Here is a 72089-nt window from a genome sequence, read left to right on the forward strand (position 1 = left end):
AACGGTACAGGAAATGTTTGGTCTCAGCAGATAATTTAATTGCATGGTCCAGTCTGTATCGTTGTTTCAGGCCAAATGGAAAATAAGGTAAAGGCATTTTTTCCCTCCTATTCAATTTTAGTAATACATTACATGCATTTATTCTGCAGGGATATATTTGTGCAGATCTCCTTCATCCTTACTGGAAAACTGAAAGCAGTCTTCCTTGATGCGTGGCTAAGGTGAGGAAATAGTTAAGAAAGTAATTAATGGAATGCAAAAGCTAATAAGAGGAAAGTACTTTAATACACACTTGAGCTAGAATCTTCTCCGTGAATAATTAAAATTCTTTAAAGTTCATTTCTGTATTTTTAATAAAGTATATCTCAATAAGACTCATTCCTGTTTTTAAACCTTTCTGCACGTAACTCACTGCCTTCTTTTTTAACTATTGTTAGAATGGCGTTACTTTTACTTGAGAGGGGCTTTAGGTAATGTTTATTTTTGTTGATGTGTTAAAAGTAAATTCTGCAAGAGTCATAACATTCACAAATCTTCTTCTTAACATAAGAATTATTCATTTAGAGCATCACACAAAAGTGTTACGTTATTTCTAATGCCACATTATATCCTACAGATTGGTGTGTATATAACTGTTGTGTTCTCCTAGGCAGATCCTAGAGTCTCTGCCTTTAAAATAATGTTTCAGGGAAATGTCTGTCACTAATAAAAATTTCCAGACTTACATCAGAAAAGATTTTAGGGCAGGGATTTAAGTCTTCAAGCTTCAGAATATAAGTCAACCTTTAATTAAAGTAGGTGAGGAAGAAACTTCCCTACTTGATAGCTCGTTACAAGGGCATATAGTACAGAGTTTCCCCACACCTTTCAGCAAAGGCTTTTTGTGATTGATACTGAAGGGACCACTGGTCTCATGTAACACAGCAATTCTTACATTAGAGAAAGAAAAGAGGAAAGTAGGAGAAATTCCCTTAACATAAAGGGCAATAAGAACTGAACTGTAGAATTGCTCATGCACATCCTGACTCTGAAAATATTAACATGCAAAAAATGGTTAATAAGGCAAAATGTCTCTTCAGGGTTGAAGCTGCAGAGAAGGCATCATTTGGAGAGAAGTGGGGGTGCAGTTTTCCTTAATGGAAAAGTTGAGTTAGGATGAAAATGAAATTATAGAGCTCATAGTTGAACACTCTTTGCCCCTTCTGCATTTTACAGGGGTAGACTGGTAGACAGTTGATTGTCTCAGCCATGGAATATCATGGAAATGTCATTATTGATATATGAGGAAAGTAAACAATAATGGTGCTCCCTGTAAAAAAGAAATTAGTAAAAGCAGTAAAAACTGTGAAAGTTTTAGAAAATCAAAAGGTCAGTTAAATAAAAAAATAAATAGTAGCACATTAAGTATGTTGGAGAAAAAAAGAAAGTCCAGTGAGAGTATTTGTAGTATCAAAGACCACAGTCAACTTTGTACCAATATCTATAACTTTGGGTTCTTTAAATAGTTTTAAATTGCTTATGTATTGGGGATTAAAAAAAAAAAATTTTTTTTTTAAAAAAGGAGATACTGTAACTGGACCTATCAAAAGAGAAGTAATGGAGAAATAATGAAATAATTTAAACATCAAATTGCAAATAGTCACAGAAGATAGAAGGTTTTACTCAGAGGAAACTGAAGTAACTGGTAAAAATGTGACATTTATCACTTTAAAGCAGCTTCAGTGCTGAATGATGACCAAACCCTGTCAGTCTTTTTGAGTAGTGATGATCCCAGGAAGCTCAGGGAATAGGAAAAGAGTTTCTGATGAATCAGGCTGAGTATTGCTACAGGGTGGACAGATTGCTTCCATGTTCAGCCTCTCTGAGGTCTGGAAGCCATACGTCAATGGAAAAAACCTTGGCTGATTTCTCTAATTTTCCAGGATTAGTGGGTTTTTAAGCTAAAATTATGATCTTCTGTAACTTCCATTAGTGTACAAGAAAAGGTAGCTCAAGAATAAAACAATTCTTGTAATGACTTTAAATCTTACCTACTTACTTGCATGTTCAACATGCATCAACCAGCTACCTTAGTGTTTCAGATTTTTATGAAGCATTATAAAAGAATACAGAAATAAATGCTAGAATTTCTCTTGTTCTGAGACAGCACAGTAATTTACTGACCATGGACAATTAAGAAAGAAGTAGGTACCTAAGGACAACCATCAAACCAGTACAGATTAGTCACAGCTAATCTATTCTTGTAACCCCATAGAGATTTTCAGTTTCAGAGAAAGAGGAATTTTACTTGTGTTTAAGACTAGTTCAGAGTGAATTGAACATTCATGGAATTTGCATTGAACACAATGCAAGTTTCTTAACTTGCATTAAACTGAAGTATTTTAAACAAAAATGGTGGAAATACATAAAATTTATTTCTAGCAAATACAAATGTTTTTGTTAGTGTTTTCTACTACCTAGTTCTTCGTCCATCCCACTAGACAAAAATAGTCGTTTCCTTGGTGTTTTGGTATAAGAACATAAGAGTGACTGCGTTGAATCACACCAGAAGTACGTTTTGTCCATTAGCCTGTTTCTGACAGTGGTTGGTAGCTTAGGGAAAGAGTACAAGAACATGTCCAGTAGAGAATATTTTCCACCTTTTAATGATCTCAGTTTTAGAGATTTCTTTTTATAGGTTTTACCATATTGTTGTATTTTAGTGCCCTTAATAGTCCCCTCTTCAATAAATTTACCCGGTTGCATTTTGATTCTATTTACACTTGTGGCATGATGTAGCAATGAGTAAGTTTAAACAATGAATTTAATTATGAATTATCTGAAAAAAAGAATTCCTGGTAAAGTGCTTATTTTAAATGGACTACCTAACAACTTAATTTGATATTCCCTAGTTCTTCTGTTGTGAGACACACTGGAAATTTTTACTTGAGAACATAAACAGGGAACAAATTCTCTCTCACCTGCCTCTTTTTACCGTGTTGAAGGGTCCCAGCCTAATTAATTTCTCTGTCTACAGAGTGGCTCGTGTACCTTTGTTCACTCTTGGTCATCCTGGGTACACTTTGTATCTTTTGAAGCTCTGCTATATTTTTATGGAGGTCAGAACAGCATCCAGTATTCAAGAAGTGGCTGCTACACCAATGACTTACACTAGCATAATTTTTTTTGTTTGTCCTGTATTATTTGCATAACAATTCTGAACATTTTGTTTGCTGTTTTGTTCTTCTGCCACACACTGAGCGGGCACTTACTGTCCACAATGTGTTCACGCTTTCCTGAAACTTGACTTTAGTATCCATCATTATATAATTGGGATTGCCTTTCCTGTCTGTGTTTTGCTTCATATTCATTGACAGTAAATTTTTTTCCCCAATCTCATCATCATGAAATCTTTGTACAATCAAATGATTAATTTTTGTGGTGTCAAACATCTTTATCATCTCAAAATTTATTCTTTTTCAAGGTCATTTATGAGGCAGTTGAACTGTGCAGATTCCCATGGGAATCCACTGACAACTGCCCTCCATTGTGAAAGCTGGGTTTCTTTTAAAGTCTGTTTTCCTATTTCAAACTTTTTTTTTCTTAATAACATGGCCTTATATCTTATTCTGCAACAGATTACCTTAAAAACTGCTGGCGAGGACCCCGTAATTTTTTTTTTTTTTTTAAATTAGGGTATTTCCAGGCCGTTTACCTGGCCCAGAGATCCATTTCTACTTCTGCTCTAACTGTGCACACAGACACATTTAATTAAAAAGGTTGGTCAACCTGCATGCAGCTTTGCTTTTCAGTCAGTACTCACCTTGCTCAGATAAACTTTTACTTCTGCCCCAGATCTTTGTGAAGATATGGGATGGCTTCTAAGTTGGAGGATCAGACCTTACATTTGGTTTGAGTTGTGGGCAGTATGTCAGCTTGGCTGCCGTTTTGTTTGGCTGCTGCTTCAGCAAGAATAATAAAATACATGGGAATTTGATTCCTCAAAATTGGAAATCCTTGTCTCGTTAAGGATGTTGAATAGCGCTGAGTTCTCCTTGAAGCTCTCTATCATCAGTATCTCTTTTATATGCAATTCAATAGTCTTGGTTAAGAAACTAAGAGTAGTTTCAAAGTATCTATTTAAGTACGTGTTTTGATTGTTATTTATTTACTCCTGTGTTACTTGGACTCAGCCTTGCAAGATTGATCAGTAAATTCTCATTACTGGGATAGGTTTTTAGAAAAGTGTGTCTATCAAAAGTTGTTATTCCAACATGGGGTTTTTTTTAAGTATTTCTTGCATCAGCTCTATGGAAACTAGAAACCCCTAGTCTAAGTAAGAGGGGTAACAACGTAAACGGTGGTAGATAAGTACATATATATATTTTTTAAAAATGGAGTATAAGCTTCTAAAAGTACTATTATTTAAGACAAAACACTTTCTGCTCTAAATGGTAAAATGACTGAAACTACATTTTATAGATATAGACATATCTATAAAATAGAAATTGCATGAAAGGAAACACAGCCCGCCATGTTCTGTAGTTCTGGTTAAAAAATTTCATATAGATCTCTTCTGTTTCGTTGTTCTGTATTAATACTGATGAATTATAGCTTCTGCCTTCTTCACAGTCCCTTCACAGAGAGAATTTTGCTGTTAAGCACAAGATGACAATAAATGAAGGAGAGTCAAGTGGACTTCTGTCCCGTTAAACACAGAAATGAAAAGAAATCACTATTTTGTAGAATTTGCGAGTAAAAAATTGCTAAGTGAACAAATGCTTCTGATTCTAAAAGAAATTCATTTAGAGGCACTTTGTAGTGAAACAAATAATTATGGCATTTAAAACAAAGAATCTGATTCTCTACATTTGGGATTTTTAAAAAAAAAAAATGGAAAATCTCCCATGTATAATGTGTTTTAAGGCATTATTGCTGTTAGGCTTTTTTTACTTCTTAATTCCACTGTGGCTGCAGACTTGCAAGCCAAATACGACACTTATAGTCATGTATATAATATGAAGCTAATAATTTTCTGCCCTATTGCATGTGAAATGTTTGAACTAATAAATGTTTGATGTTTGAACTAATAAATCCTATGATCTCTGCAGTGACCCTGTCAGGTGATTAATGTACATTTTAGACTAGCAAAGTCAAATAAGAAATTTTCTTTGGTTGGGACACCTGTCCCAGAACACGTACTCTACGGCATAGTATTTCTGGAGCTCATCCTATTCATTGTCATGCCCATAAAGAAAGCTCTTTTCCAAATTCCACAGGTCTCACGTATGGCAATAATAACCTAATATATAATGCAGAGAGAGTAGAAAGAAAATCTGTTTCTGTTTTTGCATGCTCTTCAAATGCAAGCCTTTCAAATACTGCAAGATACAAGGCTGTGCTCATTATGGCATTTCTCATGTACCTGCTTTAGCTTTGGTGTCTGGATGCTGTTTGCTCCACCGAAGATGGAGTTCCTCTCCTGAGAACAAGCGCTCTTGCAAGTTTTCTCATGCTTCCTGGTTCTGATCAAAGGATTATTACTGCAAAAGTTTTTCCTTTTGGTGTTTTGTGTCCCTGATTCCTGTCCTAATAATAAAAACACGCACGAAAAAAATAAGGATTGTAAACCAAATTAATCTGCTTGTGTCAAATCAGAGCATTCAGGCTAGCTTTAGTTCTGAGCTTCAAGTGCTGTTTCAGGTCATTTCTAATAGTATCTGAAATAATTTACATATGGTAAATTTATTTGGAGTCTGATTTTCAGATAACCTCTTGGGTACACTTTTTTCCCCCAGCCTTAACATGAAAGGTTTTCAAACAATGGAGATTACTCTGCCTTGAAACAGATCTGAGATGTGACCCACACCGTACACACTCTCTACTGTTTCCTTTTACACATTTCCTCTCATTTCAAAGATCTAAAATATTAATGATACATTTCTATTTTCTTTCTATGGCTTTCTATCATTTTCTTTTTTCTTTCTTTTTTTCTTTACACTGGGTCTTGGTTTGTTACAGGTTACAGTGTTGCATAGACCTCATAATCTGTAAATCCTTCTGGGCTCTTTTATTGTGCAGTTGCCCTTGTGTGCAAGGGATGGGACTCAGAGAAGCACATGGTGCCCTGGAATCCTGTTCCTAGATCCCTGTGAAAAATAGTGTCGGTCCACAGAGTAGAAGTTTATATCACAAGTTAGGCACCGCAAAGAAGATAGTACGTCCCTAATTTTCTCTGTTCTGAAAACCTGAGGGATTTACTGCATTTGTGTATATATAAATCATGGCAGCATTAGGCACTAGTAAGGAGAATTCTTGTTTCAGGTGCAAGGGCTCTGAAACAGCTTGTACTGTATGGGCCAACTTCTGCAGTGCCAACTTCACTGGTAAAACAAAGCAGTGAAGCATAACATAGGGGAGATTTGCTTTGTTGATCTACTCGCAGGGCCCAAGTATAAACTCTTACTCTTAGCGTGTGTCCAGTTTACTATCCAAATCAGAAGTTGTCTAGGTACATGGGAAATTGACAAAAAGCATTTCTGGTCCATGATTTGACACAGGTTGGAACACATCTTGTGTGCTTGAAATAAAGTTGGGATTGTATTAATTAATACCACTCCTGATGTAGGACAGTTTCCAAAGACAAAGAAACAACATTTTTATGAGAAAATCTATGTAATTGAGTTCCAGTGGGCATGCAGTGAACTTAATTTAATTTTGTGATTTTTTTCATTTCTCAGACCTTTAGGGCTCCAGAACCAGAAAGGGGCAGGATCATGACCATAGCTTACAGTGAGGACTCCAGTTTAACTGAGTGCAGCGGAAGTGCAGAGGATGAGTATAGCAAAACCAAAGTACAGTGTATGATCCTTTTCTTCTACAGAACTGGGCATGGTTTAAGTGTGAATTTGTTAAAACAGAAATAAACAAACCCAGAGGTTTCTTTATTTGCTTCTTTGAATGCTGATGCTTCATTCTCTCATATAAGAAGCCATTGAGTCATCGTCATATGGTGAGACTATATGCACTGTACATGTAGATGTCTGCATCTGAACTATGAGTCTACACTCTTTCATAATCTGTGGAAATAAAATGGCACTTTCTTCTTTTAACACCGATATCTAAAATTTATCAGATGAACCATCCTGTAGATCTGCCTATTTCTTTCCTTTGAATATAAAGAGATGACCAGCTCCAGTCTGAAGATCTGCATTTCTACTACCTAAGGTAGGGGGGATGGATCCTGCCCATTGTGACTGATAGGATAATTCTTAGGAGGGTTTAGGGAGAAAGGGCTACAGCTGCAGTGTCTCTTAACTACTAACTGTGTTTATCTGCCCGCTCAGAAATTGCTCAGAAGGTAGGTGAAGTGTGATGCGTTGTTAGTTTTTTCTGTTTTCCCTTTAGGGAAGAGAAAGTAACTAGAGAAATGATGAGAGAGCTGTGTTTACAGAGTAGCCCAAAGCTGTAAAGTAAGCTATAGCTACCTTTAGCTAAGGTAGCTTTAGATTGTTGGTTTTTAAAAAAATTTTAATTATTTTATTTTTAGGAGTACAATTTGCTTAGAAAAACCGGTATGAATATGCTGGTTTTGGCAAGGCCCTCTTCTTTTCATGTCACACTATCTCATCCTTTGCCTTTCTCTTACATTCCCCCTCTCTTGCTTTCTTCGCTAATGTATAAACCACCTGCACACCTCCTGACTCACTTTCTCTTAGAGGAGACTCCAGTGTTTAGTTAAGTCACGGGAGACGCGGGGATTTGTGCAGTCCTCTCGCTTACGCGCTGCGGAAGTGATGACAGAATAGTCCCTACAGTCACTAGAGAAACTGACACATCACACCCAATTATGTGGCCTCCCTGGCCCCTCGCGCCGTTCTTCCCTGAAATATAAGCTTTCTGTCTCACGCTCTATTTTATTTTTTAAAGAAATTTGTTATTTAAAAGAAAAGGAAAAATGGTGTGTGGGGGGAAGGAGTTAGTGTATCATTCTAAAGAAAGCTATTATAGGGTAAGTCTTCAGGGACATTCAATATATCAGATTAAACGTAATTTAAACACTTGGAAAATTTTTTTTAAAGCTTACACAGGAAAAAACACCAAATTTAAACTGATGGTAATAGAGGAGTCAAGCCTTTACTGTGACACTGCCCATCAGCTGTCGTGAGCTAGTGGGAGTTATTTGTCAGTAATTATAAAGTACAAATACATACGCTAATCTATATCTGCTCAGGATCCCACACAGCATTCAGTCAGCTGTAGAAAAAGCAGATTATTTTTCATGCTAGTACCACATATGTCATCAAATGCAGCCATGCTTTTCTTTCCTCATCCCTAGAAGGACCCGACCCTCGAAAGTGAGCTTGCATGAGTGCCACAGCTTCCTTCCCCTTGTACTATAATGGCTGATACAACAGAAGAACAAAAGCAAAGCTGACTTTCAGCCATTTGATTGTATTTGTAAGAGGAAGAGCAATTAGAAATAAAAATACATGTTGCTGTGATAATGAGGTTCATGTGTCCTACAACTGGATTCCAGATTATAGACATGGAGCACTGATTACTGATTTTACAAAATTGCCTGAGCAGAAGCTCTCTCTTCTGAACTTGCATGGGAAACTTTTATATTACAAAATGTACTGCAACTGGAATTTTTCTCCAACAGCTAGAACTTGTGGTGCACAAATGACTGTGGGGGTTTTTTTTCTGCTCCTTGTTAAGTTGTTTTCCCTTCTTTAAGTTTTGACAGCTATCCTAAGACAGCAGGAATACAACATTCACGGTGTGATTATTTGGCAATAATTGTAATACAAATTATACACATATCTTTGCTGTGAATTTCATAATCAGAACTTGAGGAGTTTCCAAGCAACAAGGACTTTTCTGCTACTCTTTCCAGATCGAGACAGGATATTTCCAGAATATATACAGGATAGTAAAAGAGGAAAAAAGCCCAAGCCCAAGAACATGGAGAATGAGTGGTTACAATCACCACACGGGAAAACAAACTAAGAAGAAAGGAATGTACTTCCCTCCCTTCTGAATGCTATTGCAGCAGAAGAGCTCCTAGAGGACAGCGTTGGTACAAGAGTTATGCTGTATACACATTTTCTGGCTTTCTGCTTTGCAGCTGTAGAAGTTAAAAATGCTGGGACAGCGGTGAACCAGCCTCCCAGGAGAGCTTGTGGGATGCCCCTCGTCCCCTCTGCCTAGGCTCGACCAGGAGCCGTGGGCAGCGGCCATCGCTCCCTTCTGGCTCCCGCAGCACTACAAGGGAAGCTCACACTGTCTCAGCAACCCGGTGGCCTGAGGAGCTGCCTCGCAACTCCAAACTCCTTCTTTTCTTCCTTTTCAATCTTTGTTGATTTGAAACAGAGAGAAACAGATTCACGCCACTTCAATGAGCGATGTGAAATTAGGTGGAGTGTGGTACCAACTTTTTTTTAGCTTCAGCTCTTTGACAGAAGTTCTGGGTCCAGTGTCATAAACCTTTGCATCCTACACCAGTGACTGCCGCAAGCACTTGTTTCTCCTCTCTCCACCCTTAATTGCCTTTCCCCATACCACAAAGTTTGTCATGTTAAAACATCTGACTTGAGCAGCTTTACAGTCCCCTTAGCACTCAGGCAGGTAAGGTGACGTGGTACAATGCAAGAGGTGCCATGTGCCTTGCAGAATACAACCACGTGTTTGTTGCTACCTGCTTGAGCATGAGATCTTCATCTAGATGAAATGCCAGGGGCAAAGTCAGCATTTCTGCACAGTCTGGAAACCCGCAGACATAGGCATTGCTAATACAGAGCGAATTTCAAGTCCCTGAGCCATGTTGGACTTGGTATTGATCAGATTCATTGTACATATACAGCTAGGTCCTCCCTTCTTCAGAGATGACCGTCCAAGTGTTGCTGGATGTCCTTCATACCTGAACAGGGTGCAAATTTAGTGCAGGTGCTGTAAATCTAACATGTGAATCAGTCTTGACCCGCTGCTCTTTGGACTCCTCGTGATGGCAGCTCTGCCAGCTCCTCCCTTTCCTTCTCCCCGTGCACTACGTACACTGATTCACCCAGTCACTCTACCCGGACCTACAGCAGGTGATGGACCATGATGTGTAACCTTCTATTGTAAAGAATGACTAAAACCATTCCCCAGCCCACTGCAGGTTCAAGCTAATATAGCCCTATGAGAAATAATCAGGTGAAAATTTATTTTCCGTATTTCTCTATGTAAAAGCAAGGGAGATCATGATAATAATTTTTAAATTAATGATTTATCATGTACAGCAAAAAAATACGTCCATTTCCAAAACTTTAGTTACATCATAGTGTTTCTATTAGTAAAATGCTAACATTGATGCACATTTGGAAGCTGAATACTGGGGCACAACTTCATCCTTATTCATACCAGTTAGTCCACTTCTGTATGAATAATGGTATTGACTCAGTCACTTGCTAGTACAGGACTACTTACTGTATGGAAGGATCTTTAGTCTTTAGTGCGGAGATCCAGTAGATACTATACTATTTTTCAGTATTGTAAGTTGTTATCAACTGCTTTTTAACAGAAGTGCTTTTAAAACCCTTTACACTTGCATGGTTGTAAAGACCAAAAAGGCACATTGGACTGTCTGCGAGTGTCAGAAGCCAGAAGTGTTTGAACAGCTTTTAATGTTTAGACAAGAACTGTGAAATACTCCCTGTTCAATTTGCATTCTCTGGCCAACATCATTTATCCACACAAGGTGGCAAATGCTTGTTTGTGACATTGTGAGCCTTAAATCTGGCGATTCACTCACTGTGTATCCCAGTGGACCCTCAGTGAAACGGGGTGTGATGGTCAGCCCCCAAAATACAACAGTATTGTTACGTGTAGCCTGATGGCTAAGAGTTAACTATTGGCAAGATTATCAGGGTCTTGCAGAGGGGATCTGCCCTGGGAAAATCAGCTGAAGATTCAAAGTGACATGTTGGAACTAGATGAGAAAAAACAAAATTGTAATTTTAAGTCAGTTTCTGTGGTAGGGTGGAGTCAAACTGGGAGTGGGTGATTTCAGCAAGGAGTCATAGTATTGCAAGCACAGTTTTATATACTTCTTTGCTAAATGAATGATGAGGTAATGGTAACGTTAAAATGAATAGCCTGTGTCCAAAGTGCTTTAGGTAGGGAGCGATGGGGTCTACACATGTGCCTATGTGAAGGATGGTATTAGAAATACAATGTTTAGACATTCAGTGGGGATATGACTGTTGTGCACACAGAAGGTTATCTGACGATTTGAGGTGAAGCATGGTTTGAGATATGGGGATTATCCACTCAAGAGCTAATATGTTATCCCCTGTTTCCTTTTTATAGGAACGGGTTACCTTTCCTATGTGAAACCACATATTACAAATGTACTACATATTCTGCTGAAATACAGTCTTAGTTTGTGTTCTTTTCAGAAGCCTCTTGTCTTTAAAACTGGCTGCCTGAAGTCTAAAATTATATTCCTTGGAAGGAGAGAAAAACACAGAATATATTTAGAAATACTTAAATATAACTTCAAATAGTTTTCCCATTCATTAAAAGTTTGCTTGACCCAAAATGTCAGGACCCACCAGTGTGAAAAGCAAGAGATGCATATCTCTTGTATCACCTTTCCACTGGTATAAGCCCCAACTTCGAGCGTGCTGGAGCAGGAGGTGTCTGGAGTTAATCCTGTAACTGCAACTGTTTCTTGAACTCAGCCTCAGTGTATTTTGAGATTTAAGTCCACAATTGAGGAGGAAGAAGGAAAAATTCATGATGATTTTTTTCCGTAGCAGCTGTTTGAAACTGTTAACGTGCTTGTACCTTTAAAAGTAAATCCTGGGGAAAAGAGAGACTGAGAGGCAGATTGCAGTTCAAGTGCTGAGAAGCACACAATAAATGTAGTTAAATTCAGAGGTTTCTTAGATAAATATGTCATTGTTAATTGAGAGAAGAGGGAAAACTGTGTGAGGAGATGTGCACGCACAGTTTTGGCTCTCCTTGGGATACATGGAGCACCTGCTGAACACAGAAAAAATAAACTTGTGTGCAAAAGGTGGTTACCTAACCATCAATAAAAAAGCAAAGTTGTATCTGCAGATACTCTTATAAAGGAAAATTAGTATTTTTGCACTGGAGAACACACCTTTGATTAATCAGACATATTTAGCAATTATAATTTAGAAAACTGTCTAAAAATATAGATCTGTGTTTGAAATCAACTTAAAAATAATGGTTTTAAAATCACATATTTAATTTGTTTGAAATGTTATGAAGGCTGGACATAACTTTTGCATTTTTAAAGCTAACTAGGATTGGCAAGATATGTCTGAATGGGATACACTGTGTGTGATCCAGCCTGTTGGTGGGAAAAGATTATTTTCCTTTCTTAATCTTGAGTATCATGAAGAGTAACTTTTGAAGGATGTGCCCAAAAATCTGAAGGGAAGACATATAGACGGACTGCACACCAATTTTTTACTGATTGCTGTTATTTTTATCAGAAGTTTTTATACATAAGGTTCTTATTGTCCATGTAGAAAAGGGGAGGTAGAATCAATTTCCTCTTTAACATATTGATAAACAACTCCAGATATAGTGGTAGGGGGAGGAGGAAACTACATTTACCTTTGTGTGACCTATATAGGAATGCTGGAAAAATTAATTCCAGAATATTATGGTGACATTCCTTTAAGTTGTGGATATGATTTACATAGTAGGTCTTCTTGAGCCGTCCAGCTTCTTTCATCTTGATACTGTAAATTGTTTTCATTTCCACCCACCCCCCATCTGTATGCTTGAGGTATTGTTGTGATAAATTATGGAGGTACAGAACTGAAAATGGTGTGTAGATTGTCTAAGAAATTGAGTGCAGTCAGCCTTCAAAGTGGTGGATGATGTGCTAAAACAGCTACCTTCCCCTGGTCAGGTCGCACATGTCGTCAATGAGCAGCTGCTTTTAACTTTGCCTTTTGCCCAGAGCACTGAGAGCAGCTGGATTTATTGAATTAATAACTGCTCCATTTGGGGTGTTTTGTTTTCCCATGACCGTGAAATCTGGCTATAATGTTAGCAAAGTGTAAGACAGGTCTCCTTCACCAAACAAGGTGGTGTCTTTTTTGTTATTATATAGTGCTTAATCTGTAAGGCAGAAAATAATTGGAAAACTGCACCTGTGGGGGAATGAAATGTTTCTTGGTAAACAGAGTTAAGGAAAGAGGAGAGAAGCACATAAAAATGAGGTAGGTGATACACACATGCTGAGTGTGATTTTGAGGACACTTGTACCAGTCCTCAAATTAATCTCTTTGATTGCAACGCTTAGTAGTGGCCTCATTAAATCCCCTGATGTATTCTAAACAGTGTTAGAACGTTAGCGGTAGTGGTCGAATAAACAGTTTCTGTGCTTTGGGCCAATTTTTTCTTCTCAAGGCTCTGGATTTCATGAGGCTGGCTGAGAAATGGTGGCAGTGTGTTATGCAGATGGAGACGGGTGAACCAGTGGCCTCTGGTTCCTCTGACCACACAGGTGTGAGGGACATGCCCTACCATAGAGCTTGGGGGCAATCCCGCTTAATAGGTTTTTGTTTGGGGTTACTATAGGTAGGGCTCATTCATTTTCTAGAAACAATACATGAGGTAACGCCTTCAGGTTTTATCAATCATGGCACATATTAGAGTAATCATTCTCATGTTATGGTTAGTCTGCCGTGCTGAAAGTGTTGGAGTTACCTTATTATTAATGCAAAAAAAAAAGCAATACCTATGGGGGGAGTTGTTTAGCTGTGCTCTTGGCATAGCAAAAGAAAAGAGAGAGGAGGAGTTATTGGGAACATGCGTCTGCACGTGAAACCTCTTGAGTACCCTGGTTATTGCAAGTGGAACCTGGTATCAAATCCTGATCCTGTGTCTTCCTCAGCATGTAAAAGGGGAAGTCCTGAAGCACTTTAGGCCTTGCTGACTTGGCTTCCTGCAAAAGGGTGGCACAAGCTCAGGAGAAACGGGATTGAACGCCAAGCTGCCATGTCTAACCACAGCTGTACTCATTAGCTAAGCATAAACTGTGTCCGCCAAGGAGGTGTGTGGCTGCTGTATCCCTGGCGGAGGCTATTTACAGAGACCTTCAACCTCCTAAAGGCTCTTTGGGAAAAGGTGGAGGATATCTGACCTGCTAGAGCTAAAGAGCTGCACCCCGTTTTCAAATCCTGCCAGTCCTCGTCATACCTATCCTCCTGAGGGCTGGCATCAGTATGTGCCAGCCTGCTGCCACATCTTCTAATTCTGAAGATCCTCCCTTGATGAAATCTAAGGATTTACCAAAACTGTGCAATCTCCTTTCTAGCATGGTGACATTAGCTGGGCTTTACTTTTTATTTAACTCATGTTCCTTATGTGGGTTATATGTCTCTGGAGTTTCAGAGTTCTGCAAATAGATTTTTAAAATTATTATTTTGGTTTATATCATATGTATAGATTTATGTCTTTATTATGGAAATTACTGCCCTAGTAATTTAAAAGTATGCAACTCTTAGGAGTAGAAAAGGTCATTTTACCCAACCAATTCTCAAAATGCCACAGAGGTAGTATTTCCTTCAGTGCTTTTTAATTGCCACAGAATATTGGAGTGATTCAGGGTGTTTACTCCAGAAAGTCGGAGAGTTCAAATTCCAAATGGAAAGAAAGGCAATTTGTTCACAAAGCAGCTATCCAGTCTGCAAAACAAGTACCAAGAAACTTGAGAGGGGTTAAGATGAGAAAACACAATAACTTGTCTCCTTGTTTTGTGTGTACTTCTTTGTAAGCAAACAGTTCCATCATCAGCTCCTGCTTCTTATGGAAACAACCTTTTATTTAGGCTTGACATTTCAGAGTTAAAGAACTCCTGTGCCTCCTCATCCAGAACTTGTTTTACTCTTTTCTTTTTCTTCAGAATATATGGTATGTACTTAAAATATACAAAGCATACCCAGGAGTGGTCTATTCTGCAGATCAGCACCTTTAGCCTGTGTTCAGGTGCGCAGGTAGAAAGAAATGCCTAGTTAGTGTCCATCTGTGCAAGGTTTTCTTTCAGAGATGCGTATTTCAGAAAAAGCTAATTCTCCAGTGTGATGCTGATCTGCTCTGACGACGAGATGAGATCACATCTTGTCATCTTCTGTGGTGGTCAGCTTCCTTTTCTGCAGACTTGGTAACTTTTGTGATGGATGAAGCAAGGGTACTACAGCTTTTGCCTTCACAGCTTGGATCCATCTCCAGAGCAGCTCAGTCCTGCACATTGAGTGAGGAGAGGGAGAGTTGAGAAAACAAGACATGTTCATATCACTAAAAGCTGAATTATAAGGCATGGAGGGGGAATTGGAGTAAGGAAGGGATTTTGAGTATTAGCATTTTCTAGTTAAAGAGCAGTTTGTTGTGTAGAAGCATTTGAAAAAAAGACTCTCCTTGGAGCAACAAATGCACTGGCTATTAGGATATTTCTGTGGAAAGTGGAAGGCTGGGGTTCAAGTCCAGGTCTGAATTAGGCCCTTGAGGGTAGTCTCATAGTGCTTAGGCAAACATTTGAGGCACTATTCTGGAATAAGTTTTCCCCTTTCCTCCTTTCCTCCTGGCCTTTTTTTCCTTCCAAAATTTCCATTCGGGAGGTGAGAACCCTTTTCTGAATGAAACGTAACAGGGAAACTGTCATTTTTTGCAGGAAAGTTACAGGCTTGATAAAGTAGTGTTTCCTAATTAAAAAAAAAAAAAAGCTCCAAATTTCTCATATATCTCATATATGAGATATATCTCATATATCCTCCCCCTACCCCATTCTCTATATATAAGATCATCATCTATATATAAGATGATGAGTATAAAATATTCATCACTGTTGTTCTCTCTTCTCTCCGCTTGCATGCCCAGCGGGCTCCTTTTTGCAACCCCTGTGTTTCCCTCCTCATAGTTTTCCACTGCATTGGCTTCCAGCTCCAGTGGCTTCTCCCCACCTGCAGCGGGAAGAGTAGCAAGGAGCGGTAACAAGGAGGATGGGAAATGCTGGTGGTGCCCTGCTCTCAGCTACAGCACCTGGCAGCAGCCCTGGAGAGGAGCAGCCCTTTGAGAGAAAATTTGAGAAACACTTCCAGCTCGTCCTTGCCCAGGGTTTGCACCCATCCTGTCTTTTGTGGGGGCCAGAGTGAGACCAGTAAGGTAAAATCTTCAGAGTTTTCACTTTGAAAAAACTCTTAAAAGTGAAAGCTGTTTTTACTGAGCCTGCACTGAAGTGCAATTTTCTTTATTTTTTATTTTTCCTCACAAAGTTTTACAGTTTGGCCAACTGAAGGCATTTTTGAGAAAGTGGTAACAAGCCATCCCTGCTTTGAGTATAGAGGCATTCCCGTATTTCAAAGACAAGAGGCAAGATCTCAAGGTATTTTCCCGAGTAACCATGTCAATGTGGAAAATGTTATTCTTGGGAGTTAATTTTGCAAAATTCTAAGCAACATGGTCTTGTAACGAGGAAGATGTGGCAGCTTTGGGAACAGGCTGAACTCTTTGCCCCACCAGTAAGAACTTTTGTCATTTATCATAGGTCTATTGGGCAAAAGCTTCACAGTGGAAGTCCAACAAAAAGAAATGTGAGATAGATATATTACTTAAAAAAAAAAAAAAGTGCATCTCTGTGCTAGATCAAAATTGGTAGTAATAATAATAAGCAGCAATAGGTACACCTCGACAGATGCAGAAATGCATTCTGTTAAACCCTAAGAACTTTGAAAACACACAAGTTTTTCTGCTTTACCTACGTAGAACAATCTGCCCTGAAGAAGAGGCTTGTCGTGGTTTAATTTCAGTCGGCAACTAAGCACCACGCAGCCGCTCGCTCACTCCCCCCCACCCGGTGGGATGGGGGAGAGAATTGGAAGAGCACAAGCGAGAAAAACTCGTGGGTTGAGATAAAAACAGTTTAATAATTGAAATAAAATTATAATAATAATATGATAATAATAATAATAATAATAATACACAAAGCAAGTGATGCACAGTACAATTGCTCACCACCTGCTGACCGATGCCCAGCCAGTCCCCGAGCAGCGGCCCCCCCGGCCAGCTTTCCCCAGTTTATGTACTGAGCATGACATCACATGGTATGGAATGTCCCTTTGGCCAGTTTGGCTGTGCCCCCTCCCAGCTTCTTGTGCACCTCCAGCCTTCTCAGTCGGTAGAACATGGGAAGCTGAAAAGTCCTTGGCTAGTGTAAGCATTACCTAGCAACAACTAAAACATCGGTGCGTTATCAACTTTGTTCTCATCCTAAATCCAAAACACTGTACCAGCTACTAGAAAAGAAATTAACTCTATCCCTGCCGAAACCAGGACAAGGCTTTAAATTTAAATCATCTCTCATAAGTTTCTCATAATTCCTATTCCCAAACTGCTCAGCTAGTTTTAGTTTCCTCTTTGATCTCGGTCAAGATAGGCAATCCAGAAACAGTTGTCCATTAATATAACTAAAAATACGCAAAGTTATCTTCAGGATTGACATTCTAAGGGGATCTTTACATTGCTTTTAATTTTACGTGCTCAATTTTCTCTTCTCTGCCAGGCTGCAAACCCCAATTTAACTGGGCAGAACGTTAAATGGCAAAAATCATTTGCCAGTTCCCTTCTGCAGCCAAGCTGAGACGCAGAGATACTGAAATCCTGCAAGGACTCTGCACCCTCTCTGTACTCTCATTCTTCTGGAGTGGGAAGAAACAGAAATCTCACAAGAAAAACTTTTCTCCTGACTTACCAAGACAGTACAAATGAGAAAAAGCAGTGATGGTTTGGGTATGCCTCATATTATGAGGCTGAGAGTCAGATCCGGCACTGGCTGATCCTGCCTTGATTAATGGACATCACAAAATTCTTGTTCATTTGGGACTGAAGCAAACTGTTTGCCTATTAAGTCCAGTGTGACCTAAGTCTGGACTTTAAGTCAAACTATAATTGCGCCCTAAAATTGCTGTGGACTTTTAAAGTCTGATAGCATTGATGGAGCATGAGGGAGCTCACCTCCTTCAGTGGTGGTGTTCTGTGTCTTGCCAATACTGCCTTTAGTTGAATGAATTATTAACCTGAGCAGAAGCCAAGAAAGTGATTTAAGTCAAAATTGCTGACCCTGTCTTTTCTGTAGCTTTAGCTTCAAATGCTTCCATAATAGTGTTGATAATTTTTTTTTCCAATTTTAGCATAATGTTTGGACTAGGTAGGATGCTTTGCATAGTAATTAACAGCTGATTTTCATGGCACCAAGTAGATTAGTTTTAACTGTACTAGCTTCACTGAAAAAAAAAACAAATCAAAACAGCATCATTCAATGGTCGTTTTGTGCAAGGGAGTGTGCATTCACCTGGTCTGCTTGTGTTCTCCCTAGTTTGATGCTTTGTAGGGAAAAAAAGGCACCTAAATTTTTTTTAATCCATTACAGTTACATTAAAATGATGCGGCTGTCCAGCTGATAAATTGACTCCATTGTATCTGTTCTAAATTTATATAGATAGGAAAGTTCTGCAGGTCATAAATGATTTATCTTTTGTATTTGGAGCAGAGTCATAATCATTCACTCTTTTTCAAGTCTAGTTTGGCAACTTTATCTCACTTGCAGTTTGCATTTCTGAAAGTGGAAATATATTCTGCAGCTTTTGATGTGTTGATTGGTAAGAAGGTAAAGACAGCTGCACACATGTCTCCAGAGACTCAGCTCAATGGCTAAATGAAGACCTCTAGTGCTTTCTTGTTAGCCAAGATAGATCTACATCCAGATGAACCACAATTAGTCAATAGTGAAGGCTATAGGTTCATGTGATCAGAAGCCACAAATCAGTTTTCCCTAGGACTTAGTTATTGGCAGATAGTGCCTTAGGCTATGCCTTGCTGCCGCTTGCCTGACTGTAATTTTTCCCCTAGTGAAGTTTTTAAAGTCACATACTGAGGCTGGAGCAGTGATCTCCTGACAACAAGGCTGTCACTGGCCTGTCAAATATCAATTGCTTATCGAACAAATTGTCTGTTACTTTAATGTACCTGGCCTCTCGCTATTAACAAAGCTTAAAACGCTGCTGGTTTCTGTACTGCTATTTACACTGTTGGTACCTATCTGCCTACCCGCATACCTCATTATTTTGACATGGTGTGGGCCCAATCCTTCCTTCCTGCGACATTGATGGAAACATACCAAAATGATTTATAGCCAAGGTGACTGCGTATCGTTGTGAACTTGTGAAACTGTATCAGTAAAATAGGAAGGAGCCCTAATTCCTGCTGGAATCTAAACCCTGGTCCAAAATGTTTTTATTTCAGAAGGTTTGGTTAATGTATTTATTTGCTTGGCTAGCCTCACATTGTAGACAACTTTGCGTTTGGTTTTGGCTAAAATTAGAAGCAAAAATACATTGTGAGGAAATTTCATCTGAGGCTTTCAGAGAACTTGGGGCGTAGGGGGGTGTAAAGCCACACAATGCTTACAAGTGACAGATAAATATGATTCCCCAATTTTATGGGTAGCTAAAATGAGTCTCAGAGAAGCTGCATTACTTCCTTACCCAGTGAATGAGTTGTAGAGTTGCAGATGGATCCCAAAGGTTTTATTGTCTGCCCCTATTTGTAGTCACCAGCCAGTCTGTCTCCTCTGTAGACGATTTACATGCCAAAATGGCATCCGCCGTGGCTTCTGGGCAGCACACTAGTTGAATCAAATCACACCTTTCTCATTGCTGCTCTGCAAATATAGGAAAAATTGAGGCCAGAGGAAGTAAAAGTAATTCTTCAATGAACTGAGCATATAAAACGTGCTTTAAAATTTCCAGCACCCTGCAGTGATGGTGATTAGTTAAAGAAACACCACAGCCTTGTTACTATCACATCTTTTAAAACCTTTTTATATTACACAAAGATGGTCTAAGAAATTAATTAAAATGTTGGACAATAACATAATCAGGGATATCTATATTTGCAGTCTTTTCTCTGTGCTTGCATACATCTTTTATCTGTCAAGTACAGCAAATAGCTAATTAGCCCCCTTTTAAGTGCTTCACTGCTTATATTGGAGCTATAGTCATGCCCTAGTGGGATGGTTTCCAGGAAACCTGATACACGTTCTCGGCTGAAAGAACATATGCCTATTCGTAGGCTGTTAAGAAACCGGTAGCGATTAGAAAATGCTCTTTTAAAGAAATCAGTTGTTTGTGGTTCTCAGAACACATCTGATCTGTCGGCATTTTAAAGACAGAACAAGCCAAAATCCGGAGTCCCTACATGGCTCCTACGCAGAAAAATTCTTGCCAATGACAATCAGAGGGTTACTAAATATGGGCTGCGGGATATCACCTAATGTGGTCCCTAAAAGGTAAGTTTTTAATATGATTGGTATGACTCATCATGTTAAATTCGTGCTTTTATTCGCTCATTTTCTGCTCGGGCAAAAGCCCAGCATAGTCAGAACTCAACTAATATGCACTTATTTTGACTAACTGCCTTAAAAGCATTAGCTAGTTAATGTTACACCACCGTGCATTAGTATTAAAGTAGTAAACCTGACAAATAATCAAATCAGCTTAATTTTGCATAACAATCAAGAAAAATGTACTTACAGATTAAAATTATCTTGGGAGATTCCCCCCCCCCCCCTTTCTGCATTAAAATCTTTACGCTAGAAAGGCCTTATTGAGGGTTACTATAACATATAATGTCACATGTCATCTCATGCTGACCACAAAAATAACTCAAGGCGCCACTCTGCTGCAATTAGCAGCTGTAAGATTATGATGTTTTGACACAGGTGAGGCAAAAACCTCCAAGCACAAACAGAGTGAAGATATGAATTACACAACTATTTCCTCACAAAAATACCACGTAGTATTTATACACCAAAAACGTCATAAGAAAGGACTTTTCTCAGACTCCTGAAAGTAAGTTCTGCCACCAGTAAATTTACAGTGTGACAGCAGAATTTGACTACTGTTATTTAAGGATTTCCACTAGTCTTTGCCTTCTGAGTAAATATGCTTGTGTCTGCTGCTCTGCCTCATCAGAAGATATCAATTATGGTATAAGATGATTAAATACCAATGTTTGCTTATGTCCCACAATGAGATTATCTTTTATAACTATGAGGTAGACTCTATCCCCCTTTATTCACCAAGTAGCATCTTACTCCATGAGTGGTGTGGCTGAAGATACACTGGGCTACTTATGAAGCAGAACATTGTGGTTTTTAAAAATAATAATTATATAGCTCTATGTTTTATTGGCCCAGTGAAAGGGCATCTTACAGATATCAAGCAAGTATTTTCTATGATAGTTGTTTGAGATGCGATTAGTATATATACCACACAGCTTTTCAAATGTAACTTGGGAGCAGATCATTATGTGAAAAATGTATAAAAAGGCATTAGATAGTTACCTCGTTCTTCCTTTCTGTGCATGTCTGTTTTGCAAGACTTGGCATTTGCCTGATTTACACTCCTATGATACCTCTTCTCTAACATTTAAGCACTTTGTTTGTTTTTAAAAAAGCCGGAATTTGCAGCTACAGTAAAAAGAACATAGGGCTAATATACCAGATGAGTTACTTCTGTAGTAAAGGCCCTCCCGCCTCCATTGGGGGCAGGGGATGGAGCCGGGACATCGAAACCTCCACTCACCACCGCTACCGGTGAATTGAGTTGCCCTAACCTTAGTGTTGTTTAGTTTTAAAGTCTTGCTAAACTTTCCTGTTTAGCAGGAAAGGCTGCAAAAGCAAAAACTGCAGACCCAGAGCTCTGCTGCTGGCTGGCAAAGTGGGAGACGCTGGTCTGACCAGCTGACTCCAGGCTGAATTTTTGGTTTCTAAAAAAGGGATAACAACAGTCCTCTGCCTCACAGAAGTGTCATGAGTTTAGATATGCTAATACCTTTGAGGTGCTTGTACTCTGTGGTAATGGGGAGAGAGGGTAGACGGCAGAAAGGGTAAGTGTCGTACGTCCATTAAATACTGTAATGTGACCTCCATCCTCCCTCTGTGCTTGCTCTCATCTACATGCATGAGCACATACATAACCATACAAATATACCTGTCCAGATAAAAGCCTGCATCAGCTATGGTCCTATCGAATTCTCTGATTTTTTTTCAGCACGATGGGTTTTAGCATTAAAGTGAATGAAGGAAACTCTATACTTGAGCAGCATCAGTAGGAGGGAAGGGAGCGAGAGGGGTGTTAGAGAAAGGTAAAGTGCACATAAAACTGGCTAATGTCACCTGCTGCTCCCCATCATGCAACTTAAGAAAGGTACAGGAATTTACAATGTACAAATGTTCTGCTTTGTAACTACTGAATTTCACGGTTGCGTATTTGCCACTTGTGAATTTGTAACTGGATATTAACAATTTCCAAATGGCTGGGATATTTGCGCACATGTAGAATTTGAAAAAGTGTAGTAAATATATAAGATAACCTGCATATTCACTGCAGAGGGCACAAAAGGAAACAGAAATGCTAAGAACTGTCAGGCAGTAAGCTATTAAACTGGCACAACCGCATTAAATATGCAAGCATGAGCTGATACGATCCCCAAAGCATTTCCATATGGATATGATAGAAAGAGTTATATTATTCAAGTAGGAGGCTAAAGCCAAAGGGTTGTGGACAAGATGGTTTAAATGTAACTAAGTCATTAGAAACTATCGCTAGGGCAAAACCCAACTTTTATTTGATCCCCTCGTGTTACTTCGTACAGAATGGGATGAGATCCAACGTGTCAGTGGTACTGGGATTATACGCCAACATGTGAGAGGTAAAATTTGCAGAACTAAAATAACCCCTGATTTCATTCATCTCTTCTCAAACATCTCAAATGTCACTTTTATAGGAGACACTTTCTTCCAAAAATATAAAAAGTTATCCTGTTGCTAAGTATTAGGTGACCAGAACGTAACATATCACAGCTATCATGTCATATAGTGACATACAGTGTTTGTAGCACATTATTATTATTATTATTATTATTATTATTATTATTATTATTATTATTTGCTGTTACTATGAAAGTGTTAGAAACTGCTTTTTTATTTTGCGTTTTCTCAACACATAACACATCAAATTTCATGCCTCTGCCTGGGCATCCTTAATCCTATTATCCTATACTATACTAATTTTCCTATTTTAATATTATCATGTCATATCTTATTATCATGTGCTTGATCATATCATATAAATAGGTGGATACAAAAAGGCAAAATTGAAAAGTATGCAAAGTTTTAAACAACATTAAAAAACAACTATTAAAATTTCCAAAATGAACATTTTTCTACAACATAGTTTTCTAAAACAGATATAAATTTTTTGCTTAGAAATGTTATGGGATTTTAAAAAATCATCCCAATTCAGAAGGAAAATTAATTTCCATGTTAAAAGAAAAATCCCATTAAAAATGAACTTTAAAAATATGCATTCTGTATGATGTATTTGTGATGTATGGCAAAAGAGCATAATTATCTGCTTCTGGTGATGTTTGTGAATAACAATCAAACCAATGGTTAGCAGAGGGAGGCGTTCATTTCCCCTTTCCTTTATTATTTTCAAACTCTTCCCTTCCATACCTTTGGGTTAGGAAGTTTGCCCCTTTTCATTAAGGCCCTTTGTTTGTGATCTGCTGCCAAATTCATCTGTATGCATCGTCTTCAGTAATATTGAGAGTTGTACCTTCTACGAGTCTTTGGCACTGCATGATGAAGCGCTCTATTTATATTAAAATGAAGAAGTTCCTAAGGGAGACATAGAGCAGAATGAAACAACAAACAGAGCTTTAGAGACTGGATATGCGAAGTGACAGTGACAGCAAAATGGTAGCTCTTGTTAAGGAGTGGCCCAAAGGACCGCGGAAAGACTTATAGCATGAGCCACACTGGCTTGAACTTGGCAGCTCTTACAGGCTTAAGTACTTGCCACGGGAAGATGTTTTACAAGACAGAAGTTAATCAAACAATTTCTCAAGATCGCACATCTTGATTTGGGATGTCGTTGACATAATATGTTGCGTGAGGCTTTGCTATATATAAATTAGAGGAATTATTTTAACATCGAACCATATTTCTTCATTTAAATCAACACACAACTATATTGCGGGTGTTATGATCTACTTAGTCTAGATAATAGGAGAGACAAGACACAGACGTCACATTATACAGCAACTAATGCCCTACCGTTTTCAACTCGAGGGAAGGGAGAAAGTGAATTAAGCTGCTACTGAAATGTGCCCTGCAGGTCAATTCACATTGGACAAGAGTGCTATAAAGTGGTTTATTGTGGCGGGGGGAAGCTGTTGTTAAATTGCCTGGAGGACTGTCTCAAACCGACCATGATGAGGGAAGTGGCGAGGTTGCAGTGCCCTCTCTTCTGATGGTACAAGCAATCCACCCGGCCATCCAGAGGTACCGGGTGTGGGAAGAGCGAAAGGACGGGAATTATTAAAGATGAACTTCAAAGAAAAATAATATTTTGCAAAGTATTTTTAGAATGGGGAAAGAAGATCAGATATGATTTTTTGAAGGGAAAAAAATGAGATGGAGTAGGCAGGAGAGGGCATTGCAAATTGCTGTTTTCTTTGCACATCGAGGCCCTGTCTGGGCCAAAAGAGCATTGCAGATGAGGGGCCGTGGTGCTACCAGGAGGGGTGAGTTAAGACTGAGCATCTGTGAAGGGAATGGGCTTTTATCTGCTTCTGTTTTCTTCACGTGATATTTGACTTCAGTGTATAATTCATGTTTTATATAAAGGAAATATTTGTTGAAGATTCAACCTGTCTTTTCCCAGGTTGCCAATTAGCCAGTTACAGTTTCCCACTGAGTGCCAGAGGGAGAGCCCCTGCTTCGTACTGGTTCCAGCGCAAACCAGAGGCAGGCTGCACTTGACATTCCCCCATCATCATAGCATATGTTTAAGGAACTTATTTTCCGTTTCAACATCTGCTACAAAAAGAGGGTACCATCTATTAGAAATAAATAAAGTGGTAGTCAGATACTTTAATGAGCAAACTTGTTTGGGAAAAAATTAATTGTTCCCTGTGGATACAGACCTGCGGATGCCGATAGCACTGGTAGGGAGGAAATGCAAAGACATAATTTATACCATTCCTAGCCCACAGGAAGTCAAGCCCAGGGCATATCCTTCACGTCTTTATTTTTTGAAAATCATTTCTATGAATAACAAATGAAACAAAAGTTTAAAACATCTGAAAACACTTTCCGTCTTTTAAATTGACCTTCCACTTCTTTTTTTTTTGATTGAAAATGTCTTTTTCATAACTGTCATTGCAGAGGGCAGGAATTGTCAAAGGCAAATAGGAAAAGTTCCCAGAAACAAAAGCTAGACCTGTTTTTTGGGGATCCAGTTCCAGACTATAGCTACCTCAGGTCATGTTGTCTGATACGCTAGCATCCCTACCACAGAAAACGTGCACCGAACAAGGATTTCCTGTCAGCACCTACTCAGGGATCCGTCACTGCTGAACTCCCTCGGCATCTCCCCCACTTGCCATTGCCCTGAGATTAGCAGGAGCCTCAGAAGCCGTTCTTCACTACTGTTGCTAATATTCTCTGAATACCAGGAAGGGAGAAAACAAGGAGAGTGGAGAGGAAGATTTGGATATTAATTTCCAAATAATACAGTATGGGGGGGGGGGGGTTTCTTTGCAATCAAGAACAGGAGAGTTATGAAGAGACCCAGGACTGCGTAAACTCTGTGCAGGGGTAGCTCTGCAAGTTGTCCATGAAGGGCAGAGTTTGAAGGAAATCACCTCCTCCAAAACGGCTTCTTTCCTTACGGATTTTGAATTCTGGCCATGGAATATGTGCACAATTTTTGAAAAGTCCTTTATTTCATCATGATTTCCAAACCTTTTTAGTAAACCAATTGTCCATTCTGTCTTGATCCCACTCCTCACCCAAAATTTGATCGGGTTTAATGTTAAAATTCTACCATTTGTTAACAGATCCCGCATGAGAGAGACTTGAGGTATTTTTCATACATCAACCAGTCCAGAGTGTGGATTTCCCTCTGCTCCTTGGGATCTCTGCTAAGTCACCTGAGCTGCATTTCTTATGTCAGGCTGTCTTTGAGACATCTACCTTCAAAATATCTGGAGACAGTGAAAGTAAAAATTTGGAGAATGGCAGTGCTGTGGGATTTTTCCTTCTGGCGAAGCACTGTGGAAGAGGTACTCCTTTTATTTCCACATATTTACAATTGTTTTCTGCATAAGCAAATTTGTCTGAGCTACTTTGGATGCCTTGGAACATGTCCTTGTGTCCTTAACCTGTTTTGGTTGCACTACAGGTTTAATTTCTCTGACATCCATTTCTGGATTTTCTTGGTAGAAGTAACACCTGTGACAATGAAACAGAAAAATTTGTAAAGTTTAGTAACTGGGCAAAAATAAAATAGGCATTTTGGAAGAGGTTAGGGAAGGTAATGAATCAATGAGGCTACTGTCTGTTTAGCGTCAGACACTGGTAGAAATTAAAAGGAAAGATTTTAAATTTTTTTCACTTGTTTTTCTGGTTACACTAGATTTCTCAAGGATGGTTACAGAGCCTTAAAACATGCAGCCTTAAAAAGCAGAATATCACACACACGCCCCTGACACCGCCATCTTGGGTTACTTCTTCAATGTTCATGGTGTGGCTAATTCAGCCAACAGGAAAAATACTGTGGGTTGTGCCCCTTGTGACCTGTAACTGTGAACTGGGCCCCAGAACGCAGCACCAGACTCCCACCGCTCCAGAATATCCATATTGAGCAAAAAACCCTCCCCCTTTAAAACTTCAACTAACCTGTCCTGCACGCTGATCATCGTGCCAGATACAATGGTTTATATGCTTTGGGGGGTTTAATCAAGCAGTCTGTAAAAATCATCTGGAAACAATGTATGCTTTATCATGATTAAAATTCTTGAGACAGTAGCATTAAGTGTAAATGACACTATGTAACAGCAATTACATATTATTGGTTAGATCTTCTGCTAATGTAAATTCAAATAACTGTGTTTGAGGCCGTGTTTCTCTAAGTCACTCTGTAAAGATTTCAAGTAAGAGAGATCAATTTTAATTAAGCACATGTTTTAGAGATCATATAAAAGTGGAGAGAAAAAAATCATATTTTTTTACTAGCAGGTTATTGAATATATTATAGAAGATTAAGGTTCTGCTTTTGTTAATTAGGCTTTTTTATGATGTTACAGAATTTGGAATTAACAAAGATCAGGAAAAAGCTAATTTTTATCTGAGAAAAATTACAAGAATAAAAAAATCAAAGGTATACATTAAATTAAGAGGCAGAGATAAAGCCACTTTTTTTCAATGATAACTGTTACAGCAAATATCTTTCTGTGAAATAATTTGTTGTCTAAACTTGCTAATGTAAAACAGTTTAACTAAACTATGCTTTGAGTAGACAGTAGAAATATTCAGATGGCAAAACAGTAGTTTCTTCCAGACTGGCTCAGCAGTTTAGTATAACTGAGTTTTATCGTGTACCATTTTTTATCTGCTGTAGTTATTCCGTCAAACAAATTGGTTCTTCCTTTCCTGACAGCAGTATAGTATGACTCAAAAAAATCACCAAGAAGAAAAAAAAAATACTTCCATTGTGTAAAATGCATTTTCAAAGAAAGAAAGAAAAAAAAAAAAACAGGAACCATAAATTGGCCACCTACGGCATGCAAATGGCAGCAGGTAGAGCAGTTATCTTTCTCTCTGTATGGCCGTGTGCTTGAGTGCTTCGTTGCCTGTGTGCCCGTGGAAATGGATCATCCCAGGTTTCTCTCTCTGTGGGTTTGTTAATGACCTTGGTGCCTCAATAGGCTTCCAATGGCTTGGAAGTGGATGGGGTGGAGCACGTCTTCTAGCATGTGGACACCAGCAGCAAAGCCCCCCCGGGCCTTGTCTTCCCTTCTTGCCTGAAGTGTCTCATGTCAGCCTACCACAACTGCCCCACAAAGCTCAGCTTGGAAGTCCCTGGGCCCCCTGCATCTTGCTTTTGCTTTCTGGATTGTGTCCATGGTCAGAGGTTTTTGTGGGCAATAGTTAAAGTGTAGAGCCAGGGTCCTTGCTTGTAGAAAGAGGACCTTTCATTATTAGTCTTCTGTATTATGTTACAAAATTTGGAATTGGTGAATATCAAAAGAAAGCCAATTTTTAACACAGGGAAGTTGCAAGAATAAAAAAAAATCCATGGTATACAAGGTTAACGCACTTCCTCCAGAAAGAAGTGGAAGAGTAATTTCAACGCACTTTGATTCATCAGGTTTTTAATTGCTGCTATAATCATTAGACATTATATATATGGCCATACCGAACAGCCTGGTCACTGAAGGTCACTAGGTTAAGGCAATGTTTTGTACCATGTTGTGAGGAAGGCTGTGTTTATTTTAGTGTTAGTAGATACGTTCCTGTTGCTATATTTTGATTTAAAATTTATCATCTTTTTTTCGCAGAAGACCTGAAACAGAGATACAGAGATACTGTATGTGATGACAGGCCAAATTTTTCCTCTTCACTATAAATAATCACTGTAAGAAAATTAAGGTGCAAAACCATGCCTGCTGTAATTGTTGCATACTTATTAGAAGCTTTCCCTTTCCAGATTCTCTGGGTATTTGTTGCCCATGATAATGTGAATACTTAAGGGGAAAGTGTAATTAGCGACCGTGTAGTTCATTCAGTAAACATTTCTGAGCTGTTTGATGTGACTGAACTGAGCGCCACATATAATTTTACACTTTTATCCTACCAGGCAACTGACAGGTCTCTAATCTCAGTCTCAGAGCTTTCACTCTGCTTGAACTTTGCTTCATAGAGGTCATTTTCCAACCACTTGGGAGCAGGAGCCACGTCCGTTAAATCCCACAGAGTCGATAGATGCGATAATAGCTTTAGGCACATTTTCTTCGAACTCGGGGGAAAAGACAATTTCAATAAATGTAAAGCTATACTATCTACAATCTGCAGAATATGTAAGCAAATCTCATAGGAACACATCTTTCTCTCACCTCCTGGCAAGAATCTCTTTAATAATAACACGTATTTGTTTGTTTTCAACACTTGATAAGGGCAGAAAAGACACGCACGATGCTTTAAGAAGGGAATAAAGAGGAGGAGAATGGACGAGGTGAAATGGCCAGCAAAATATTCCCTCAGGTTTGGATTGTACAGACTATTAAATAGTCTAATATATATTTCTACCTTCAGAGAAAGGCAGATGGTAATAGGGTGTGCGCATGGTGGTCTGACCATCATATTGCAAATAGGAAGGCAAGCGTTAGCTCAACATACAAACTATTGGTAGGAGAAAAGTAGAGACCAAACATCTATAAATACATGCCACTAGCATGCTAAATAGGCTTGTACACATAATGCTTTGATATATTTTACATCGTACAGATCACAGCTCATTGAAACAAGCTTGCAGGTTGTATCTGTCAAGATAATTAACAGACAATTCCTCTGTAGCAGATGTCTGAGATAAGTAGGAAGGACAGTTCTTCCCTTGACATGGCATCAAAGGAGAAACAACTAATATTAAAAGAAAATAATGTGAGTTATTTCAGTTTGATCGTAGCTGCCTAACATAAAAATTAACCCCCTCACACGATAAAACAAACAATCCCTGCTTGACTGTCAAACTCTCATACTGAGACTGAAAATAAACTTTCCAATTCTTTCAACATTTTTGCTATCATCTTTGATTTTTTTTTTTCCTTGATATATTTGTGGTGCAAAGGAATAAATCTTGAAAGTAAAGTATCCCCTCCAGCAAAATATTTTACTCCATTTGCCTTGGAGAATTCCACTGCAGGGGAGAGAAAAGGAAGGAAAAAAAAAAAGCCTTGCAGAGTAGCTGGAACAGCTTCAAATTCAATAGCCTATGAGATTTTCCTTTAAATGATCTTTCTAAATATAACAGTTCAATAGGTCAGTGGTCAATATGAATGTTATCTGCAAGCTGGAGCTATTAATTTCTGCAACACTGTTCCAGATGCCAAATGTTAGCCTAATGTTTTATACGCCAGCTTTCTCACACATATGCTTAAATGAACATTAAGCAAAAACAAGTGGTGCTGGTGCTCCCATATTAAAAAGGAAAACAGCTGCTAGATCACAATACAGAATTTTTAATTTTTCTTTTCTTTTCTTTAAAAGCTCCTTTGAGGAATGGTCAGCCTGAACAGAAGAATGTTTCTGACGGTGAGGTGAGAATTTGTACAGCTTCTTGACAAAGGTGAGAGAAACAATGCAGAAAATAATGTTTTAGAATAATTCAACTCCATTCAAAACTCATAGTAACACATGGCAAATGTACTGAGTGTACAGTGGCAAAAGGTTGAAAGCTTGTAGCAAATGAATTTTGAAATGGAAAGTGTATTAGGCCCTGGGAGAAGAACATGAATTAGGAGCTGACCCTGGCTGTAGCGGCTGCTCCAGCAGAGGCAGTGCTGGGAGGAGCTTTGCTCTGCCCCAGGCTCCCAGAATCACGCTGGGGCTGATGCAGGGGCTGCAGCATGGATCCCTGAGACCAGCCGGTGGCAGGAAAGGGAGGTAAGCTCCTTTCCTGACTCTGGGAGGCGTCAGGCACGGGGGAGGATGTAGGGCACAGCATTTGTGAGGCTGGGTGGTGCACCCCTGCCCTGATCTGTGCACACGTAGCGTGGAAAGTAGCAGCCTGCATGTATTGCAGCATCTGTGAGTGACACAGAGCTGACCCACCTGCCACATCACATTTTCCCACCATTGATGTTTAGACTGTGGGCCACTGCCCTGCTAGGTCCTGGTTTAAAACACATTTTGAAATACTTGGCCTCCCTTCTTATTTCTGCTCACCACTCTGAGCACGCTTTTCTGTGCACAGTTCACACTCCCTAGGAAGAGTTATCTAAGGTCTCTCTTGGTCCTAAGGCTAGTGTTTGTTCTTGCAAGTTTGTCTATGGCTGCCCAATAACTAGAGGCCACTGAGAGTTGTGCCACTCGTTTCATACTTGATCACAACATGGAAACTCTAAAGACGGCAGTTGGTGCGCACAGGCTGCCATGTCACTGGGTTATTTTGCACCTTGAGATGCATCGCATGGGAATCCACAGAAGCAGGTCTGCAGTTTTTGTCTTGAAAACCACACAATTTGACATTTTTATTTTCTCCCACATCTCTAAGCAAGAAAAGTCAATCACATCCTCCAGAAATCCACTGAGTTGCGGTTATCTGAGTGCAAGATGCTAACCTGTTGAGCCATCTGCTTGAATTTAATACTTCCTTGGGGAACCAAGGCTGGACAGCTAGTTCTGAGACACGATTTGACTCAACACTCTTACTTTATGTGTTTCAGTGGTGCTGCAAGAACCCAGAGAAAACTTCTTGGAGAAAACATCAGAGAATTGCTATGGGCAGAGGGAAAACACTGTCAAAGAAACCAATTAAGGAGAGGAAAAGAGCTCAAAAGGTTTGCTCCCTGTTGTACTGAAGCTGGTTATTCTGTTTCGAATCACGGCTGCCGAGCTGATTTTTCTATTACAATATTTGTGGTTGCAGTCAGGCCAGAAGTGCATATTCGCACTCAGAGGACCTCATTCTTGTCTTTATTTCTGTCTTTTGAGTGACAACTTTATTTAAGCAAATTGCCACCTCTACTTCATTACCCTGGATCTGTTGTCTTCTACTCAAGCTAGTACCTTGGCCAGTTTCTTTGCCATTTCCTCTCACACATTTTGTTACCACCTCTGGTTCAAAGATTTACGATGACCTCTGTCTCCTCTCGCCAGTGCCTCCTGTTTCAGGCTGACCTGACTTGCCTATAGCAGCCCGTCAGTCAGGTCTATTCACTCCACCCAGCTTTGACCAGCTTCTCTCCAGCCAAGCTATGTCTAAACCTAGGAGATAATATTCTTGTGATGTTATAAGCTGGGGTCTAGCCTGCAATCATTCACCTACCTAGATTTAGTTCTCATTGGCATTCTCTTCATCTGCTAGTTTGATGGCTGTCTTTTCTAGCTACATGTGCTCCTGCTTTTTATGCATACAAACCTTGACAGCACTGTTGTAGAAATGCCTTCACCTTACGTGCCAGGTTTTGATGTGCTGTATGGAATAGCGCAAGCCAGTCAAAAGCTGATTTTTTTAACTCTGTTATTTGCTTAAGCAATTTTCATGTCTGGGAAACAGTGTGGGTGATTGATTTATTAATATCACTTTGCTGATACATGTTTAGAATTTATTTTTCTCACAATATATCCCATGTATGAATAATAAATATAACTGGAATAATAACAGATTTACTATTTTTATGATCAGTTTATGTCCCCATGTGATTCTAATAAGAAGAACCCAGGTTGGGAAAGAAGCCATGAAGTTTTATTATGTCTGTACTCTAATCCTAATCCTCCAATGCAGAGCAAAATCCATCTATGCCAGAAAATATCATATGGAAACCAGAGACCTTTAAGTTTTTACTGCTGCTGTCCCAAATGGAGGTATATATGTGAACACTGCTGAGCTCAGAATTATGGTCCATGACCAGAAGTAACATATGCAGTGCCAGAGGACCTTATTCATTACAGAGGCAGGTTTAACATGTTTATGCTTTACTTGAACGTATGGCTGACGATGGCTCCCAAGGATTGCACTGGCACTCAGGGATTGCTGGGACGCAAACCTCTCTCTTACTTTAGCCAAATTCTCCCTGGCAGAGAAACAGTGAAGAAGGATGTTTTGTTGGTCCTGTGCTGCTCATCATTTCTCCCAGGCATTTTTCATATATGGGGCCCATTGAGTTTCTGGTAACTTGCTCTTGTGGATTGGTACAAAAAGGTCTCTGTATAACTTGGTGTCTGGGAGAAAAGTTTTCTTTTCAGAGCTTTAACATTCTTGAAAGAGTAAGACATGCTAATTATTTCTATAGCAATATTTAGCAGCTGTTTTGAACTTGTTGCACTACATTAGATAAGAAACCTTCTTACACGAAAGAGTATCTAAACAGTAATTTACATAGTAGAATACGTTGATGGTCTAAAAAAGCTTGTTTCCAAAATATGTTTAAACAAAATCCTTATTTAACATGAAACCACAAATAAAACTGAAACATTGGATGCAAGTAGTGAATTCACTGAATTATCAAATTCTACTCCGTTTTTAAGTTGATCAGCTCACTGAAATGGCCACAGATACGCTTTATATCTGCGAGCCTAAAATGACCTCAGGGAAAAGCATTTTCTCTCTTAAAAGCTAGACAGAAAAGGAGTTGAAAAATGTAAAAATGGTTTCTATAGCATAAAAGCTGAGAGACAAATCTACAAATGGGATCAATCTGCCTTGCTCCTGCTGCCTTAATCCAGCATCTCAAGAATCAATGTCTCAAGTCAATCCTTCCCGATGAGGTGCTGATTGAGTTCCAGGCACTTCCAGTGGTAGGAGGAAGGTTGTTTTTGAAAATAAAGGGCCAATCTCCTCAGAGGAGTAACTTTATTTTATGTAAAATGCTAAAAGAGTTATTTTCTGCCACGGCAGAATGTGAAGGACTGGGTGTCTCTTCGCGGTGCGGGACAGAGCTCAGCATTGTCACCTCCTCAGCCAAATCTTCCTGCCTTTAGTCATGCAAAATTGTTGATGATTTAATGAGAGAATTGTGAGTAAAGGGCAGAGCTGAGCAATGTATCTCTGTTCTCTGTCCTCTCATTTCTGGTTAATCTAACTCTCTCATAAAGGAAATATTACGAAATATTACAAAATATTACAAAATTTTTAGAAATCCAGTGCTGGGGATATTAGTAAGGCTGGTCACCTAGTAGGAAAGAAAGCAAAAAATGCCAGGAAAAGAAGAGAAATCTATCTGGTGCACCTACTTCTAAAATATCCATGTCAGAGATTTAACAAGTGGGAACACTTCTTCCTGATTCATTAAAGCTTTGTCTTTCTGGCCATAAACAGCCATATATTGCTGGTAAACTGCCCTTTGGAAGGTACGTGATTATCCTGCAGTTTTTCTTTTCTGTGAGTTGTGCAGATCCATCTTGTGGTAGAGTACATTCCCCAGGGACCACGGACTGTGAATATCACCTGAAAAATACTTGCATCTATATTGAAACCACTGGGGCCACAGACATGCCATGGTTCTGCTATGGTACCTATCTGTTAGCACTTTTGCAAGAAAAGCTGCATTTAAATACCCTTCCTTAGAAGAAATTTGGAAGGCCAGTAGTCGTATTTTCTAATGGAACTGAAACCAGATTTAGCTGAAGCATTTTGATCTCTCTCTAGGGTGTGGCAGGCTTGCAATGGAGAATGAATCATTAGAAATGTATTTCATCCGGAGAATAATCTTCAGGTATCTGTAAAGATCAGAGGGATGCTGACATGATCTTGAGATGTAAATTGGTGTGGTGTCTGTGGAAAGGATGGGTAGCTGGCGTTTGTGTAGAGACTACACAAAATAGTTGGGGCTTACTATTCAACACTAGCAGATTGTGCTAAATATGCTAGGAAGGTAATCTTTACGTTGGCAAAATGCAGAGCCATTTTAGCACCATGCTTCTCCTCAGGTAACACGTCCTGCCCTCCCAGCAGACCAAAAGAGGCTGAACAAAGAAGACCGGGATGGCAGGAAAGTTGCCTTTTTGTGCTGCTCTCCCTTGCCAACAAGGAAGATTCTCGGTTGTCACCGTTCCACCACTGTTAGCAATTATTTGCAAAATGCAATAGCCGGCTGATTGCTTCTTTCCTTTCTACACATGATTTGGGGAAAAAGAGTCAAGTCTATCCCCTGCCCTTACCTGTATGTTTCTTCCTGGTATGGACAAGGTACCTCAAAGCTCAGCATGGCTGAGGAAGCCTTTGGATGTCCGTATGAGGCTCCACAGGGCAATTTCTTTCATTAGCATGCCTGAAAGTAAAACAAAGGAAATCCATCCAGAGCTTTCCCCAATCCTGCTCAAAGAGCACAAAGCCTTCAAAAACCCCTATGGTTGAAAAAATGTTATGGTGGTTGCCAAGTCAGGCACTAAGAAGTTAGTAAATATTAAAATGGAGTCTTCTTTAATACAGCTCTTTCATGCATGTAACTTGGGACTTAACTTTCAACTGAATAAACACCAATGGAGAATGCAAAATGTTATTATTATCGTTATCTCATTATAGTAATATGTTGCTCAAGAACTTTTCATCATGCAATGTGTGGGATATACTGTGCTCTGGGACACACAGAAAATGTGACAAGGAGGATCTTGGCCAGAGGTCCCTTGGTTCACTTCAGGCAGAAGTTGTCCCAGTGTTTTCAAGCTGTCTGATGTTACGGGGATGCTCACTCCAGAAAAGCCAGGGAGAAAATTAAGAAAACTTTCTTCAGAACAAGGTTTGAATGCTTTTTGGTGATTGCTTTATATTATATAATGCTTTATAATAGTTCTGTAATCGTACTGTATAATGTGAATCAAGTGCCTAAACAGAGCTACCTTGTATCATTCTAGGTAGCCCAACTGGAGAGATCAATGTGATGCTGGTACAGATGACCCAGGACGGATGGGAGATCTGAGCCCTTCTGCAATAACTGGACAAAAGGGATGTCTCAGGTAGCCCAAGTGACACTGAATATCTGTGTTCATGCACCTCGTTATTACTCCGATGATTACTGTACTGCTTCATGAAAGGAATATGTGAATGGCAAAAGTTACTATGAACAGTTTGATTTTGTTTGTTTGTTTTAAGGAGAGCAGTTAATTATGGGATTACGTATTCATGAGGAAAGGACTGACTTTATCAGTCTGAATACACCTAGAGGTCTTAAGCCAAGCCCTTGTATACGGGCTGCTCTTATTTGCTGCAAACAAGATTGGCACGTCTTCATCTTCCTTTGTTTGCCCTCACTGTAATCCAAGCTGTGGTTTCAAGAGGAATCAGTTTGGTAACTTGCAAATACTTACACGCTCTACCCATCAAACCATCCCCACAGACTAGTGACAGACTGGTCACCATGGCAGAACAAATTGGTTTATGTTTAATCTCACTTTGCCTTGCTCTTGGTTTTGGTAATCCATGGATAGTATTAGGATTTTCTGTTCTCTCAAATTTTCTGTTCTTTTTTTAAAGGTGATAATTTATGTTGACGTGGACAGCAAAACAATGCAAAGTGATTTTTTAAATGTTTACTAGGATGTGTTAAAATGAATATTGACTTTAATACTGTAAGCTTACTAGACATATGTTTTAACTAACTTTCAAATCTAGACAAAGATATTTCAGACTTTCTTGAATGTTAGGATTTGTTAATTTTTTTTGTTGAGATAACAGCTTCCCATCACAGTTTTATACTTCCAGACTACACAAAATATTGGAAAATAGGGTGCAAGGTCAAGAGGACAATTCCCCACTTTTCTAGTAACAGAACTGAGGAAACAATTGGATTTTTCTATGCTGATACCTATGTTTTCACATGAATTCCTGCACTAAGTTTCTGTTTTCTCACAAGCAAAGAGTTTAGTAAGGTTCAAATAAAAATACCCAACACATTTAAATGAGCCACACAGCATTTCCAGTGGTTTCATTTTGCTTTGAGTCAGGTTTCAGATCAATTTCACTAGCATCAGGCAATGTTGGGAAGAGCGTATCCTTTGAGAACTGGAAAACACTGATTTATTTTACATATCCAATTAGTTCCATAAATTAAGCCACTGCGTTCAGGTGTATAATACAGCACTGCTCCTTTCAAAACTGAGGAACCTGCAAAAAGCCAGTAAGAATAGGACCTTCATTTGAAAAAGGGGGCCTGATTTAAAGTGGTTAAAGGCCACTGGAAAGATTCCCATTGATATTGGGGCAAGCTTGTTGCAAAGGTTCACATATTTATCTTTCAACAAAAATGAATCCTCTGGGGTTTTTTTGTTTGTTTTTTAATTCCACAGAAACATTTTTGCTGGTTTTGTTAGTCCGTTCATTTTAAATGAAGCTGTGACTTAACTCTGTCTCGTTAAGTGGCTGAACAAAGTAAACGTCAAACATTTATGCTGCAACATGAGGTGGTGTCAGAGGTGTAAAAATGTATGCACCTTAAACATTTGGGTTTCCCTTTGGGGATAACTTGTGGGGTTTTGTCATTGTAAAAATATTCATCCAGTTGCAGATCAAGCCAACCGGCCTCCTCCTCACAACGGTGAAGTTTGCCAGGCCAAGCACAAGCAATTAGCTGCGCGGCGCTCGCGCGGCTGGCGGCCCCATCCCCAGCTGATTGCCCTGAGCTCCACTGCTGCTCGTAATGCAAATTGTATCTGGTCCCCCGGTAATCGGGATCAGCGCTGCCTTGTCCATCCCACTCGCTGCTCGTGCCCCCTCTACACTGCGATAATGGCTTTGGTGGGCAATCAGGGAAGATGCCTTCTTGACTCATCTCTCATAATAGATTGTCCTCCTCAGGCAAAATTGAATAACCCCCGACATGGCCTGGAGGCAAGCACGAATTCAATAAGTCTGCAGGGTCAATGTCCTGTCATTTTTGGCAAGCAAGTAATTATTTTGCACTAACATTCAGTAATGGGAGTAGGAAACTGCTGGAGACACCTTCCTCCGTACCCAGAATAGCCACCTTAATAGGATATTCCTCTAATAAGTAATTCTGCCTCATTCCAATGCTCCTTGCCTTCAGGTTCACTTTTCATGCACATTTCATGTACATATTCTGCAGAGGCTTTTTACCAACAGCATCTGTGGGAAAGTTTAACAACTTCACTGTCTGTTGTTTAATATTTTCCACTTTTATGGGTTACAGTTGTGCTGTCTATTTGCTTTTACTGATTTGTGAAAGATTTATTATAAACCAAATACAGCTGTTCTCTCCTTTCATAAACTGAAACTATTTTGGCAAAACCTATTTTCCACTATGAAAATAAATTTTAAATTGCTTCCCTCACCCAGCTTTCCAAGCATGAGCATCCAGTTGTTATTTAGTGGTGCAGAATAGGTGCCAGGGTGGTTGAAGGCTCACTTAGGGGAAAGAAAATGCCTATGTTTCAAAAATAAACAGCAGAAATGTTTTTTATCCTTCCACCCCCCTTTTCCAGGGGATTTAATATTATTGTCTGCAGATCTCAAGCATTATGAATTATAATATAAAAAAACTTCTACAGATTCAAACCATTTTTGCACTCTAATTTTGCATTTATACTGAGGAATTGTACACATTTTATTTAGATACTTAACCTTTACCTTAAACTAATATTATTATCAACCTTCTAATATAATTCAATATTTTTTCCATGGAGCTTAAAATAGCCCTCTGCTTACTCTGAAAGGGCACGCATTTCACTGGGTCAGTTTCCACTGTCAAAATTTGGACCAGTGCAGTATTCCCTGTCATTTTGAAAGGGAATATTAAGTTCTAAATTCTTCAAGAATGTTTTGCTGTGGATTATAATATCCTTTCCCCTTTCCTAAACTAGAAAAGTTATAATTTTGCATTTTTTAAATGAAGTAAGAAATAGAAGAATAGGGATCCTTCACTAATACTACTGCTTCTATCTGTACCGTTTGGTATTTTTGTCCTGTTTCAGGTTTGGTTTGGTTTGGTTTTTTTTCCCTAGAGTGAAATGTGTTTTACTGCATGAAAACTATTGCTTTAATCATTGAAAGAAACCTTTATCTCTTCTCTCTTGAGAACAGTGCACATATAGTAATGAAGATCCTTGTATAATGGCAGAAAAAGCAGTTTCTATGACTGATTGATGATTGATTATTGTAGGGCTGTCACCCCGTAGTTGCTCATCACGATGCTTTTTGACGAGCAGCATTCTTTCCCAACATGGGAGATTTGTTTTGATCTGCACTGGTTTTGTTTACTAGCTGGGACAAAACTTAGGCTGGTATTGCTCATGTTCAGCTGCCAGTGTTGATTTAGAGTGCAAGTATAAGAAAATCCTGTGCTAATAACAGACCCAATTTTTTGTGAAACGCTTGTCATTATTGGTGCTGCTTACCATCTTGCACCAATAGTGATTGTTTTTTCCTTTCTTCCATGCTTTTAAAATGCCATTTGCAATACAGCTTCAATATGATTTAACTTACTGTTGGAATGTTCTCCTCATTACTGCGTTGACAGGCCCGCGTAAGATCCATCTCCACTTGTTCGTTTGCCAGCTTGGCTCCATAATGCATGCTGCTTCAGCCTTTGGCTCACGGAGAGATTTTTTTTCACTAGTGCAAAGTTACCTTTCCTAGTGCTCCAGCCAAAGCGCCCAAGATTCATGGTGCTTGCACTAAAAGCTCACAAATGCACATATTTGGACCAGGAAAAGGTTTCTTTGCGTGTGTCACTTCATTGCAAAAGAGGAATGGTTTTCTATAGAGATCTGGACTATTGGGAAATGCAACAAAGGAGGGGAGTAATTCATGGAAATAAAATCATGGAGTTGTTCTGGACTACTGTGATGGCTCTTTTGGATGCAGCTCCATGTGTGTGTCTTGGACCCCTCTGTAGTATGTAACACAAAAGCCATTGATTTTTTAGGCAGAGCAAATCACCGCTCAAAAACTGTTGGCACAAGAAGACCTAAAGCAAGAAATACACTTTCCTTAGTACAGAGGTGCTCTAAGAAAGACTGTCATCATTGCCTGTGGCCAGAAAAGCTGTGTTTAAAATGTGTCTTTCCGAACCTTTCACGTTTGACCTAATGATATAACTAAATCCTATTCCATGGCTTGTGATTTCAATGAAATTACATCAATTTCTCCACCCTGTACAGAAATATTAATTTTTATACATATAATACGCACATGTACTTGTACACATACAGCTATGTCAGTGTTTTCTTTTAAGTGTATTTTGGAGCAAGAGAAAACTGAAAAAGGTTTGGCAGTTGTAAAATATATGGATGCTGAACCCAAAGCTTACAAACAGGCGCTGAACTTACTGTTCTTGCCTTCTTACGTTTATCTTCTGTACTTTCTACAGCCTGTTTAACTCATAAGTATATGTACTGTATTTTACCTCAGGCTTTTGAAGGAATTTAGTTTTAAATCAGTTTAAATAAGACAGATAAAAATTAGGACCTGATCCTGTAATTCCTTATTTGCTGGACTTGTCTTTACGTGCCTAAATTTTCCCATTTATAAGTGAATGCATGTGCAGTGCTTTGAAATACCTGGACGGTTATTATTGACCTGAAGTGACTACTCATGTGCAGAAAGGTTGCAAGGTCAGCATCTTACTTTTTTTTAAAAAGAAACTTAAGCTTGAGCACAATGCACTGTGGTTTTTTGCATATATTTTACACAGGCTGTGCTGAATAAAAAACTAAACTTCACACAGCTGGTGTGTTTTTAGCTTTAGTTAGTGCATAAACGTTACTGACAGTAGCAAGATGCTTTTTTATTTGAATAGAGAATAAAGAAAGTAGGCTTGTAAAAACTGTACTTTATCATTTGTTGGCACAAAGTTTCAAACCTTCTTGTTCCCCTCTCCCAGCTGTCTCTCCTTACTTCTGCTTTTATTTAGTCCAAAATTCCTGCTGTTTCTTAAATGTGTGTTTGTACATCAATTGTTAATGCCCTTTGAATTGTTTGGGTTTGCTTTTGTTTGTCATATTAATGCTACTGTGAAACATTCCAGTTTTAAACCTAAAGGCAATACATTATTCCAGAAAACTGTTAGTGAGCCTGACTTTTTTTTTATTTATTATTTTCATCTTTTCCTAGCTTTTTTTATAATAGCCAAGCATACAAAAAACTCAACAGAACAAACCCCCAAAGTTCAAAATTCATGCATTCAAAAATAAGTACAAATTCCACATGACTTTTTCATGAAAAATCTCTTAGCATCTGCTCCGAGAGACAGATACAAGGGACATGACAACCTGCGAGCATCAGAGACAAAGGTGCCAGCAAAGCCGAAGGAGCCTTGTGCAAGTCAAGCATTCAAAACCAGGTTCTCCTCTGTCTCCAACCCTCTTGTGTGGGCACGGAGAGGAGGGACAGAGAGACGTCTGCGTCACCAAACTTCCTTGCTTAAGGGGATGTTGGTCAGGAGTGTAATATTATTTTCTGGCATAGATTTTTCTCACAGATGTATTTGGGTAGTTACACAGATGGTTATTTCCCATTGATGTCAGAGATAAGGAGGTGAAAGGCAATAAAAGTGAGGCAGTTCTGCACTGAGGCAGCATCCACCTTAAAGAAGTAATTGCAGAAAGATGTGTTTTCCTTAAGCTCTGCAAGTGGAATTCATATAAAAATGAATAAATGTAAATATAAAAACTAACACTACAGCTTGCATTACAGTTAACTATCCAAACAATATTGGAAGGTGGGGTAAGCAGTGCTATGCATGACTGTGGGCCAAAGTCATCACTAGGGGACAACAATTTCCTGGCTTTGTATTATTATTTCTGTCTGACATGCTGTGTGTCATCTGCATGTCTCCCTCTCATTTCCTATGACTGTTTCTTTTCCTCTCTGCTTTTAGCTCTTGCTTGTTTGTTTGGATTGTGGGGGTTTTGGTTTTGGGTGGGTTTTTTAGTGACCAGAATTAGTTTAAAAAGAAAGTATAAAATATCATCTTAAGACATGATTTTTATATCTCTTGGCTTTGTTTCCCCCCACACCGCCCATACTTCCTTGCTATGTTAGTGCTTTTTTATGTCATATTCCAGAAAACTGCAATGAAGTGTGTTTAGTACTAAATACCTAAAGCCTTCTTAGGTTCTTTTATTATTGTTGTTCCTGTTATTATTACTCTTTCTTACTGTTATTGTTTTTTATTTTTACTACCATCATGAATCAGAGACGAGTCATGGGCCAGGAACCTGTTTGACTACTTGCTGTGCCAATAGAGAACAAAAGACGAGTCCCTGCAGTCAAGCGTTTCCAATACCCAAGTACCAGCAGAGAGAAAATGGCTGGATGCAGACAGAGGAGGGCGCACTGGGAAACAAGGATCAGCACCCTGTGCAGTGGTAGAGCATGTCCCCAAAGTAATTGCTCTCAAAGAGAGCTTTAAAGACGGATTGGAAGGAGGTTAAGGAAGTAATTTCAGAGGTATTTATGGGTAACTCTACGTACAGCATGGTAGAAAGTATGAAGATATGTATTTCTATGCCTAACAGGAATATGAGAGAGGCTGGAGCTGGGAGCAGACTGAATACCCAAGACAGAAGTCGATCATTTGATAATGAATGGACACAGGTGATGGCGAAGAGCTCTGAAAGCGAAGACAAATGGCTTATGTCTGGCACTGCAGAGAAGGTGAATGCACAACGAAAGCAGCCAATGGCAAAGCAATGAGCTAGGAAAATGATCTTAGCAGCAGTACTCATCTGGGTGGATATTTGTTGGTCAAACTTGCATTTGCTTTGTCCGAGGATACGGTAGATACCCAAGTTTCATCGTACAGGCAAATGGGGAAGTCTGCATCCTAACTATGTGTTGTAGAAAGCAGGCACAAGACTTGAATGTAAAGAAGAGATATCTAGGAAAAAATACCCTGCTCAAAGCTAAGAGGTGGGAGATGACTGAAAAAATAGCAAAAATAGCCACATTAAGATGATGGCTTGTCATATCAGAGACAATGTCAGAACAGTAATGTTAAATTGCAGTTTGGCTGGCAGCTCTGAAGCAGAAAGGCAGATGTGTGTGTCAACAGATATTACATGCATTTTTTTTTTTAAATGGAAGGATAAGATCAGCCAGTGATAAGGTGTAAAATAAAGAGAAAAGGAGATTCAAAGATAGCTTTTATCTAGGCTCTCCACAGAAAGCTGAGAAAAGGGATGAGAAAGCTCCTGCAAAGAGGACAACCAAAGGAAAAATGAAGAGACAAAAGAAGAACCAGGTGCAGAGGAGCTACAAAAACTAGAAGGGCAGAAGAATTGCTCAGGATCAACTGAGTCAAAAGCTGAACAGTCGGTGACATCTTGCTGAGTCCAAGATTGGGCTGGGAAATTTTGACAGCTGCAATACACAATTTCCACAACACATGTAGGAAGCCACTTACCTGATCTTGTTGATGACTCTTCAAGGATATTCCTACATTGACAAGCAGCCAAGTTGTGTGAACAGACGATACCAAACTCCTGGCTGTTATGGGTGTCTAAGGGCCATACTGCAGGGACCTATGCTAACCAGTTTAAATCAAACTTAGTCATCTCTGTGATGCTCTCAACTTACTTCTGTGATTGTAATATCGCATGACTCCCAACTGGGATTGTCAAAGAGGTCAAATAGAGGTAGGTGGTTGTAATCTACCATAAGCCACAAGAACTATTTTATCCCAGTGTTGAAATAGAAAAAATAATACCAAAGCAAAATAATTAAATGCCACAAGAGGTTTTTATTTTCTCAATATTTGGCATCCTCCCCACATCTTTCCCTTTTCATTTCCTCTCTGTACAACCTCTATCCTCATTTCCTCATGAACTCCTCTTCTCTGTAATTGACTCATCAACAACCTATTTCATCAACCTGTATTCACCCTGTCTTTCCACATACTGGTCTTGAACTGAGTCTAGGAATTTTACATAATGTAAGGATGAAAATGAAATGCTGAGAAGGTCCTTTTGGAGCTTATTTATGCTCCTATCATTTGGCAGTCAGACAGCCATTTGGGAATTTGGATTAGAGATGAATAGTGAAGCATAAAACTTGATGGCAGAACTACAAAGAGACAACCTTTGTTCCCTGGCTCTCTGCAATGCCGTGCAGCTCTTGCCACTGCCTCCTGCTGGAAATAAGGTAAGGAGGTTGTCAACCAGGAGCCATGCATTTAAACTGATATTTTCCCCTTTTTGCAGAGACTTGATTTCAGTTGAAACATCTGATCCATCACAACAGGTCAAGTAACTAATTTTTTATTCCCAAACCAAACATGTTTCTTTGTGAGAAGAAAAAAAATACTCTTGTGAAACTTATTCTTAAAAAGAGTTAGCTAGCTTCCTTTGGGGGAAGAGTAGAGTACACAGGAGCAATATCACAAATCTCGTAGATGGTTTTACTTTTTAAAACCACACTCAGTGGCACACAGTAACTTTCCATTGACAGATTTGCCCACTAATTTCTTGGAAAATACTTCAGTGTGTGTTTTTTTTAGACATTGTGTGGATTCTTGTTTCTACTTTAAAAATAAAAATGTAGCAACACTAATGGGGAAAAATAAGACAAAAAACTGTCATTACAGCCACATGTCTAAGGTATGAGTCCCCCATGCAAATACATAGTAATTACTGACTTAGCTTGTAGGAAAAAGGGATGGTTACTATATGCAATACTGTGATTAAAGCATCTGCTACTAGTCTGTTAATTTTTTTTTAATGTAACTGTGGTGTACATGATCTGCATGATTTCTACTTCTCTCATATTCTCAGAAAGGATAAAATGGATATAATGTCTTTTGAGTCTCAGCTGGAACACACATTCAGCAACATTGAAGCTGGAAGAGAAATAAATGGTATTTAATACAGATATTGGAAAGGGCTAATTTGGAACCTACATGGAGGAAGTGAGTACATACAGGGCTGGGCTAATCTTACTGGGCTAAGTACTTTGCTGGTGTAAACAGTATGGACTCGACTTCATGCTTCTGACTCTTAGTGACTTAATTACGTCAGATTATTCTCTTTCAATTTCTGACCTAAGATGAGGCTCAGTTGTTCTCCAGCAATGTAGAATTCCTTGGCTTCTTAAAATTTGAAAATGTATAACATAAACAGAGTTTAATTTTCAGAAGTGGTGGAGAGTTGTAGTACTTGCTGAACTGGTCACTTACCTGTTCAGTTCTGTTCTTCTTTATAGTGTTGTTGTCTCTCCTGAAGGGATGAAAAAGTAAAATGTAATATTCAGCTGGCTATGAAGGGTGAAGGTTTTATCTAAAATCTCCCTCACTGCACTGGAAGGTATAGGTTCAGTAGTTACAAAGCCATGAAAATATTTGCCAGCTTTTGAAACCTGCGCTCAGATTAATTTTATAAAGATGAACCCCACTCGCTGAATGGGTCGTGCACGGGTCCAACACAGAAATAGTAAAAAACTCCTTCCACCAAACTCTTATAGGCAAGAAAGGGGGGTTGTCTGTTCTCCCATGCATTTCCAAGTCCTACACTACAAACATATACTTGCTCCTTTGCCGTTTTTAAAAAGGTACTGCTTATTGCTTCTAGCGTGTGGCTACAGAGGGGGTCAGAGCCTCTAATTCAGCTGTTCTGCCTTCCCCTCCGTCGCCTGATCCCTTGCAAGAAAGTGCATTTGCTGTCCTGGTTCGAATGTCTCACTCTGATGGCATAGATCTCTGTTTTCCTACTTTACATGCTAGTGTGGTTTTTACTAGCTTGTTTGGCTTGTTTATATGACAGCTTACTCATTGGTTTGATATTTTGCTGTGTGCTTTATTTATGCAGTTGCCTGTTGGGGTCTGGAAAGGATTTCCCATAATGGTAGATTGGCTGGTCAGACTGGATTTTTCAGATTCCTCATAGTGGTGGTACTAAATGTTAGTGATTAAGTATAACCTCATGTCAGATATCAATAACAGTAACCAAGACTGGTTCAATAATATGTCTAGGGGACCCTTCCTAAAATAAATAAAACATATGGCTCAAGCCCATACCTAAAGCTCCCAGGCTTTAGGGACTTAAAATTTAAGCCCTGTAGTCACCTTTACAGGTATTTCTTCCCCAGTCTCACTCTTGGGAATATGAAACCACAGGCACACAGCGTAACATAGATATTTATATTAAAAATGAAATGAAGCATACCTTGAATAATGTGGTGGAGGCAATACCAGCCTCTGATTCATAATTATTATTTGCCCCACTGACTGAGACCTAGTCAGCATTTTTCGTATCCACAGGACATTTGCGCTCTTCTAGTTCATCCACCTCTCCCCTCACCGTGAATTTTGACATGCTCTGGGATGCCTGACCAGGCTTTAAGGGCTCTCCTCCAGCCCACGGGGTCTGTGGATGCTTGGGGAGTCCCCCCCCGTGCCGTGTCCTGAGTTTGACTTCACAGCCTGGCTGCTGCGTTAGCTGGTCCTGCAGCATCTCTTGCTGGGGATGCCGCTCCACCACCACCCTGACTGGCAGCATGAGGGGCTGAGTTAGTCCCATCAGGAATGGCCCCATCTTGTCCACATCAGTTCGGCGCAGGGTACAAGCCTTATCCAGAGTAAAAGAGGGGATCAGTCGTCTGAAGCCATTTCTTGCCGTGTCTGGGTGGGCAGCTTTCTACAGGATATGTGTCTTCTAAAAATTACAGTCTCTTTTCTGACTGCAGCTACTGTACTAAAACACAGTGTTCTAAAACACAGAAAACATGCAAATACATGTATGCTCTGTTTTGCATGCAAAGTCAAGTGCTCAAAATGTAGCAATGGCAGAATTAAGGTTTTCTTGCGTGTCACCAGAAAAGTCATATCGTTAAATATATGACTACTATCTTTAAATATACGACCACGCACTACTTTTTTTCTGCAGGATTCCCATTTAGTGCATGGGTTCAAATACTGGAGTGATGAATTGTCTAAAAGCTATTTACAGTGAATCATTTTTGTTTGAATGTATCTGGTGAAGCTGAAAGCATTTAGTATTTGTGGCATTCTGGAATGCAACATACAATTCATTTAAGGTAATCAAAAGGAGTTTTTTGAATGCTGATTGGGCTTTGTATTGAAGATACATTGATTTCTGTTGCTGTAAATTGTACAAGGAAAGACAACTGATAGAACAGCCACTTAAAACATACTCTGACTAATTAACAGCATAGTAATAAGCAGGATGGCTGTAAATGAATAATTAGAATAGTAGAACAGACATTATTTACCATCATGAATATCAACCTTATTCCTTCCTTTCAGTCTTCACAGACACAATGGCTACAATGGCTTCGCAAGACTGTAAAGCATTGCCGTACAACACATTTTTACCCCTAAAATGATGGTGCTGTATGTGCAGTTTCTGACAGTAACCATGTAACTAATGCACTGTTAATTGCAGTTAATATCCTATCTGAAAGATTTCCTAAGCCTATTTATTGCTTTGCTGATAAGCAAAACATATTGACAGAGGGTATTTTGTGTTATATCTACTTAACTTATTTTAAAATAAATGTATTGTTATGGTTTGTATAAAGCCTAAAATGTAAACATATGCAAACATACAAACATAGCTCTTGAAAATGTATCAACTGCAATTGGATACCTAAACAGGTATTTTCAGTAAGATTATTTCTCTGTTTGCATTATTTGGAGTACAGTGTGTAGTGAGTAAAAGAAAAAAAAGGAAATCCTACTTTCAGGTATCTCAAAACAATATTTTTCGCTTTTCAAATACAAACCTTGCTAGTATTCAGTATTGAAAAATGGATGTTTTTACAAAACATAGCTGTATCTTTCAGAGTTTTCAGAAAGAACTAAAAGTATGCTGTAGCAAAGTCATATGCAGCAAAGTTATAATTATTTTACGAAATATACAACCATACAAAACATTTGTAAATGTGCCATTGCTACGATACGTCAGCCAATAATTTTTAAAGCAGGTGAAGAAAAGATTTTTTTTTGTTGTTCTATGGCAAAATCTTGTGATTTTAAATGCTTCTGCCCAATTACTGTTTTAATTCTCTGAGTTAACTAATTTGCAATGAGCCTCCAGACCTTTGCTGAAGAGCGGATGTGCAAACTTATTTATATGTGTTGGCAGCATCACCATCGTAAATTGCTTGAGCCATTGAAAAACAATAAACTGAACATGCTTCAAGAGGAACTAGTGCCTCTCATTGGTATTACCTCTTTCAAGATGACAGGAGACCTCAAGAGGCCCGAGAGTTCTTGGTTGTATGAGTTTGTGACTAATAGGTGGTTTGATGGGACGAGCGCTCATCACCTAGGGAAATTGAAGCATCTTTGAGCTCGATACCCTTTGTGTCTCATTCTTTTGTAGGTTATTGTTGTGAGGCCTGCAGGGACCGCTTTTACAGTTTGCATCCACAGACAATACGCGATCAGCAAAATCTTTGTAATTTTACTGTTGCTATTGATCTGCTACTATTCCATGCTGTGGCTAATTTGCTTGTTAGCAGTAATTTTAAAGGTAATTACAGTTTTATAGTCTGCCCAACTCTCATATATTTATTTCTTGCCTAATTAAAAGTTACAATCTTAGCACTGAAAGGCTTACTTTTTAGCAAATGAGGGACAGTTTGTTTCCTGATTTTTCATTTCACTCTTAATCTGAAGATTACTCTGAGGATAGATGAAGACAACTGCAAAGTTTACTAAGACATTTGCATTTAGAAGCCCAAGTTGTACAAGGTTGGAAACAACGTAGTCACTTACCGATGGGACACGAGAAACTCTTGTGCATGCTAAACAGAGTAATAGCTTGTGGGAGATTTTATACTAGCAGAGACCACAGACTGAGGAACACATCATTAGAGTCTGCCTACATGTCTTGTAATTTTTTCTTGACATCATATAAGCATGAGATAAAAAGAGGGAGAAATATGATGACTATATTACATGCATTTTAAGTTGAATTAAGCTCATCTGAATGTCTGATGTGAATCTATCTAAATCCTCAGTCTTAAAACTGAGCTGGGTTTCTCACTGAATTTGTCTTTCTAATGGAGCTAAAGAGCTGTTTGATTTTAGTATGACTAGAAATATACAGAAGTGAAACAGGTTTTGGAAAGGAGCTGAGGGGGGATGCTGAGAGGTTTCACACAGATTTAACCCTTCTCTGAGCCTCAGGCAACACCAGTGTAAATGGGCAGCTGTGCATTTGGGCTGGAGGGGCAAAAGCAGCTTCCACTGTTCACAAGCAAGAGAGAAAATGCAAGATTAAGATTTTTTTATTCATACCAGTCCAATTCAGTTTAGGAGGGAGAGTTTTGTCCTGTAATTTCTGTAATCGTCTTTCATGAAATTCCAATTCCAATGTCTGCCTCCAACAACAGTGGGAACCAGAGTCCTCCAGTTTTAAAAGTCAGCTATGTTTATTATTTAAAAGAAAAAAATCAATCTGAGTTGCACCTGGGATTTGGGAGCACTTGTATATCACCATGTTTTCCCAATCCCTTAGCTAATACCCTACCCTTGAACAGCTTCACTGTCCATGCCTCTGCCTGGAAAGGCACCACTTCAGGTGCATGAGATGATTGGCACAGTACCTAGCAAACCAGTGCACCAACGGTTCGAAATAATACCACCCATTTTCTTATTTTGCTGTGTTCACTCCAAGGTCTACAAAGCTCCTGCCTTGCTCCTCAAAACAGGGATCCCAGGAAACTCCTGTGACCACAGGCACTGGGCACACTAGAAAGGTGCAGGCTTCAGATGGAAAGCTCTGGCATTGGTAACCTCCTGCAGGTGACCCACGTATTTGTCTTAGCCCTTCCTGTTAAAAGCTCACCGAAGTGCTGTGTTTCTCCTAGCTGCTGTTCTCCACAGACTTCCCATGGACTGGTAAATTTTACTTGCTGAGGAGCCTGTGACAAAATGTTTTGCTAGATAGGGAGGCTAAAGCCCAAAATGGAAAAAAGTGATGATCCGAGTGACCTGCCTGAGCACTGCTTTACATGGCATTTGGAGTAACCACCAGCAGATAACAAAGTCCATTGTAATACTAGCGAGACTTGAGTTACTCGCAGAAATGCCAGATTATTATATCACGTATATACAGCTCTCTTAAAGTGACTGTCAGATTGAGGATTCCTGTAAGAGAAGCAAAAAGCCTCTGAAAGTGGCATTTCTGCCTCTTCCGTTGGATGAGACAGTCCCGAGTGCCTGTTGGATATCCTCTGGCGGGAAGCCAGCAATCTGGAACAGCAACGGGGACTTGCATCCCCCTGCTGTGACTCCCCTGGAACCGTCGAGGAGCTGCAAGGTACAGGTGAGGTAAATGATATTTCATGGCATTAAGACAGCGCACCAGGAACAACTATGAGCCCTTCTGAGCACAGCGGGAGCTAAATTAGTCTGAATTAATCCTTGAGGGCTAGATGACAACCTTACAACCTTCTGAGGGTAAGGGTCAGGGCTGTTTTGTGTTGCCCCTGAAGCAACATGGGAGGGAGATGGGAATTTGGGGAGGCTGGTTCCCTCCCACCGGAGGGATGTGGTGCTCATACCTCACGTTGCCGTACTCCTTGAGCTGTAGCTTACTCCCAGATCCACATCTTTGGTTTATGTTTGCTTCCTGAGAAGTTGCCTTTTATAGCAGATTTGCATCAACAGCCAAATGCAGATAACTCAATACTGAAATAGATATGGGTTAAAATAAGTCTTGAAAAATGTACGGACAGATGGAGACCTCTTTGACTAGTTGGACCCTGTCAGTCACCCTGGCAGATTTCCTGGCTCTAGAACATGTGTTTTTTACAACCAAAGTAGTGAAAAAGTTTAAAAACAGACATCCACAACAAACAAGTGGCCAAACAAGCCCAGTTAGCCATTTTTAGTTACTTGCTGTAACTGTGTTATTTGTTTTCAGTCCTTATCAGTCAGCTGGGGCTTGTTAAGCCTATAACCAGAAACTACTAGAAGTAACTGGCAGGCAAGAGAGACTTCTAGGTGTCTTCCCTCCCCACTCCCCCCCCCCTTTTTTTTTAATAATTAAAATGAAGAAGGAAGCATAGTGCAGATCTATCTTTTCAATACTATTTTTCTAATTTTTACATTAAATTATAATTTATAATATTGCCTTCCTTCCACATTCCTCTGATGCTATTCCCAGTTTCTTGAGACCTGCTTCTTGAGTAGGTCTTACATCTGCTGGAGCCTGAAGTCACTGGAAACACAAACTGTTTCACAAAAGTGGTATTCAGGAAGTATGGTATGGTCTTCGGTGAGACTTCAGATATTTCCTTAAAGTGAGATCTTGAGGATCCTCTGAATTGGATCCTGTGAAATTTGTGAAAAAAATCTGAATTTCATAAATGTTTCATTCCTCTGCCAGTTTCCATCCTGGCAGCCATTGGTCAAATGTGCTGACAGTTGAACAGCTTTGACTGTTTCTGTGAACTGCTTTTGCTGCAGTCGTACAAGGAATTGTCCATCACTCCTCTGAGGGATTACTTATTTTACTCCTATGTTTTGACATTGTCTTGATGAATAAGTGCTAATAGAGCAATTAAAATACATACAACACTGTGCTTTCATGGATTTGAGACATTCATTTCCCATGATCCCAAATTTCTAAGCAGTACATAAAGATTCAGCCACTCAGCTCTCATTAAAGTCAGTGAGTCAAAGGACACGTAACATTTTGGCAATCTTATCCCAAATAGCTTCAGGATAAATTTTATGCATGGAAGCTGCTCAGGTGTTTTTGAGACCAGGATAATCTTTGTCTTGAAAAAAAAAAATTTTAAAAAATCATTCTTTGCTTCACATCTGATTTAATGAGACACAGCATAGGTTGATTTAATTGCATATCCGACAGCTAATTGACTCTTCAACATAACAAGGCACAATTTCAAGTAATAGATGTTAGAACAACCTTTGATTGCCTTTTGGCCTGACTCACATCCCAAAGGACCCCTGGGCTCTAACGGGTAGGGTGAAGACTTCTGGGTGAAACCCTTATAGAGGACATGGGTCTACTGAGGAAAGCTTTGTGGAGGGCGGAAACTAGAGGAGAATGGGAGAGATCCATAAGAAGCTGCCAGGAGTATAATCCAGCATCTGTAAATGTTCAAAGTCTAATACTACCCCAGTGAAATCAATAGGATTTTCTTGGGATGAATAATAGCCAGTCCAATGATATTATTATGCTGATTAAGGGAATAGTCCTAGGAAACAGAGTCAAAAGGATTGCTTGCATCAGTGCACTAACACTGATGTTTTCAAATACAACAGCTATGAAAAATTCCAGTAAAGCTAATAGTGTCTGGATCTTGTTAATTCGGATTATGATACACAAAAAATCTTACAGAAGGATTTTGGCAAAAAGAAAGTACATGATATCTAAAATGAGCTTTCTCACACCTGCTTGTAATGCTTGCATGCACTCTGCCCTGTATAAACCACAGACTTTCTTGCTTGTGTAACCATAAACTTTTTTTTTACATTTGGGATAGTGTTTTCTAATTTTCAAATCCTTCAATGAACTTCAGTAAACCACTTGCCGAACCTTACTCACTTACTGCCTCCATGAAGTTCAGAGGTAGATCAGAGCAACTCCAATTTCTGAGGAAATTGGGTTTGATATTCTGGTTTTGTGAAACCTTGTGGAGATGAACCAAAGCCACAAATGTCAGCCCGCATCTAATTCCCCCAAAGTTCAAAGAGATTCAGATCTGCTGCCTAGAACGTCTCTGCTCAAAATCCAGGCTGGTCTTTTATTCGTATCACACCCCATAAATGTACGTCACAGCGGCAATTTCAATGTACTGAAGTTATGTATAATTGGTTCCTAAAGCTCCCTGCCACTGAAAACAAGCATGTTAAATTCAGACTTACAAAATTCCTTATGTCCAATCCCCATTTAGGTGGGGGTTTTTTTGTTTCTCCCTTAGAAGCAGTGCTGATGTTGGTTTCCTTTCCAGCATAGCTAATAAAGAAAAAACATTTTTAAAAGTCCAGGTCATTAAGCTGTCAGGAAATCTGTAAGAGGCATCTTTTCTTGTAGACCAGATTTAAGAAGAATTAAAACTGAAACCTTCATAATGACTCTTTAAGTCTCTGAGTAGTTAAAAAAAAAAAAAAAAACAAACAAGAAAAAGAAAAAAGAGAGAGTTCAGGGAAGCTTTTTTTTTCAGGCGTCAGTATGAAAACTAACATTTTTTCTACCACTGTGTGGAATACTGTAGTTATTAAAAAAAAAAAAAAATCGAGTTATGGAGGACATTAAAACTACCAGAAAACCTTATCAGAACAAATGCTCTACATGTTTTGTAAAAGATGTATTAATCTCATCTCACAGGAGCTGTCACTGTTACAACTAACCCTGGAGCTGTAAAACGAGCTGTAAAACAGATTTGATTCCAGAATATTACAAGTTCTGTCATTATGGGTAAGATTAACAACATAGCCTGATGGAGGTCTACTGCTCTTAGTGATGCAAGGATGTCTAGCACAAGAAACGGCTTCGTAATTATAGCTGTCTTAGTGGAAATAAAAGGGCAAAAGGGAGCACATTGAAATAATTATGGGTGATAGAGAGATGAATGCTTTGAGCAAGGTAGTAGTGAAATAATTTCATGGCGACAGGTTACAGAAAGGGTTAGGTCCAAAGTAAGTTAGCGGCTTTACTGCTGGGATAAAGTTATAATGTATTTTTGTATGGCTGAACGATACGCTAGAGCATTGCATGATCTGTGAGACTTCTCTTCAGAGCTTTTAGCAGGATTATTGTACAGGCTCCTGTATATGTTCTGTTGCCATCCATGCCTTTGGGATGTAAACACCAAAGTATTAGCATGTGAAGACAATGGGAAGTCCATCACATGCTGGGACTTTGGGAGAAATGTTATCTTCTGCCCAGTTTCTTTGCAGGCTGAAGCCTAGTTGTGTGTACATTACATATATGACACTTCCTGACATTTGAATTTGGTTTACATACATTAAATTCTTCAGTATTAGTCATCTATTTTTGTAGGTCTGCTAAGGATAGCTTTCAACCAAGTGGCTGAGTACATAGCTCTTCCTTCATTTACAGTAGCGTAAATTGGGAATGCAGGTCTGGAAAACCGGTTTAGGCGGTTGGCAAATGTGGGTTTAATTAAGTAGACACTGAATTCCCAGCCTTGAACTGGCACCCCCGAAACAGGTAGAAATTTTGTCTTTGACTTCAGCAGCAGCAGCAGCAAGGACATCGCTGTGCTGGTTCTTGGTGGGCTTTGTCACGGATCACAGGGACATCAGCTGGGGCATGGGAACTACCTCTGTTAAACAGTTGCCTCTATAACGTACGCTGGGTTCCCCAAACCCACAGTTCTGCTTCCAGTTATGCACCTGTGCAGCACATTGACTGCCACAGTTGTGTTCAGCACTATCATGAGAAAGCACTGTGCAACCGGGATGTAACATGTCAGGATGCTTTCAAGTGCCAGCCTCCATTCAGCCACTCATGGGAAGGACCAGGAGAGGGAGGGAGGGCCCCAGGGTCAAACAGTCAGTTTTGGGAGGAAAGAGGCAGTGAGAGATTGGATTGGCCGTGGCGTTGAGGAAGCAGAGGGAACAGGAACCGCACAAGGTAAAGAACAGGATCAAGAACCGGAGACAGAGAATTTCAGAACTGGTTTTTGTATGTGTTGGCACTGGGGAAAGAACAAAGCTGCAAACCAACAGCAAGTGTGGAAAATACTTCCTTCCCCCCCACCCCCCCACTGAGTGGTTTGAAAGTACAAGCCAAAATTCACAGTCTGAGTTGTCATTGCATTTCTTTAACCTTATTTCTTCAGCTCCTGTTAGGGAGACATTACAAACCTGGTAGGAAGAGAGAGCAGACCAACAATGCAACTTAGAACTCTACTATTAATTAAACAGTGCTACAACTTAATGAAGCTTGTGGATGTTTTACCAAAGCTTCAATTTCTCATTTGTGCTATACCAGAAAGACAGGGAGGAGTAGGATTAAATATGGAACGCTATATTATCTCCGCTTAACCATACAAATGACATTTATATGTTAGGCCTTTTCCTCTAATTGCATTTTTGCTTCTTCCTTCAGAAACAAAAATGTCTTGATAAAATGAAACCGATCCTTAAGAAACAGCATTTTCCTAAGAAATACAGTGTTGTTTTCCTTTTGCTGGCTTTTTCCTCTTGCTGGCTTGTGTTCATCTAGGGTTAGGTCAGCGTGGCTGGTATGATAATGTTCGTTTGTCCATACACTTGCGTACTTACAAATAAGTTATGACTGTGGAAGCCACAAGTGTGTGGTGGGATGGAAAAATGTATTAGCCTGAAGTCTGCCAGAATCAGGTCCAATGATGCAGTTTGGTTTTGCTTTTGAAGATGAAGAGACAATAGTACATGTGAGAACATAGACACAGCCCCACTCTAAGATGCCCAAATCTAACGGGGAATCCTGGAGAGAGGTTCCTCTAAGACACATCCCCAGGTCATGGCACTGTGAAAGAGCAATTCTCATCTAAGCAGCTGGTATTGCCTCAAAACACAGTAAAGTTTCTTGAATGTAGGACGGATCTAGGCCCCATTGGCTCCAGTGGCCTTTGTCCCTGGCTTCCATGAGTCTGGGTTAGCCTTTAAAGAGCAAGTTCATTAATACAGAAAGCCTGTTACTTTAAAATGACTCCTTAGGGGACCACATTTGATTTTCAGTTTTCTTTAGACCAGCCAACACTACAAATAGTTGGGGAAACACAGGAATGTTAGGAGGGAAACAGAGCAAGAAAAGACAATGGTAGACACAAAAATCTGCAGCTGGAGAGAAAGGATGATTTTTCTCATGCATGTTTTTTTATCACAAATGACCAGAGAGAGAGAGAATATTGGGGTGAATCTGTATCTCAAAGCAGTGACTACTGGGAACAGTTAATAACATTTTTGCTGTCACTTGTTTCTGAAGTACATTCAGTTTGGTGTCTAGTAACAGAGCTATAATCTCTAAGAGCTTGCAATCATTACATCTGAGTTCAGCTTCCCAATCTGTACTGGTGTTAACAGGGATCATGCAGCTTAAGAGCCGAGGCAGCATTTTAGAAATGAAGGAGTGTCGGATCGCTGACTGCATCCCTTGCCAGTTCTCAAGAGTAAGTTGTTATGGTTTTAATTGTCAGCTGTGACACCACTGCTGCTGGAGGTTCGTCATGGCACTGGAATTAGGATGAACCACAAACTCAGTCATATTTGTTGATCTGCCAGACCCAAGAACAGAAAGAAAATGTGACATCTGAATACCAAGAAAACATGGGAATTAAGGAGAAACCTAGGAATTCTTCACGCACAGTATGTAATACAACGTAGGATTAATTTCTATAGTGAAATAACTCCTTCTGTGATCTCCGGTTCATAATTCTTTATGTTAATGTAAATAATTTTCGTTAATAGATTGGGGGTTTGTTTTGTTTGTGGGGAAGAATATTTCTCTTTGGGCACAAGAAATGCATCACGTGTCCTGACATGAGATGTGGATGAAAGACAGGAGAACAAAATTCAGTTAAATTCTAATACTATAGGTCTTATCTACTAACTACTGCTAGGTCTCTTTGTCGCATGAGAAGCTCCAACAAGTATTAGTATGCTCCAAGGGTTTTTCTGATATAGTGAAAACACTGATGCTGCCCTGCTGTGGTAATTTACACAGTATATGGTGTAATGGACTTTGATTATGTATACACCTAATTCCCTCCCTGTGATGGACTGTGATCTGATCTACATTCATAATCCTTTTGTAATGCAGTGTGTGGCTGCTGAAGGTTAATTGATAGCAATTGACTAATAAGGTATTTCACTATTGGAAACAGGTGGCACTTATTTGGAACAAAGACAATACCAAAGAATCTGAAAACAGCAAAGAAAAGATATGGTTTATAATTGGAGATACATGATTTAAAGTATATCCTCAGAGGCAACTTGTTATTGTAAGGAGGGACAGGACATTTTCAGAAATCTAGATGGCTTGTTTTATTCTGCAGACCTTTTCAAGGCACAGGTTGTGTAAAGGACAATATTGTTTGAGAAAGAAATGCCACTAGTGACCACGGAAATGCAGAAAAGTAGTGGGGACTAAATTAAATTGATATTAAAGAAATTAAATAAGCCTAAGGTATGTATAAATGATATCAATTAATTGTTCTGTTTCTTTCTTCCCCTGCTACCCTGTCACTATGTTGTGTATGCAAAGTGTAGTATTATCAGAAAAAAAGAGTGTATGTCCAATGAACGTACTCAGTCTGACTCTTGGATTGCTGTAGACCAAGCTAGCGTTGACATTTAAAACAACCCTATCTAAACCACAATGAACACGTAATTGTGTCTTATCACCCCCAGCATCAGTGTCTTAACCCTCTGCTTAATGTTTTAAGCTGTGAGGTTTATTTTAGAATCAGGTGCGCAATTAGTCTGAGCATGTGATTATTGTAGCAAAGTGATTTGTGTGTGCTAGCCAAATTACTTTAAACCCTTAGTGCTTTTATCCATTGGATTAATGTTTGGTGTTGAATAATTATATGGATATACTTCTCTTTTTGATATCATGCCCTCAAACTCTTTAGATTTTTGTGTTCGTGATACTTTGTATCATTGACTATACTTAATGTATACTGTTTAGATAACTTTAATTTAGTCAGTAATTCCTTAATTGTTAGAAACATTGATACAAACATCAGTATTACATATATGTTTGAGTGATTAATTCATAGTTTGTGACTATAAGCAACTTCTGATTTTTAAACCCAAATAATAGTAATTTGAATAATTTCAAATCTTAATCCTAATTACTACAGAGTCAGGAGATCGTGTCTCTATACAAGTCAAAAGATACAGATTGAAAAAGGGAGACCAGTAAAATACTATTTTTACATTTGTGAGCTTTTTGTAACTCCTTCAGAGGACCTCACAGGATTGCTTCTTGAAAATATTCTTTGTAAAACATTTTAAAGCTTCAGTGTCAGCACTTACAATTTTCCATGTAACACACAAGGTCTCACTTTCACAGGAAAGTAATCAGCCACTCTTCAGCTGCAGTCCAAAGATGGACATTCGTGTTGGGAAAAATTTTGGGTTTACATGCTGGAAAAGAAATAGCTAAAATCACTAGGGATCAGTATCTATGCATAGGCACGCATCGCAGACTGGCTGAGACTCTTAAGAGAGTGCTTTGGGGAGATGGGAGTTTAATGTGGAAGATCATGGTACTGCTGCTTCTCATCTCACCCCATCGCTGGCAAAGGATTTCCAAAGGCTGCTGTGCCTTTGCTGGGACCAGCATGGTCTTCCCCTGCCCAGAATAGAGATATGGGAAACGATTCTTGAATTAAACCCCCAACACAAAAGCAATCACATCACAAATAGAGATCCCTCAAATATATTATGCATGGGCTAATTAAACTGTGACCTGGAATTAACATGTGGAGGACTGGGGTATATCACATGCTGTATACTATCCACGAGTGGTATACAAGGGCAAATATTACTAGAGTAGCATCATGTTAATCTTATTAATTCATACCTTGTTTAACTAAGGGAAGGGCCTCCGCTCCAGAAGCGGGTGCAGTTCCATCAAAATGCGTGTGTATAACCGGTAAAGTATCTTACGGTCACCGGGATATTAAAATTTTGGCAGTTCATATTTACATTTCTTTTAACACCATTGGCATCTGAGCAATTGATATTTAAGGTTTTATTAATGGGACAATTAAAACACCCCCTGTCTTGGGGAACCAGGTTATATATAAGATTTAGAGTTCTCCACAGGAAAATGCGCAACCCTCTTGTACAACAGACAACGTTACTGTAATGCTGTTGCTGTTGTGCCAAGGGGTTTTTTGGCTAGGATCCGACCTGGAGCAGTGGTCAGGATCCACTGCACTTGCACAGACCCTGTGGTATCTGTGCAGTCCCTGCAAGCACAGGGCTTTGATCTGTCTGCACAAACAGAGCGTCACCTGGAAGGGCACACGATTTTTCTCCCAATAGGTCATGATGGAGGGAGTCTGTGCATAGGAAAAGAGGGGTGACCTTACGTTTGTCTACCTGTTGCTGACCTGCTCTCTGCAGACACCCCAGAAACGCTCTTCAGGTGGAGCTGTGCCAGTACTGCAGCTCTGGCTGAAACCGATTCCTCTCCGGTAAGTGGGTAGCAGCACTGACATTTAGATTGTTTTTAGATAACTTGGCCTTATCTCATTCATTCTAGGCTGCCTGACATTTTTTATTGCAAGCATTGCTTCCATCATTTTTTTCTCTGGATTTTGGGTTGCAAGAAATATCTATAATACTCAAAGACTTTTCAAAGCAGAAATTTGCAAACGAACTCTGAATGGTTCCTAACACCATGGGCCTCTGTAAGTAACTGAACACCTAATCACTCCAAATAAAACTAATTGCTACTAAGCAATATTATACTGAAACATCACACTGTCATAAATTGATATGTAAACTTTGGTAGTGCCAACAACAGCTGCTTTATTAGAGTTATTTTGACCATCTATCAAGGCTCAATGTCTAAACCCTCTTCGTGGATCATTTTTCCCTGGTCAATCCAGTCAAAAATCTCTGTCCTAGCATGCAGCAAGTGCTTTGTTTTTTAAAAAACATAGGAGCATTTTAATTTCTTTTCCACATGTCCAGATTTCTTTAGGGGACTGCTTTAAGGATAGACTGTTTCAAAAGCTCTCTGGCCTTCCTGGTTCATACGGGGTAGACAAAATGAGCGAACAGCATCTTGATAAACTATTGATTCATTCTAACTCTAGAAAAAACAGACATGCTTCAGTGAAAATTTAAACTTTTTTTGAAACATAGAAACATTGAAAGTTTTTGAGTGATGAGACATATCTCAATTTGCAGCTGCTGCTTTTGTGTTAAACCCTGGCATCTGATAGAAAGACCTTACCCGGTGCCCCGAGACTGTGGTGTGGGTTCAGCCCCATTTTGTCTTCAAACTGCTTCAATCATGCCTGCCCCTGGTGCTTTCATTGCTCAAATCTCTCTGTGTAAATTTTCAAGCTTCTGGTATCCTCTGGTTCGCTTCTCAGATCTCTAAGCAAACCTGGCCATTTCGGGTTTTTTATATTTCTAATCTTTTGTAGTGCAAAGATTAAAGATGATATCTTGTCCATTTTTTTGACAGTACTACATCTTTTTTTTTGCTTGTAACAGAGCCAGCATGAAAAAGAATGTTCCCTGCTTCTGACACTGCTTAGAAACTCCCTGAGAGAGGCATTGGTGACTCTGTTTCAGGTCAGTTTTTTCAAATCCTCCCTTAGGACTTCATTTTTAGAACATACCTGTGCGATTTCTGACTTGTAGCTGCAATTGGGGCTGCTGTTGGTGAGCGGCCAGGAAGACTTCGGGCAAATTCAGCAAGGAGATTAATTATGGACCTACTTAGGTTGAATTCTGTGACCTGGAAATGGCGTCCATCCACAATTTATTAATAAACTCTGCATGAGCCCTAATTTGCTTTGCCTTTGTTCTCTGTTTTTCTGGTGTAAATCAGATAAATAAGCATTGAAAGGCAGGAGCTAATGTTCCCAGGTCTCCACTGACTTGGCCACGTAAAGTCAGATATGTGAGCTGTGAACCGGGACCACTGTGTCTACCATGCTGACTGTGTCATGATGCTGAACGAGGTCTCGCCGCCTTCATCTCCTGCTTCAGTTTGTTTGACAGCCTCACAAACTGGTGGGTTGGTTTGTTTGTTTGTTTGTTCTTGCTTTTTAGCACTGTGCTTCTTCTAGTGAGGTAAATAACAGGGAGGCCTACGATAAATTTCACACGTCTCCAGTGTGATTGCAGAGGCCTATGGTCAATTTTCCATCTTAAGGTATTTATTGGCACTTATTCTTGGGTAAACCAGATGTCGCTCTTAAGTGTCATCATAACCTTTCCTCCAAAGAACCAACCTCACTTTCCATCTGTATTGTTTCTGGTCTATTGGAACACCCAGCTCCTCAGAAGTCAGTTTGAAAACTTGCAGTATTTTGGTGAATTTTTTAACCTATTTGTGTTTAAAGTTGCTGTGTTCCATGCTACTGCCTTGTTTCTGTCCTGGGCACTTCAAGTCTGTCAGGATCTTTCGTAAAGAGAGAAAGTGCGGAGGAGGACATTGGTTTAGGCAATTAAAACTCGTAGTTTCATAAGATCAGTGGATTCTGAGGTATCCTTTTTCCAAGGTATTTTCAGGGGCCTTACAGGGTAACGTCAAGATAATGATGGTGGAAATAATGTGGTTGTCAAAAATTGCAGATATGCCTGACTCCTCTCATGTTATTAGGAGATTCTTTCTTTTTATCTCTTCTCTTTTTTTTCACCCATCTTCCCCCCTGAAATATTCTTATCCAATGAATGCCCAAACATGTAATTTTACATTGTGGGCTTTTGGTATGTGAGCATGCACTGGTGGTAGGGTTTCTGTATAATGACTTGATAAACCTGTCAGGATTTTACTAGCAATGCATAATAAATGTGGTTATTATAGAAGATACCCCTTTTCCAACAGTGGCTATTGGATCTTTAGCAGGTTAGGAATCTTAATTCTTCTGTAATTCTCTTTCTGTCTTTTCTCCTCACCTTTTCTCTTCCTCTTGATTGATTAAGGACTTCAGTAGATTGTAGTATCATATCTTTCAGTCTTTGGGTAGGAAAAAACACCGATGGTAGATGCGTAGTTTCTTGTAAATATTGATTTTATTTCTGTTTTTGATAAAATTATTTAAACTATGCACATTGTGAGCTCCTTAGAATGCAGTTCATTAATTTAAAATGCCTGTTAATTAATCCAGTTTGTTGTTATATTACATCACCTCCTCCAAAGCATCAGTCCAAACCTGTACCTCCCCTTCAGCCGCTGTTGTTTTCCAGAGGAAACGCAATGCTGTAGAAGACTTTTGGAAACTGCTTGTGCATTCTTCCAAACATCTCTAATGATGCAGCGGGGGGGATCAGGTAGAAAGCCACAAGCCATTTATGCCAAAGACCTTCGATAACACAAGAGCATGCATTTCCTGAAAGCCTCTGCTACAGTAATCTTCTGAAGAGGATTATGCATTTTAAACAGCTAATTAGGTGCAATTAGGAAGAAAACCTCGAACCATCCCAATGATGGGAGGGAAGGAATGCAGGCAAACTGACAGCTGTTCAATGGATGAACAAAGCACCATAAATGGTCAAGAAGTTACAAGCAAAGGGAAAAGAAAGGGCCCATAAAGGGAGAGGAAGAAATGATTGGTTTAAGGTCACAGCTTCGAACCGGTAGCAGAACCTCGCTGACCTGGGTCCCAGACCAGAGCATTAAACTCTCCTGCCTCTCTGAAATCACAGGAAAAATGCCTGCTTTGCAGGGAGAAAGGAATTATTTACTGCTGAGAGCTATGGGAATGTTTTAAGTAACACATGAGCAATCACAAAATACATACTTCTAAAAAATCTTTCTGCCTTTTCAACTATGACTTTTGTACCATTTCTTTTAAGTGTTTCCTTTATGCAGCTATACGAAAGTTGTGAAATACTATGCCAAGACATCAAAAATTTGCAGCTCCCACTTCTTCCCTTTATCACTATACAGCAACCCACATACAAATGGAGATTCTTCCATGCCTTTTATAGCTATCACTTATTTACCATTTGAACATTCAAATGGGAACCTGTAAGTCCATTTATCAAGTACTACTTGAAGTTCTCATGTTAAAAGGCAAGGTTTCCTTTTTTTTCTGATTAATTTCTGGGTAGAGAACACAGCTGAAATCATATCTATCATCCTTTCAATAATTTAACTAAGTATCTAAATAATGGCACAATTGTTGCAATGAAATATTTTCAGTATTTTTAATATTGTTTGAGAAGCAGCACGTGGTGTTTGTGTTTGGTCTTGTTTGGTTCCTTCTTCCTTTTTTTTATGGAAGCTAATTTGAGGTTGGGATAGAGACATAATTCTTCCTGTTGCTGTTTGCCTACTCTGCAAGCAGTGGAGATGGCGTCTTTCAGTTTGTCTCTGAGACCTTGGACGTTTCAGCTACATGCAATATCGCTGTCCTGTAGTATTGCAACTAACCTTTATTTTATCTTCCCATTAAAAAAAAAAAAAGCCACAAAAACTCCCCAAACCAAATGAAACCAAACAAAAAAAACAAAACCCAAACTTTTGATTTCAGGAATTTGCACAGAAGTGCATGATCTGGTCCTAATATGTAATCTCTTAGAATCAGGTTTCTGCTAGAAGCCAGGGTCCAGAGCTCCTTCTTTTGCAACTTGCTTTGGGTTTTGTTTTGTTTTTTTTCTCCAGACAATTCATACATCCACAATTTTTGGTGAATTTATGGCTCCTAATTATTACCTGGATTTTGCCATTCCTTAAAGGAAAGTGGTTGAAAACTATGGTAACTGCAAACAAACAGACCAAGCAAATAGAGCTATGCAAATGTGTTTTTTTCAGAAGCTTTTTCAGTGAGTCATACTGAAATGTACAAAGAAACAAAATTAGGTTCAGTAATTGCCCAGGAGCAAGCTCATGTGTAATAAATAATGTCTTTAATCATTGAAATTTAATTTTCAGAACATGCCGTACAGTTCACCTTTCCACTGAGAAAACTGTAAATTAAATCTGGGTCTCTGCTGAAGTCCTGGTTGACAGAGGTGATCCTCTGAAATCCATTCAAGGTACTTTTCTTCTTCTTTTTCTGAGTGAATGTAAGCTTGATTGCTAATGCAGACTTCAATGGCAAACAACTTTTCCCAAATAAATCCCACACTGGATTTCTGTACCTCTCCTCTCTGGCTACGTTTCAACTTAGAAGATTTTATTACTAAAGTGGCACATGTATTGTAAACTGCTAGGATGAAAGTCTATTAGCTGAGGTTCTTCAGCATAGACTACCGCATCCCAGAGAGTGGGATAACATCAAATGTAGTAAATACTCTCTGTATTGCTTTTCCATTTCTGAGTGTTCTTTAAATAGAGAAGATACAAGTAGGATTGTGGTTTTGCCTTCTTTGCCTTTTGCATCTCCGCAGGTTGGTTTTTGAGTTCGGAGGGGCTCTGGTTGGGCCACAACCGTGCAAACTTCTCAGTGTCGTGTTAAAACAGGGCTGTAGTCACTTTGGTCTGCTGATTCACTGCACCCTCATCAATATTGTTTCGCTGTTGTGCTGTGGATTTGGCCAAAAAGAAATCTGGGGGGGGGTTGCCAGCTTCTGATCTCCGTTAACCTGATGTAAATCAGGAGAAATTTCACTGAACTAAACACAGTCATTCTACTTTAGCCACCAAGTAGGATCCAAATCTCACTCATTCTGCTGCTATGGGTCAGCCAAGACCTAACAGAGTAAGCAAAAGACATGCAACTGAATAAACTTTGCATGCTTGTGAAATAGTCATGAACTGATCATCATTTTGTAGGAATTATTATATTATTTGTTAATCAATAAGATTAATTTGTTATTAATGTGATTAAGTCTTGCCAAGCACAAAGAATGTTCTGTTCTTCATAAAACTGGGGTAGAAGACACTTGAGTTTTTGCATTTGTCATTGTTGTGATGGGTTTTCTCTTTTTCTGTGTAGAACAAAAATAATATATATTGCACATTACCTTACAGCATTAGTTTTCCACAGCACAGCAAGGAAAGCATTTATGATCTCTTACAAAACAAATGTACAAGGAAAACAAGTTGAAAAGGTGCATGCCAAAAAAATGCAAAATATAGTTGACAGATTTCTGCACTATGCAGCAGCTATTATTTGAGTTATACTTAAATAACATTTTTAATCTTGAATGAAACATAACTGACTTCTGTTTCATTCCTGGCCAATAGATGAGCTCAAGATGTACACAAGTGTGGTGAACCCAAGGGATTTACAGAGCATCATAAAAGCATTTTATTGTGCACTCCAATGCTGTCATCCACAGCTAGCTAACAAATAAGATAGGTTTTTAATATAATCCACCATGTCCCTGCCAGTGCTCCTCGCCTGTTACGTCATCTTGCTTTGGGCCAAGCGTTTGTTTTCCCCAGATGGCCATCGCAAAGCTGCTGACAGCTCTCCCGACTGGGAAGCTGTAGCACAGCAATCTTCCAATTCATTTAGCACTACTGACAAAGGAAAAGCTGTTGATGTCCCGATGCGAAAGCACTCTATCAGGCATTACATAGTGTCTGTGTTCTCAGCACGTTTGGAGCGTGATAAGTCATAGCACATGCTTTTTGACATCTTCCTGCCTTTCACTGCAGTGTAGGATTTCTTGGAGTTGGAATTCAGGTGGCAGAAAAGATGTAAAAAGCCAAGTGTGACATCATCAGCAACTGGTAGCGGTTGTGGAATCATAAATAATATTTTGTAGACTTGGGTGAAAAATAAATCCTCTGAAAGACGTGCACTGCGGTTCTGCTTGCCTAAACTTTTGCCCTCTTGAGCAGCCCAAGTTGTGTGGACTTCTGAAACTGATATCTAGCAGACCTATTAACATCTAGGGAAGCCATTCTTCTCCGAGTGCATAAAAAAGGGCTTGCATTAGTTAATAATTATTTTCCATCCTATCCTATTGTATCCATGGAGTACAGGTGGATTAGGAAGCGGCTAAGTGCCCTTATTTCTGTCACAGCCTCACTCACAAGCTAGTGGGATGGGAGGAGGAAAATGCCAAATTACTGCTCCACACCAGAGAGGCTCGGTAGACTGTAGGACATGGTGTGAGGTTGCTCCATCTTGTGCGTGGGATGGCTGGGGCGGCAGCAGTTGTGCCTGCTAGGATACACCCTGGGCCTCACCTTCCTACGGGGGGCAGCTGAAGCAATCTGCTCCCTTTTATGAAAATTAGATGCAGCTGTCGGGCTCCTGGCAGCTTGTTAATGCAGCCTTTGCTTAGAGAGAGTCTGGATGCCTCTGCTTTAGCATTTTGCTGCCAATATTTATTTTATAACATAATTGGTTTTTTAAAACAATATATATGTTAAATAATTTTCTTTAGGGTACCACAATCAACTCTTTAAAAAGTTGAAATAAGTGCAGGGAGTTTTTTTCTCTAATTTGTTCAGATACATGAATGTACTGATGGTGATTGTAATTAATTTAAAATTATTCTATTTGCCCTCTGTTACTGGCTGATTGAGGAGGAAATATCCAAGGCTGTTCAGGTGCTCAAAAAAAGGTCAAAGAGTCACTCTGGCACAAGCAGTGAGTCGTCCTCCCCCTGGTAATCTGCCCACCACAGTCATTAGGTAGTTTAAATTGTGGCCATCAGTGCCTGTAGCGGCTCCGAGTAAGTGCAATTATTTCAACTGTGTTATTTCAAGTGGGATGAATCTCAGTGCCTGAGTTCAAATTGGGTTTAAAACATAAAACAAAAATGTAAAAATCAAGTAACCCTTCCACTTCCTGATTCTCCAGCTTCCAAAATAGTCCCAGTTTCTCCAGCTCTCCAGCTAATGCTTCCATGGCTGAAACTGAAAGACCCTTGAAAATGACTTTATTTCACCCCAGAAACTGTTGTGGTGGAGCGGGCATACCTTCTAGTTGTCAGGTAAAAGGGCTGATAAACACATAGTATAGGCAGCAGCCCCAGGTCTTTCTTCCTAATGCTGTTTTTCCCTCTGCTCTTCCAAGAGTAGGGTTTTTGCATTACAGTTTGTCCTTTTTTGAGGAGAATGGTTAGGATGATGGTAGGAAAAAATAAAATAAAATGTGATGTAGTAAACAAGAGACGCTGAATGCTTGGATAACTACAGTAAGACCATTACAGTAAGGTCCAAAAGAAGATTAACTAACAAAAAATTCTGTCTATGTCAGTGATGAAGCATGAAAGGTAACCCTGCATATTTCACTCTAGGTCTGTCTGTATCTGCTAAATATCCCTTTTTTTCTTCTGTTTTGTTTTCCTTCTGTTATGGTCTATTCTTGTCATCTGCGTGTTGGGGCCGTCTTGTGTATTTATCACTCAAATTCACCTTAAAAGTCAGGGCAGGCCATTCTTAGAAGCATTTATTTGTCAACATATTTTCGCTTTTCTCTCCAACTGTCTCTTATGGGGCAGCCAATAGGAGAATGGTTTGCCATACTGATTGTATGAAATGGGAGCTTCAACATAGTTACCCAAAGCAAGCCCACAGAATAGCTGTAGACAGGCAAACTGTGGAAAAAAGAAAAAAGAAAAAAAAAGAAAAAAGAAAAGGATCAAGTTCTGAAATGAAAGAGTTCAGCTGAAAATAAAATACGTTGTTTTTTCCTTTTTGCTTCCAAACTTGATATATAGAAATGTATGAGCAAATCACTTGCACAAACAGAACTGCTTCATGTTGAACACGTATTTTTAGACTGTTTCTAAAAAAATGTGTTTGTTCCTGAAATGCATAAGCCAGCCAGCAATCAGTACTCACAGCATTAAGCGATGGAGACTTCTTTCTTCCAGTTGAGGGGCTGCTGCAAAAGATCTCAGCAGAAGTTCTTCAGGAAACTAGGGGAAGACATATGCGTGTTTTTCCGTATTCTAATGAAGTTCCCAATTTAGAATAGCAACCCGTACTTGGTTATTAATTCCTCTCACATGACATACAATGCAATGTGGCATCTTGGCCAAAAAAGTGTGGGCTTGAGATGTTACTTTGCAAAGTTCTTTCTAATGTAAGACTGAAAAAGTTTCTATTCATAGCATACCTTATTAAAAGTGGAATTGTTTTGGAAGTGCAACCCTCTGGGAGCTAAAGGTTAGATTGTTTGTAATGTAAACCCTTTTATTTTACCTGATGGCTTATATAAATGCATTGCAGGGAACAGCTGAAGTGTTACGCATAGCATTTGGTTTCCAAGATTGGCAGATATTACCTGAAATGCACAACGTTACATGAACATCATTTTTTGCTCGTAAGTTTTGAATTTTGAAAAGTCTGTTGTTCCTGGGTGGTCACTGTGGAGATAGCTTCAAGCATACAAAATATAAAAAGTATGCATGAAATATGCCAGTATATTAAATTAACATCCTGCAAAAGCTCCCTTTTTAAAATCCAGATGCTTATATTGCTTTTGACAGACTCTAGGCGGTAAAGTTTTAACTTTAAAGAAGGGGCTTTCTGTTTCTGTTTTCAAGTTAAAAATAATGAAAGGAAAACACACTGAAATTCCCACATTATTAAATAAAACATTTAAGTGGCATGGGGCCAATCATTGTCACGCCATGAACAAATGCCTTACGGTAATATGTTCCATAACTGTTTGCTAAAAACTACCAATTTTAACACATTTGCACATGATTAGACACAATAAAAAGTTACTTATTGAAGCCAGTGCCACAGTAGTGTTACTTAGGCCCAGGGGGAGGGAAACCTGAAGGAGAGGGGTGGTGTGAAATGGGTTCCATGCTGTGAAAACAGACCTTCAGGAGAGTCCCCCAGTGACGGACTTGCCTCCCGTGGCCAGGAGTTCATGGGGCTGCCCCTGCACCGGGGAGCAGGGCTGGGCGGATGTGTAAGGGGGAAGACTTGGCGACGCGACTGACGGGCTCGAGCAGCAGCTAGCCAAGAACCACGGTTAAAATGGCGTTTTGAAACACCCCTCATTACCCAGGGACTGGTCCACCAAAAGGGCACATTTCAAAATGGTTGGGCTGTCATGTTGTTCTTGCAAGATTTCTGGGTGCGTTCTTCTTTTTCTTAATAATCAAGGAAGGAGCTTCAGAGGTCTGTGTTTGTAGCTGCCAACACATTAGCACATGTTTATCTCACTGAACCTGATCAACTGGAATGCAACCAACAAGAAATGGGTCTCCCTGTTGTAATGGAAGAAGTTCAGCTTTGCTGCTTATGCTTTGGTGACTGAAGTAGTGGAATAGCATTTTCATTATTTCAGAGTAGTTTATCCAAAGTGCATAAATATTCATTTAGATTTCAAATATTTTTGCTGAAGGAAACAACAAAATTTAGACCAGGTGATTCCTTTGTATCAGCCTCACAGACCACTTCAATTTTGGTTTTATTTTTCTCTTTCAGGGCCTTTGGATTAAGAACCCACTGATATGCTTCAGTTTTTCAGAAAGCGTGGCACTTCGCATCCTCCGCATTCATGTGAGAAGAGTTATCAAAACTGGCCTGAATTAATTAAAAGTAGGTGTAATCTCCACAAACATGTGGGAGCCAGTAAGGAGGAAAAAAAAAAAAGATAAATCTGCAGGGGAAAATTCCGAGTATAAGTTAATGGTAACATTAGCAGAGATAATTTTTGCTTGGTGGCATCTGCACATTTGGATTCACGAGGGAGTTTCTGGCTACTTGGGATTTTACACATCTATCAGCTATTGTAAATCTGAGAAGCCCGTGGAAACATTATATGACTCTGAGATGCACCCTTGGGGGTTTTGGACCCATAAAGTAATTTATGCATTGCAATTGGGGATAAACATTTGCTTTCAAAGGAGAACCCCCCAAATCTTCCCCTCCCGTGGGGACTGAACCAAATTCAGAAGATACCCAGGGTTATGAAATATTTCATTGTGACCTTCTTACCTCCAGAAGGTGACGGGGCTCTCCATCCCAGCTGCCTACCACTCCCACTGGCTGTAGTTTTCTCTCTGTCCCTAGCGTACATATTATTTAAAGTAGTCAAAACACTGCACTGAACAAGCTCCTGGAAAGCAGAGGCGGGCGTGACGCCTGCGGACTGTGGCAAGAACAAACACAAAAAGTAAGTTGTAATGCATGTTGCTTGTGCCACCCAGTAAAATGAGTCGCCTGCACAGCGCTGTTTGCATGCTCCTCTTCCTCACCAAATGTGCTGACAGGATTTGGGACTGGCAGTTTCTCCAGTGCTCCTGTGGTGCGTAGGATAAGGTGCCCCTGTTAACAAAATCCTCTTGCCAAGACCCGGGGAGTGACAGCAAGAGTGCTGCTATTGATCTCTCTTTCTGCATAGGGGGAATTACCTGTTCAGCAGTGATGCTTTTCTGGCCTGAGCAAATACAACAAAAAACCCACCACCACCAAAAAGTAAATAGAGCATTAAGATGAAGAAAGATTAAATAAAGCAGCCCTTCACAGTGCTTCACAGTTTTCTGTGCTGTGAAAAATACTGCCAGTAGGGCAGGAGATGAGCAGGCAATCTGTGCTCCGTCTCCTAAAAAATGTGGTAAGGACAAGGCGGGTCTTCAGTCTTTACATGACTTTTTGCACCCCCTGTTTTACACCACTGGTTTATTTCCATGTAGGAAATAGAGGTTTTTTTGATTCATCTGTTTCTTGGGTGGCAGAGATGCTGAGGAATCAATGTTTGATGTCAGGCATACGAATAACAGGTGTTTGCTTTCATGTCACAGGAGCCAGCCTTCATGCAAAGCACTTGACTGCTGGTGCCTTGCGTGGGGCGGCAGCGTACCCCGCACCAGAACCGCACCCCAGGTTTCCACAGGGCACCTTGTTTATGCCTAGCTGAGAGGGTTTATCCAGGGGGCTTGACGCTGAAGAGAAAAGGAGTGGATGCTTTCCAAAACTGAGTGTGTGCAAACTCTTTCTCAGCATTAACCTTCCCCCTTCTTTTGTTTTTGTTTCGGTTGGCAGCAGCAAGGAGTGCAAGGAAGGATAACAAACCCGGTTGCTTCCCCGGCTTGTTCCAGCACTGCACTTATTTCATAGCAGGTCACTTAAAATGAAAATATACCTCCTCCCCCATCACCCCCGTGACTTTTTTCTCTCAAAAAGTCTTACAAAGCAGGATAGCAGCGTGATCCTCATCTTACAGAAAAGGAGTGAGAGGCAGAGGAAGGAAAACAGTTGCCCTAAAAGCCTCCCAGCCTTTCTGTTATAAGGAGCCTCTTTGGCCTTGCCTGAGCAAGGCAATGCGTAGTAAAGCGTGAATTCAGTGCTACATTTTCTGAAAGCTGTTATGAGACCCATACCTGGTAAATACCTTCTTTACAGTTATTTCCCAAAGGTACGTATGAGACATTGAAAACTAGAAAGCTCTCCTACCACAAAATGTAGCTGTACACAATGCTAACAGCTGAGGGGCGCTTTGAAGTGAGTGTCACCAAAAGGAGTTAACCAAAAAACGCGATCCCGTGTCTTTTCTGGTGGTGCCAGAAAGTGGAGAGAACTGGGTGCATTTAATCCACAGTCCCATTCATCACCTCGGACAAGTGACTGGACAATGTATCGAAGGTGAAAGATAACATTATTAGATTTGAGCTGCTTACAAGGAACAGCCATGTTTCATGAAAGTGTCTTTCAGCTGTCTCTTCCTTGAGGGGAAAACCTATTCCTGCTGAGGGGACTCTTCCCCAGGCTCAGCAGCTGGCAGTACTGCAGTACTCTGAACCTCAGACGGGCCCTTCACAGGTCTTTGGGAAACACTCTCCAATGCCTGGACCCTCTAAAGGTGTCCTGCTGGAAAGGGCTGTCAGGAGTGTCTGCACTCCGTGCTTGCGGTTCCTCGACTCCCCTAGAGGTACGGGGCCAACTCGGCTTAGCAGTAAAAGAAAACAAAGTTTTTTATTCCGTCAGACTAAAGGTCAGATTCAAAACAAAAGTCCAGAAGCAAAAACAGATATGAGTTGTAGTCCTGGTAAGCTTATTAAAGAGATAACTGTCCTCATGCTGAAGCTTTTTTTTTTTCCTTTTTTTTAATTAACCGTAGATATATGCTGGCTTTTAGAAGTGGGACCCCGAACACACCGTAATGCCCACTGGCGAATGCAGCTGCAGTCACGTATCTAAGGGAGGGATGGACACAGGTTCCCTCCTGCTGTTGGCAGCTCTCTCAAAGCCCCCTCCCCACATCCAGTTTCATGTCTCTGGTGTATCAGTGCTGGTTGCTAGTTATCTTTTAGTGTGCTACTGCTCTCACCTGCGAAAGCCAAGCGAGGAGGTGTCACATGAGATGGAATGTTGGCATTATAGCATTAAGGTCATTTTGTGATAGGAATGCTGACAGCATTGAAATGTTTGGTATATTAAGAAAAGAAAATAAGGAAAATGGTCCAAGAGTTGGCTAGAATGAGGCATGATCCACTCATATGATGCACCATCACCCAGATTCCTAGTGACACTTCAGTGATGATTTTTTGCAAATTTGAAACTTGAAGCTGAGCTCCAACAGGAGACAAGGTAAATGCAGTGTTGACAATGAGCAGAAATACAGATTATAGTGCTATTCTGGTTAGAAAATTTGACACGGCCATTGATTCAAGAACTTCCATTGCCAGTTTCAGTCAATATGACCTTCTGGGTTAGCATCAAAACTGTAGCAAAGACTTGCTTGTCAGAGGTGGCTCTTAGCCATTTCTGTTGTTTGTGAATATAAGAAGGAGGGGAGCAAAGTACAAGATGGGGTTATGGTGGAGTAACTTTATTGTAAGCTATGAGCTGCATTGCTCTTAAAACAAATGAAGCAAGACACAATAGATTTTAAGTCATTTTCCTATCTTGGCACTCTTGCCTCATTTTGGTGTTTATTGGCATAGGGGATAAGGAGTCCTCCCAACACAAATCGCGAAGTTCA

The 72089-nt window shown here is 39.6% G+C and overlaps 1 long non-coding RNA gene across 1 annotated transcript; it reads left to right on the plus strand.

The window, feature by feature from the left end:
- Positions 1–35257: 35257 nt before the first annotated feature.
- On the plus strand, positions 35258–43351 carry LOC143160102 (uncharacterized). Its single transcript, XR_012995324.1, has 3 exons — positions 35258–35373; positions 35489–35590; positions 41785–43351. It is a non-coding gene; the product is annotated as an uncharacterized LOC143160102 (long non-coding RNA).
- Positions 43352–72089: the final 28738 nt, after the last annotated feature.

Source organism: Aptenodytes patagonicus, chromosome 4 (assembly GCF_965638725.1).
Source record: "Aptenodytes patagonicus chromosome 4, bAptPat1.pri.cur, whole genome shotgun sequence".
In the NCBI taxonomy this organism is placed as follows: domain Eukaryota; kingdom Metazoa; phylum Chordata; class Aves; order Sphenisciformes; family Spheniscidae; genus Aptenodytes; species Aptenodytes patagonicus.